We start from the raw sequence: 72,089 nt of genomic DNA, 5'->3' as shown, positions 1-72,089 counted from the left end.
CTGCAACCCAATACAAGAATAAAAAGTCGGAGAACCAGAGAAAAACAGCAGCATCCCAAAACAAGACTTCAAGAAAATGTTGACACTTTTTAAAAAAGGAGGTGCCTTTACAATCTGAGTCCATAGAGTCAGATGAAACTGACTCGCTTGTGTTCAGCTATACACTTTTGGATGCACCCCCCATAAAGAAAATGGGGGGATAAGATTGACAACGATACAAAAAAGAAGAAGCAACGTCCTAAGGAAGCTACAAAGACATTAGGCCTCATTCCATGTTGGGCAGTAAGGGATACCGGGCACCGGTAAGGAGACCGGTGCCTGGAATCCCTTACCGCCCTACTACAAGGATCCTTAGCGGGTCCCTCCTTTAACGCCTAGTCTGACCTGGCGTTATGGACGGGACCCGTTAAGGGGGCTCAATGGGAATGGGGAATGGCATTTTCAATGGGGACTTACCGGTCCCGCAAAGGTCGGACTACACGGGTAAGTACACATTGAACTAGACCAGTGCCGGACCCGTTATTGGTGGCAGTCATGGCGCAAACAGCGCCATGACTACCATCAACCTCGGTATGAGGCCTGTGTGGGTGTTATCAACTCCTTCTTTGGTAAATCCAAAACATTAAACTGTGATGTAGGACTCTTACATCTCAGAGAATGATTCAGAGGAGATGAAGCACACTAGAATAGAGTTGGCTGGATCCATCAAACCCTCTGCTAGTATTTGCTCTAGTTCTGATACCGTTCCGGACACTTGGCGTACTATTCAGAACATCTGGTCAATGTGCAGGGATGGTTTTAGCTGCACAAGCAAAAACTGAAAGTCAGACAACCGATCTCTTGCATATTTGAAATTACGCTTGGAATTCATTCGATTTAACAATGCACCTATTATTTTAAATAGAGCAAATGGTTTATCCCTGTTTTATGAAATACTGCATCTAAGGAATTTAGACATAAAAGACGTTGGCGTGGTCAAATGTATGCATGGCTGTCAAACAGACATTGTTTTTGTTCATTTAGAATCGAGAATTGTTGCAGCAATGCTACTTGAGGAAACCAGTAATTTCCTGACATTGGGAATTTGTTTGTCCTCACCCCACTTTAGGATCTATTCCTTTTTCTCATTTTGTGGAACAAAACCCAACTTTCAAGCAGCAACCTAGTGGCCTCCACATACTATGTCACAGTGACAACCTCAGAAAAAGGACAGTTCAATTTCTTCTGTTGAGAAAAACAATAATGCCCTTAAAAGGATGTGGATGCCTTCCATCCTGCAATCGGATGTCGTGCATATTATACTCAGCATGAAACCTCTATAAACAAACAATGTATAGAGATTCTCTTATACAATTCCCTAGGGCACAACTCCCTCTTTAATACAGACAGCATTGAAGAGGGTGCTGGTCACGTGACCAGGCCCTGACACTCAGCTGCTCCGACTACCACCTATTTCACCAGTCCGCCTTAGGCATCCTCATAACCAGCATCATAAACCGATGATGGAAAAAGACAAGGACCTCACATGTTTTTGCCACTTTGGACCCCATAGGACCAAGGGCCAGACCTGCATTCTTGTATTTCAGCAACAAACTAGCTGTTACTACTGATACTCGCCAAAAGACATCACCATGTTTCTCCTCCCTCCAAAGCCTGTCCCAACCCTCACTAGGGTTTGAATGGCCAAGCGCCATGGGTAGCCCAAGCAAGCAACCCTAGCAAAGCTCATCAATATCGCCCTTGCCCCATCCAACATCCACGGATCACACACAACCCTCTCATGCTGATCAATGCTCGCTCGGCAATCGCTTACGCCTCAGAGATTGCTTACCTCAACTTGTACAACAACCTTGACACCTTCTACATCACAGCAACATGGTTTACCCCATCCTCCCCCATGATTTCGATATCTCTCTACCCCCAGGCTACTGCAACGAAAATGCCGACCAGCTAGGAGTGGCATTCATCTACATGACCATGCGCCATCATCCCTTCTCCAAGAACAAGATTGCTCTAATCACTTGCCTGCTGGTTCCCTTTATATCACAAGTAATCCATTAGTTTACACCTCATCTACTTACCATCTCACAGGAGTGACTCTTTCATTGCTGACATTTCCAACTTACTTTCCTCTGCCAAATTAGCACATACTAATGATGGATTTCTCTGAGATTTCAATATCCTGGAATCCCATGCCAACAACCACTCTCAAAGCGTGCTTTTTTACACTAATCAGATTGATCAGATCTATAGACGTTCAGAAAATTGTGCTCTACCCCATGCACAACAAAGGCAACACCCTAATCTTTGTGTCTACATCATCCTTCCTCATCATCTTTGCAGACCCTATCCAACCCAACTCATCTGGCCACGCCGCCACCCCATTGTTGATCACCCACTGCCCATAAAGGTCAGGCTAACCACTCCCTAACTCAACGCCACTCATTCAAAACCTTCCCAGTCAATGAGATAGAATCAAACTTCACAGACTCCCCTGCTATAGGGAATACCTTCATTCTCCTAGAACTTTGCAACAACTCTGCTATGAAAGTGTAGGACAATCATGCACCCCAATAACCCAACCATGTTAAGACCAAACCATCCAACCCATGGTGCACGCCCGAGCTTGTCTCCAACAAACACTCAATCAGAGCCCTACATAAACAGTAACCCTGGAGACCTTACCAACCTCAAATCTATCTGCGCCAACCATATGATTCTGATTACCAAGGCCAAAGCTGCTTACTCTTCCGGCACCATTGCAGCAGCCTGTAACAGGAGCACAGCCCTCTTTGAAGTAGCAAAGCTATGTTAGAAACCCTCACATCACCCACATGTGCCAGAAAGTCAGGAAAAGTGCAAGGAATCAACAAGGTTTTTATTGAGAAAAAAATAGACAAAATCTGACAGATCATTAAATCAAGCTTCGACAGCATTAGCCCCTACTGCATCCACGAAGGAATTTTTTCTGCATGTAATCTGGGCTGGTGTGTTCACGGGGGTGTCACAGCTATATTTTGCTAGCAGGGATCTGAAAATGTATTGCCAGCCTGGGTCGGAAGCTATGCCTCTTTTATAATGGTTATATAAGAAAATGAAAGTAATAAGCATAGCTTAAGAGGGGTACGTTTTTTCGTAGACTTCGGATGTGCATACTGTGAATGAAAATGTTGCTGGACATATTCTGGCAATCCTGATGTGGAACAATGGGACAAAGTTGTGTTATATAAGAGTTAGAGAAATGAGTTAAAACATGGGTCAAATAGAGAAATATCAAACTAGATTTAGGAAACAAGTGGGGACCTGGTTGAATGGATGTGTGTGTATTTGTGTATGTGTGCATGGCTATACACAGGGCAGGATAGACAAACAGAGCTCTCAGAGCCACATTTTACAACCCTAGTTCCAGTTCACACAGTAGCCCACGTGTTACCACAATGGCTGATCCATCAAGGCTTGATTACTGCCATAGCCTTCTGCCTGGGCTTACTAAATCTAACATACAGTCCCTTCAGCTTGCCGAGAACAGCACAATTCACGCCGTCTTTGGTCTACAGGCCTACAGCCACAGGTAACCAGTGCAGCATCCAGGAGGGCGCTGCACTAGTTACCTGTGGCTTGTAGGATCTCAGATAAGATCCTGTCTCTGGCTTACACATGCTGGCCCTCCATTGATCCGCCTTACCTAACGGAACATTTGCTCCCTTACCACCCTGCTCGCTCTCTTCGCTCAAGTGACCATTGTAAATTCAAACAGCCCTGCTTCAAGCTGACCAAATTTGGCGGTTGCAACTTCTCTGCTCTGGCACCCAGAGAGTGGAATGCTGTACCACTCACAATTAGAACCATTAATCAGTTGACAAGCTTCAAGAAAGCAGTCAAAACGCACCTTGTCTGTTAAATCTCGGCTAACTCTCTGACTTCCTGATTGTTTGTTGCTTGTTCTTTGATTTGTTGTCCTTGTTTTATGTGCACCCTGAGGCCTATGGGCAAGTGGCGCATAATAAGAAATAAAATAAATAAATAAATGCATACATCCACACAGATGGCATTATGCTCAATTTTCAGGCACCTTCAAGCTTCTTCTTTTCTTGCACATCCCCTGTTTTCATTTCTAAGCTGGTTTCGTATGAGTACAAGGTAAGGGCAATGCACCATTGCTTTTGGGGTCACACATAGCGCTGCCCCGTTTACTAGTGAGTGTGGAGTACTCCTGTTGCCTACTCTGAAATTTTCTTTAGACAACCTACCAACTTTTGTAAAAGTTGTGAATGTAAGAGCACAGTTCAGTCAACACCCCATGCACTTCAGAAAAACAGCCTCTCTCCTCTTCCCTCTTTTCTGTAGTGTTAATAGCTGTTAATGGATGAGACAGTATCTTTCCTGGCTCCAGGAGACCCCATGTGGGGAACAGCTCACACCTTGTGCTTATGCTAATTCCTGGAAGCCCCTCCCTACTCTTTAAGGACATCTCTCAAACTCTGGATGAATACAGCTTTGCTGTTTTGCCCTGGTTTCTTCATTACGCTGTGGCACAAGTAAGGAAATCAGTTTTACAAGAGACCAGAAAAACTGCAAACTCAAAAATGCAGTCATATTGGAAAATCCATCACATCCCCTAGACCCAATACCCATGTCCTGCTAATGCCAACACACTGCTCTTTAAACACCCTGCATCTGTCGCACCTCCTTGTCTACTATTTTAGGCCATGATGTTGCATATTTTTGGAGGAATCAACACCCCACCTTCCATTTTTTTCTGCTCCTTGTTTCATCATGAAGATTCCCCTACGGGTCTGGTGCCATGTGAAATCCTGGTGAGTTGTCTCTGTTGGTGGCGGTGGAGGTAGGATTTCATTTGGACTGTTCCAGAAGAGTTTTGGGCTTATGGGAGACAGCCGGGTATACCTCTGGGCAAATGAAGCATGTTTCTGGCCCCTTCGCCTACCAATGCCTGACCAACATCTGACCAAAACCTGACAAACACATTTCTGGGTCCTGTCCTCAACAGACAAAAGTCCCAGGAAGTCATTGACCCTAACCAACCTACCAAGGAAGGTTAAATGGGTGATTTTGGAGCTCGAATTTAAGCTGTCCTTCCACTGAACCATAACGTCTTGCCTCCCATAAGCATTAGCAGGTTATGGTACTATGTGACTTTCCACACAACACCTTTCCCTCTTCTGCCAAGTCTCAGATGCCTATTTTGTTCCTCAAGGCGTACAATGTTTTTATTAATGTTTATTGAGTGAGCGAGAGAGAGAGAGAGAGAGAGAGAGAGAGAGAGAGAGAGAGGTGGCATTGGGAGCTAGAGAAATGGGACCTGTCTGCAAATGGCCTGGGGTAGGAATGAGGGTTGCAGGTTGTTTGCCTTTTTTGCCTACTCCCACTTTCCTCTGACTAACCATCTCCCCTCTAAGATGTCCTACCACCTTAGACTAAACACACAAACCTTCCACATACAGCTTACCACAGGCCCATCCGTAAGCATGTCACTGCATACTGAGTTTCGACTAAGTTCTCCTCTTTAGCCCTCCTGAATTCTCCCAAACCAGTCCCTAACCAGACCCAAACTGATACAGTCTCTCAGATTTTGGGCTCTTCACTATAGGTAACATGCTCCCAAGTTTCTTTGCCAAACCCATGGAAAGCATATTGGCACTCAGGAACTCAGTTCTTCCGACCTGCACCCATAAAGACTACAGGTTTCACATCTGCCTTTTCCACTATCCCAAAAATGAACTCCATCCCCCTTTTCCTTGCAGAGCCAAGTGCAGTGAGGCCACCAATAATGGTAAATGGGTACTATGTGAGACCACTTACATTACATTATGTACTGGCTGTCTACAGATGTGGTATGTATAAGGAAATCTGCAGAAATAGTTGAAGCTTGGATTGACTTGTCTGATGCACTCAGTTAGGTCAACCATTCCCATCTATTGGGTAAACTGGCGGCCTGGGGCCTTCCCTCAAGGTTACTTGATATTTGTGTACATATTAATATCGATACTTTAGGATTAGATTAAATCATCAGGGCACCCTGTCAGAAAACATTGAAACATATAGAGGTTTGGGGCAGTGGTACATTTTGGCGCCTTGCCTATTTAATTACTTTATCTCAGATTTAGGTAATACACTTGAGGATGTACAAAGTTTTCCCTGTAGATTAGGTCAGTTACATTTACAATGATTTGAGTATGTGGATGATATTGTCCTCTTCGATCATTCCTCTGGCAGGTTTAGAAAGTTTGATTAATACTCTTCATGTTTACATGCAGGAAGATGAGAGGGATAAATACCTACAAATCAAAATTATCTAATTGTCAAACGAAAGCAAAAAATGAAGATCAATTAGGTTATTGAAGAGACTAAACTGGAGGTAGCTACACACTTGAACGTATTCACTATATTTTTAGTTAAGGTAAAACATGAGTTTCTTCTCTGCTCAAATGAATCATTTAGGAGTCAGATTCTGCCAGTTCTCTGTGATCCCATTATTGATATTGGTATTTTATTTTTGTATTTTATTTTCCTTCCATAGAGCTTTGCATGAAAGTGCTTTACAAAAGTTAACGAGATGGTACATGAAATATGCTGACAAAAATTAGCGGAGAGAATAAATCCAGCATAAAGAACAATTGAAGACCACACAGGAAGAAAATCATATCATGAACCCAGAAAAAGATTACTATGACAGTGCAGCAATAAAGTGAACAAGCAGGACTACACATTTCTGTGATGGCACACTGAGGCAGATAGAACCCCCAGTCCATTGGGAAGGAAAATTGGTCAAGATGGGGTGATTCACAGGTTAGGGGTACGAGCCAGAGGAGTATAAAAGGTGACTGGAGTGGTTGCTTATGATGCAAGGTTCAACACTTATCTCCAAGTTTACTAAGGAACTTTTCTGATAGTGCTTGCATGTGCCTTAGTGGAGTTTTGTTAGCCCGTTTAATTTTATATGACTTACTGCAATTATTTCTAGACTATACTTAACCAACCCTACACGTAAACATTAAGGTATGTATTGTTGAGCCATGTTCAGACTCTTCTAGCCTAAGGTTTAAACTTGGATATTTTTTAATAAGGCTGTTTTAATTGGCTGTGTTGCTTCTCATTATCTTAAACTGGTCTAATTGCAAAGTGTTATGTTTTTCTCAAGATGCTGAGGCTCTTCTCTGCTTATATAGGCACTGGTTCAGCATGCATTCTCAACTCTGTATACTTTTGGGGTTTGCAAATGTCTTATTGGAGGATTACTTGAAGGCTCCCGTGGGTGTCCATCTCTATGCTGCTCTCCATTCCAGAAAAGTGTGGGCTGCTTTTTTCTGCTTCCAGAGGCTTCGGTTTGAACACCATATATATTGTCTATATATCCTGTGTGTGCTTAGACCTTTTTGTGAAATACCGTATGACTTGCCTGTAACATTAGTATTTTCCTTTTGCTTTGAACTATTACTGATTACTTGGATATCTGCATCTACCCTGTGATGACTTGGAAACCTGTATCTAGCCTGTGCCCCAGATGTATTAACTGCAACCTGATTATTGATTACTTGGATACCTGCATCTAGCATGTGCCCCAGATGTATTAACTGCACCCTGATTATTGATAACTTGGATACCTGCATTTAGCCTGTGCCCCAGGTGTATTAACTGCACCCTGATTATTGATAACTTGGATTCCTGCATCTAGGCTGTGCCCCAGATGTATTAACTGCACCCTGATTATTGATCACCTGGATACTTGCATCTAGCCTGTGCCCCAGATGTACTAACTGCACCTTATTCTGTTGCTCTAGCATAGTAGACCAAAACGCTGATAGTAGACTATCATTCAATTGACCGAAATGCAACACTCAGTCAGATAAATCATGCCTAAGTTTGGCGCTTTCTTGTCACACCTTCCATTGCTGCTCAGCTCCCTGTTCCTGACCACTATGGCCGCTAATGATGCTAGGACTAACCTGTAGCTTCCCAACCACGACCCTAATATGTTGCCTAAGAATCCATTCATTTCTCTAACTATGTCACAGAGACTACCATCATCAGACAGCATACCACCATCAGCATTTCTACCTCACTGCCATCAACTAGCACTCAAAACTCCACCTTCCACCCTACCCATGATAAGCAATTCCTATCATATCACACAAGCCCAATGGATTAAACAATTCGCCACAACACCCACTCCAAACCAGCCATGCTCACTGAAAAGTAGAAACTTAAGACTAGGATCCAGATTCTTGCCAGCCTACCCCTTACCTAACTCTAAACACATTACCAAAATAGCCACCAAGTATACAGCAAACATCGTCACTTCACCTAGGGAAAATATCGCACATGCTAAATGTAAGCAAAAGATTGGTACCACTCAGCTCAAGGGTGCTGTCATCAGTTCTAGGTCCCTGCCTGCTCACGCATTAGATATTGCCGGCTTCATAACCTACCACGACCTGGACTTCTTAGCAATTACAGAGACCAGGCTCCATGCAACGGCGAGGCCCTCACTGTCAACAGCCGTTCAAGACAAGTATTCCATCATCTGCCACAGTCTGCCTCAATAGAGAATCTAATCTAAAAGGCGGGTGTTGCTATCAGCCGAGGGTATAGATTTATTGATATATCCAGAGCTACTTTAGGGTTCAATATTTTGTAGGCGAACTTTATACGAGCCTCACCTTCAGTTAAAATAATCACACTACAATTGGAAGTGTGCAAAATAAACCATGTGGGTAGGTCAGTCCTCATCCAGTGTACCAGTTTCTGATGCCCTTTTTTGACCTCCCCAGTGTATAGGGCTAACCCTTTTGTTTACTATTGAAACATTCAAGGCTGCGCAGGAAAATGACCTACATTTAAAACGGCATCGCACTGGTGCTACTTTCATTTCAAACATCACACAGTTTTGTTCTATTAAAACACAGCCCTGTCCGTGTATTTTATTTTGAACACCATCAAATAAGGCCATCCCTCCCAGGACGGCATTGTTTCATCAGTAAAGTCCATTAAAAGCAAAAAGAATTCTGCTTCAAGTCCGCACGGCTTGGATTTACTTTTTGAAATAAACCAAAACACGCAAAGTACTGAAAAGGAAAAGATGCTCTCTTTTGCTTCGTGTCAATTACCAAGAAACCATTTCAAGCATATCTCTGTGTCCAGAAACTGAGCAGATCCATAAAAAGCCTATCAGAAAGTAAATGCAAAGGAAGCTGTGTGCGGGAAAATAATGGGCCTCATTACAACCCTGGCGTTGGACCATGGTGCTACTAGCCCCATGGTCCATGCCGGATTCCGCCATGGTGGATGGCGGATTTACCGCCCCATTCCAAGGTTGGCGGGGCGGTAAATCCCCATTCACCATGGCCCCTTCCCCATTCCCATTTTTGGCCCATAGGGCTCAATGGGAATGGGGAAGGCGCTAATTACGGCACTGTGCTTAGAGAGGCATCAGCTTCACCTCACTGATGATCCCCAACAAGGGTGAAACACGTGTATGGGGTTGCTGGTGGTACTCTCGTTCAGGTTGGAATTGCCATTGCATTTCGGTGCTGGACTGCCCCTGGGCAGGACAAAGACTGATATGCAAATGGATATTTCCCATCTGTGAAAGGCACAGTGAGAAAAAGTAGTGGCTGCGAACTCTCAAGTGTTTAATAACCACTGAACAGGTTATCACGCCTTGTTCTATCGAGAGAGGGGCGCCCGCTACCTTTGTAAACCAAATTTCAAGGAACCTGGGATTGGTAACCCTAGGTCTCCTGGGGGCAACCAGACGTGGTCTCCCTCTCACTGTGCTTAGAGAGGCATCAGCTTCACCTCACTGATGATCCCCAACAAGGGTGAAACACGTGTATGGGGTTGCTGGTGGTACTCTCGTTCAGGTTGGAATTGCCATTGCATTTCGGTGCTGGACTGCCCCTGGGCAGGACAAAGACTGATATGCAAATGGATATTTCCCATCTGTGAAAGGCACAGTGAGAAAAAGCAGTGGCTGCGAACTCTCAAGTGGTTAATAACCACTGAACAGGTTATCACGCCTTGTTCTATCGAGAGAGGGGCTCCCGCTACCTTTGTAAACCAAATTTCAAGGAACCTGGGATTGGTAACCCTAGGTCTCCTGGGGGCAACCAGACGTGGTCTCCCTCTCACTGTGCTTAGAGAGGCATCAGCTTCACCTCACTGATGATCCCCAACAAGGGTGAAACACGTGTATGGGGTTGCTGGTGGTACTCTCGTTCAGGTTGGAATTGCCATTGCATTTCGGTGCTGGACTGCCCCTGGGCAGGACAAAGACTGATATGCAAATGGATATTTCCCATCTGTGAAAGGCACAGTGAGAAAAAGCAGTGGCTGCGAACTCTCAAGTGGTTAATAACCACTGAACAGGTTATCACGCCTTGTTCTATCGAGAGAGGGGCGCCCGCTACCTTTGTAAACCAAATTTCAAGGAACCTGGGATTGGTAACCCTAGGTCTCCTGGGGGCAACCAGACGTGGTCTCCCTCTCACTGTGCTTAGAGGGGCATCAGCTTCACCTCACTGATGATCCCCAACAAGGGTGAAACACGTGTATGGGGTTGCTGGTGGTACTCTCGTTCAGGTTGGAATTGCCATTGCATTTCGGTGCTGGACTGCCCCTGGGCAGGACAAAGACTGATATGCAAATGGATATTTCCCATCTGTGAAAGGCACAGTGAGAAAAAGCAGTGGCTGCGAACTCTCAAGTGGTTAATAACCACTGAACAGGTTATCACGCCTTGTTCTATCGAGAGAGGGGCGCCCGTTACCTTTGTAAACCAAATTTCAAGGAACCTGGGATTGGTAACCCTAGGTCTCCTGGGGGCAACCAGACGTGGTCTCCCTCTCACTGTGCTTAGAGAGGCATCAGCTTCACCTCACTGATGATCCCCAACAAGGGTGAAACACGTGTATGGGGTTGCTGGTGGTACTCTCGTTCAGTTTGGAATTGCCATTGCATTTTGGTGCTGGACTGCCCCTGGGCAGGACAAAGACTGATATGCAAATGGATATTTCCCATCTGTGAAAGGCACAGTGAGAAAAAGCAGTGGCTGCGAACTCTCAAGTGGTTAATAACCACTGAACAGGTTATCACGCCTTGTTCTATCGAGAGAGGGGCGCCCGCTACCTTTGTAAACCAAATTTCAAGGAACCTGGGATTGGTAACCCTAGGTCTCCTGGGGGCAACCAGACGTGGTCTCCCTCTCACTGTGCTTAGAGAGGCATCAGCTTCACCTCACTGATGATCCCCAACAAGGGTGAAACACGTGTATGGGGTTGCTGGTGGTACTCTCGTTCAGGTTGGAATTGCCATTGCATTTCGGTGCTGAACTGCCCCTGGGCAGGACAAAGACTGATATGCAAATGGATATTTCCCATCTGTGAAAGGCACAGTGAGAAAAAGCAGTGGCTGCGAACTCTCAAGTGGTTAATAACCACTGAACAGGTTATCACGCCTTGTTCTATCGAGAGAGGGGCGCCCGCTACCTTTGTAAACCAAATTTCAAGGAACCTGGGATTGGTAACCCTAGGTCTCCTGGGGGCAACCAGACGTGGTCTCCCTCTCACTGTGCTTAGAGGGGCATCAGCTTCACCTCACTGATGATCCCCAACAAGGGTGAAACACGTGTATGGGGTTGCTGGTGGTACTCTCGTTCAGGTTGGAATTGCCATTGCATTTCGGTGCTGGACTGCCCCTGGGCAGGACAAAGACTGATATGCAAATGGATATTTCCCATCTGTGAAAGGCACAGTGAGAAAAAGCAGTGGCTGCGAACTCTCAAGTGGTTAATAACCACTGAACAGGTTATCACGCCTTGTTCTATCGAGAGAGGGGCGCCCGTTACCTTTGTAAACCAAATTTCAAGGAACCTGGGATTGGTAACCCTAGGTCTCCTGGGGGCAACCAGACGTGGTCTCCCTCTCACTGTGCTTAGAGAGGCATCAGCTTCACCTCACTGATGATCCCCAACAAGGGTGAAACACGTGTATGGGGTTGCTGGTGGTACTCTCGTTCAGTTTGGAATTGCCATTGCATTTTGGTGCTGGACTGCCCCTGGGCAGGACAAAGACTGATATGCAAATGGATATTTCCCATCTGTGAAAGGCACAGTGAGAAAAAGCAGTGGCTGCAAACTCTCAAGTGGTTAATAACCACTGAACAGGTTATCACGCCTTGTTCTATCGAGAGAGGGGCGCCCGCTACCTTTGTAAACCAAATTTCAAGGAACCTGGGATTGGTAACCCTAGGTCTCCTGGGGGCAACCAGACGTGGTCTCCCTCTCACTGTGCTTAGAGAGGCATCAGCTTCACCTCACTGATGATCCCCAACAAGGGTGAAACACGTGTATGGGGTTGCTGGTGGTACTCTCGTTCAGGTTGGAATTGCCATTGCATTTCGGTGCTGAACTGCCCCTGGGCAGGACAAAGACTGATATGCAAATGGATATTTCCCATCTGTGAAAGGCACAGTGAGAAAAAGCAGTGGCTGCGAACTCTCAAGTGGTTAATAACCACTGAACAGGTTATCACGCCTTGTTCTATCGAGAGAGGGGCGCCCGCTACCTTTGTAAACCATATCTTGATCAATTGGGATCCAAAATATAAAACTTAATTTACAACCCTGTCTCATAAAAATTTTTTTTTAAAACTTTGGATGCTTGACAGGACTGATACCAGGGCAGTCGTATCTAGCTATAAATCACACAAGGATTTGTTGCATGAGGACAAAAAAGTGGGACACTTATCATTGAATTTAAAAAAAACTAATTGAATCTTAAAACATTTCCAAATGCACGTTGCTCTGATTTATTTTCAGGATTTCGTATTAACTTACTTGCTCCGGAAAATTCCTGAGTATTCGTGAAGGGATGAATTCTCGGGATTAATTATGTGGGTTTTGTAAAAATCTAGGTCGAATTGAAACGTAGAAACACATCATTCTTGATTGCCCTATTGTTTGTGATGCCATATAGTTAATTTTTGACGTTTTGTGCATGGTAAGGTATTTTTGACATCAATAGAGTTCCTGATCAAGGTTATGTTGCCAGGAAAATAGCAGTCGTTAGATTCATCCATCAGGGGCTACCGGCAAATGTTAAAAAATAAGAAGTGATAAAATAGGTATTGGTGATCATTTTAATATATTTTTTTAGATTTTGTATATTCTAACTTCATGAAATTATGAAATCTTGAATTCCTGAAGTGATGTTTTTCCTTTTTTAATAATCTATATTAATTTATTGTCAAAGGTTTATAAATGAACCAAAGTATAATGTGGCGTTATGTACTCATTGAAAATGCATCACCAGGGTGAGGGCAGTTAATGTGGGCACCGATCCGTTACCCCACAGTGATGCCTGTGGAATGGATACATAAGGCCATTAGCACCCGTCCCAGTCACGCGATGGGGCTAATTTACAATATTTTTTCTCCCTGAACAGGGTGCCTCGCAGCATCCCGTTGATGGAGCGAAAAGACTGTTCCAAGATGTCCACCGTCGAAAGGGAAGGCAGAGCTCTGTATGGGGCCTCTGTCCCCTTTCCATGGCGGCCGTCGCATGCAGAGCGGAAGGTGCGGCTGCGGTGGCGTGTGTCGCTGCCCCCGAAATAAGATAAGTGGGGTGTGTGGAATAAAAAAGGGTTGGCGGAGGGTAGGGGGAAGATGGCGGCAGGGGGAGCGATCTTTCACTGGCGGTACAAGCCCGCGTTCCTAGCCATCTGATTGGCTGGCTCCCCCCACCAGGTTGCTAATGAAATAAATAAAATGAAAAATAACATGGATATGGGAATTTGCAATGGCACTTGGAGGCGTTGATGTGCTATGAGAAAGCAACGTGGCACAGGACTACAACCCATATGACAAATGATCACTCAGAATGGAGTATGCGTAAGGCATGAAAGGGCTCAGTATAGTGTTCGGTGTAATAGCTTTACACATGATGGATGGTTCAAGTAATGTCAGCAGGAATGCATTTCTGTTTGGTAGCCAGCTTCTGAAAATGGTTGATTATAATTTAAACATAACACTATTTATTATACATAGATTTGCAGAAGGGCAACTATTGCACTGTGGGCTGTCATTTGCGCGTATTGCTTTTTTATTGACCGGAATGGCCATCTCAGAACATATTTTGACACTATTTTGTTCTTTTCATCATCCGCTACGCTTTGGACACAGCCTCCAAAACACCAGGTGGCTCCAGGACTTTCAAGGGTTGTAGGGCCTGCAACAGAATGCTCTGTTCATCACACACAAAGACACACCCAGTGATGGAGGGCACACAGTAAAAGTACGTTCACAAGTAACATTGGTGGACCCGAAGTTATAGCTCTCACTTTAGCATACACTTTAGCTTGCCGTAACCTTATTGGATTGGGAACCAAGTTTCAAAAATGGTGACTACTTCCAACAACTGGGCAAACGCCAATCCAATTTAGTCATTTGGCCAGTTCTCCATGCACAGTGTGAAATGGACAACCGCAGTGTTTATGCCACTTTCTGGTGGAATCTGCCAAATAGATATGCTGAAGAGGCCTCTAACATGGGCAGAAGATTAACTTACCTATCTCTGCGTTGTGTGCAAGAGAACAGAAAATGAGATGTGTGCTGTGAATATAGACCCTATTCTTAATTATATTCAGCCATCTATTCAAAATGCCAGGTTTACCAATACCTCTGTAAATCATCAGCACTGTATGTACTTGTCTTGAAAAGTGAAAATATCCCAAAATTGAAGTTATATTGAAACAAATGTGTTGGCACAATAGGATAGCTCTCTTTGCTCCTAAAATGCTACAAATCTGAATGTGGCTTCCCTGTCTGACAGGGTCAGGGTCTTCACCCTGTCAAGAGGGGACAGCCTGGGGCAGGAGATCTAACAGGGCATTTGCCAGAGCCAGTCCTACCCCAGAGGTGGGGTGAGGGAATTCGAGGGGGTTGGCCCTAACCCTGCCTCACACACCCCTGAGTGTGCTTTGGATCTGGCAGCTGGTACAACTGTTCCTGTTAGCCTCTCTTCTGGCCACAGTTCTCTTTTATCAATTTCAGGATGGTACCTTCCAGAATGAACATGGGTGCAACCAAGAAAACCCGGATCAGAACCAGGGTAATGGAATCGAGAACAGAAATTAAATGTACTGTGATGTTTCGCCGCCAAACAGAAATGAGACACCCAACACCAGACCTACAACCCCAGATGGCCCGCAGTCAAATGGTGAGGACATAGAAAACAAACTGACAGTGAGAAGGGACTGCAGGGGAGCAGGGAAAACTCAGAAGTCCTCCCCAAACCAAATTGGAAGCAAAACTTACCAGCAACAAAGAAATCAACAAGGAAAACAAGCAGCCTGAGGTCATGGCTGCTATCCTGTGAATGGAGATTGACAAGGGACAGAGCTAAAAGCCTTCTTGAAGCTTTCCAGGGATAGCCAAGCCATAGATTGGGCAAGGGGAGCATGTGACCAGTGGGACCAGTGGGAACCAGTAGATGTTTTGGAAGGTGGAAGCCCAGCCTGCACAGAGAAAATTGAAATGTGTTTGGATGAGATCAGCTGGAGCAATGGTGGATCACGATACCAGGCGGACGGACGGTGGAGTGAAGAGTTGAGGAGACTGAGGCAGTGTTCTGAGAGAGTCTAGGTAAGGTATTGTGAGTTGCAAAGATTGGTACCAGTTCACTGTAGTGTGTTGAATGAGGTGTAACTGGTACTTGAAAGAAAAGTGATAGAGAGATGGAGAGGTATAGGGGGATTTAGAGAGGGTGTGAGAGTGAGATTAAGTGACAGAGGCTGTGTGACAGGAGAAAGAGTGAAAGGTAGTAGTAGGTAGTAGTAGGTGTAGTAGTGGGGAGTACAGAGGGAAGAAGGAGAAGGTAGTTGGGGGAGACAGGTGGACAGAGTGGGCAAGATCTGGAGGCAGAGGTGCATACAGGCGTAATTGAGGGAGAGAGCAGAGAGGAGGGGAGTGCAGGCAGGGAGGGAGAGATGATAGAGGGGAGATGTGTAGTGAGAGAGGGTAAATAACAAAGGATGTGTAAGTAAAATAGCTACTTTCTGCCCCCACCCTGTCTGCTTTACCACTGTGAGGACCAAACCTTCAAAAAGATGGGTTGCATGCTCAGGAAGCCATGTTTTGGTAATGCAAGCAAAGTTAGTGTTTAAGTGGGCTACCAGATCAAAGATCAAAGGGGCATGTGGAATGGTAAGGGTTCCCGGCTATGACAGGGTGTCTTTTGGTACTGTGAGCCAAGGCTGAAACATGCATATCTGTAAAAACACCATTTGGTTCTCAGAATGCTTATGCTCAAATCCACAACACTTGCAATATGTTCTCAAAATACATGTTAGCCAAAGCTATGGATTTATTAATGGCCGTGCCAGATTTAGGCACAGTACTCTATGACCAGTATTATCAAGGTTCATTAATGGATGTGTTTAAAATTAATCCCCACATTTGATATGGCCAATTTACCTTCATTTGTGACAGTGATATAACATATTCACCCATTGAGAACAGTGTGTGTGCTGATATGCTGAGAAGAATCTTGCTCTATTGACCTGCCAGAGTCAATGTCCGGCACACAGTTCAATCATTTAGTCTGCATACCAGCCTTTTTTTGCATGCAATCTCTATTCAGAGCCCCACAGTCTTGACCTGAACCCAGCTCAGAGCTCAGCTCTGAACCAAGAATTGACCAGAATCCAGATCTTTCCCCAATCGGGATCCCAGGAAAGCACAAAGCCCAAGCAATGACCTTTGCCACCAGTGATCGTTGCCCAACATTGATCTAGCCTAGATCACAGCTCAGCACGGAGACAAGCTGAAGCTCAGACGAGGGACAAGTCATCTTGGAGCTCAATCCAGCCTGACAACAAGCCTGCCTGGGTACAAGAGCAGAACTCAGCTAAAAATAGACTTTATCTGATCTCAGTCCAGCCTGAAGAATCAGCCAATGCTTAAGTAAGCTCAAGCTTGTCTCACTGGGGCCCAGCCCAGACTAGATCATTACCTGAAACTCACTGAGCAGAGAACCCTGATACCATCTATGCTTAGCTGATAGGAGCCAAGACTTGCCTAAGACTTAAATTGAATCCAGCCCCATTCCGAACATCAAACAGCCTGGAGCTCAACCTTGTATAGGGTCTGTAATTTCACCCGTCCTAGAGATGAGAGCACAGCAGATCCTAGAGCCCATGCCACTTCTGCCCACAGCCAAGATTACCTCAGTCATACCCCACTAAGAGTCTAGACCAGCCCAGTTCAGAATTCAGATATGTCCAGGATTAAGCCTTTGAGGGGTCCATTCTGCACAAAACCCCACAAAGCACTTCATCTACTATAGAATTAAATCCAATCAAAAGCCTATCCATGAAAATGACAGGCTATTAGAGCCAAGTCAAACTCGAGCTGCGCCGGTCCTGACTGAGTCCAGAGGCCTACCAAATCCAGAGTCCCGAACAAATCACTATGTATACCCTATACCCGTCCAGGGTAGATCCCACCAGAGCCTAGCACACTTCTGAGTCTAAGTAGTCTTCTGTCGCGCCTAGAAACACTTGTGTACAGGCGCGTTATACATGCATAACATATAAAATGCCATATCATATCATAAGTATGGCAAGCACCACCTGAACCATAGCAAAGGCAAGTCCAATTTAGCTAGCCTCTCCAGCCACAAATATAAACACAAGATAAATAGAAACAAACAAAATTAAGTTTGTTCTGCTGGCCAATGCAGCACCCATTGTGACAGCTGCTATTTAGCGTGAGTATAAAGGGTATTTCATGTATAAATAGAGGAGAATGAGTCAGTTTAGTGTTAGAATCAGAGCTCTAAATATATCTCTAATTAAGAGTTCTGAAGGACTGAGGATACTATAGCTGTGTAAAAGAGACATAGGGCCTCATTACACGGTAGGCGGAGAACCATGGTGCTATTAGCGCCATGGTTCATGCCGGTAAAATACCGGCACCGCCTTGGTGGAAAGGGGAATTACTGCCCCATTCCAAGGTTGGCTGGGCAGTAATTCCCCCTTCCACCATTGCCCTTCCCCATTCCCATTTTTGCCCCATAGGGCATAATGGGAATGGGGAAGGCGCTAATTAATTGCGGTACCGTAATTAGCTTCCTGGGTCCCTTTGCGGGTTGGTTTTTAACGCCTGCAAAAAGCAGGCATTAAATTCCCCAACCCGCAAAGGGACCTCGTAGTAAGGTGGTAAGGATTTACCGGTACCGGTAAAATACCGGTACCGGTAAACCCTCACCACCTACCGTGTAAGGAGGCCCATAGACTATTAATTTCAGTTTGGTCATCACAAAATTCCTTTATTAAATAACCAACCTCATCACCCTCAAACGCAAGTGCAGGGTGGCTGAGAGGAAGTGGAGGGCATAAGGTGCACCCTCTGACACACTGGCCTGCTGCCTGTTCCAAAGGCAATACAGACACTCTGTCCTCGCCAAGAAGAGAGCCCACATCCAAGCCTGTGTCTCTGCAGCATCTAACAACTTGGCCGAACTCTTCAAAATCTGCCAGGAGCTGGCCAATCCTGCTGCAGTCTCCACCTCCCCTGTCCCCTCCCAAGCTCTCTGTACAGCCTTGGCTTCTCATTTCATCACTAAAACTCATCTCCACCATCTCTTCATCTTCCTCCTCCTCCTCCACTGCTGGCCCACCTGTGGCCGTCCCTCCTCCTTCCTTCTCTTCCTTTCTCTTATTCACCCCAGATGATGTTTCTAGAGAAGTCTGATCTATGAAAGTCTCTCAAAACAGGTTCACCCATGTTCAACCAGAACCATCAAGGACCACATTAACACCCTTGCTCCAGCCTTGGCCGATTCTACAATCACGCCTTTGCCACTGGTACCTTCCCCTCCCCCCTTAAGCACTCCCTCGTGCACCCCCTGCTAAAGAAGCCTTCTGCCTATCCTTCCTCTCCGGCTAACTATCGCCCGATTTCCATCACTCCTTTCCTGGAAAAACTCTGGCCATCTCCCAGCTTAATCTGCACACTGAATCTGTTGGTTGTCTCCATGACCACCCGTCTGGCTTCAGATCTGCCAGAAGCATGAAACCTGCTCTCCTGAACACCCGTGAAGACCTGCTCTCTAACCTTCATTCGAACCTTCATTTTGTCCTCATTCTCTTCGATCTCTCTTCTGTCTTTGATACGGTCAACCATGCCATCCTGCTCAATCACCTCCATGATAACCTGGGTAACACTCATCAGGCCCTGGCCTGGCTGACCTCTGTTCTCACTGTCCGACCCTCTCAGGTCCAACTGGGGTCTTTCCTCTCTTTGATCTGTCTCTCTACTTGTGGTGTTCCCCAGGGGTCTAACCTCTCTCCCTGGCTGTTTAACCAATACCTGGCACCTCTTGCCAACTGCACCGCTTTCTTCTGCTCCAACTTTACGTGTAATGGCGATGACACCTAGCTCTCCTTCAGGCTCCTCTCAGCCACATCTTCTTCTTCTCTCATTCCAGATTGTCTGGCCGCAATTCAGGAATGGTGTGCCGCCAATGATTTCTGCCTTAATGCCAGTAAGACTGGGATCCTCCTCATCGGAACACCAGCTCCATCGTTTCCTCTCTCTCTCTGCCCACCCACTTTTGGCCCTCTTTCTGCTCCTACCTGTGAGGCTAATAACCTTGGGGTCATCTTAGACTCCCCCGTCTCCTTTTCTCCTCACATCTCTGACATCTCTAAGAAGTCAAACTATCAGCTGCACCTCCTCAGAGGTATTCTTCCTTTCCTCACTTTCCCCCAGAAGCTCACAGTCTCCAGAGTTCTAGTCCTCTCAAGACTGGACTACTGCAACAAGCTCTTTCTAAATCATCCTGCCTCTACTCTCCGACCTCTACAACTTATCCAGAACAGGACTGTGAGACTTGTCCTTGGCCTCAAGCTCAAGGGTCGTATCTCTCCAGCTCTGAGGTCTCGTCATTGGCTCCCAGTGGTGGCAAGGATCAAGTTCAAGACCCTCTGCATCATCCACAAGTCTTTCTGGGGCCTGGAACCGCACTATCTCCAACTCTTTATTCCTAAACATCTCCCTTCTTGAGCTCTGCGCTCATCCACCTCCATCTCTCTGAGGGTCAGTCGCTTTTCCAAGCACAGAGTTGAGGGCAGATCTCTATCTTCGGCTGGGGACTCTCTCTGGAACAGCCTCCCTGCCTCTCTCAAACTTTAGCAGAACCACCTCCGGTTCCGGAAGCAATTCAGGACCTTTCTCTTTGCTTCCTCTTTCTCTCTTCCTCTTCCCTGGTGATTTCCCAACTGCTCCATGCACTGGTCCCCTGGCTACCCTCTTAACTTGGGCCCAGGCTCCTGCATGTCCAGTTGCACTTCGCACTGCCTCCCTGCTCCCCTAGCACTTGTGGTCTGTATCTGCAACCCTACAGTCCTTTCTTTCTGCACTTATGAGCCACTCGTTGGTTGCACTTTTTGAGTTACCTGCACTTAGCTACACGCTGGCTGCACTCTTGCTTTACCTGCACTCCGCACCCTCAGCACTTCTCCTCTTCCACTTCCCTGCACTTGCGTGATCTGAGACACAGGGCCTAGTAAGATCATTGTTTTGTCCTCCCTATGTTTCCCCCTCCTTGTCTTGTCGCGCCTAGAAACACTAGTGTACAAGCGCGTTATAAATTCCATATCATATCATAACTGGACTGTGTTAGATAGATCAGAAAAACGACATAGTCCAGGAATTTCCAAAGAATCCGGCCAGCCCCTCTTTCAACCATGCTTTTATAGATCTGTTATGACTGTGTAGTGGAAAGCAAGAATATTCAGAACACCTCCACAACATCAGTGAAACATCTCAAAAAACAAAAGTGTAACTTTAATGAAAGGATTGTGTTTTTTTCCTATTTTGGGCACTCAGGGCTATGTGCTTCATTAGGATATAAGCATGTAGCCCGTGGAGGGGTACATTCGGTCAACGTACTATAATTGGGAATCTCTTTAGACTCAGTCAATCATGAAAAATGATGGTCCATTTTGAGCCATATGGGAATTCCAGCAGATCTGCTTAATGCACTTATATACGTTCATGAAGACAACTACGGTACAGTCGAAGTAGAGAATGTTGGTAATTATATCACCTCCTTTTACAAGTGCGCACCAAGGCTGTCTAACAGTGCCATTTCTTTTTAATTCATACATTAATGGTTTAGCGTTAACCTTGCAGACTTTGAATGAGGGTGTTACAAAGATTAGGGGTAAGGGTGTTTCACAATTTGGTCTTGCAGTGATGATCGTGTCCTTTTGGCTAGTGTAGAGGAGGTCCCAGACATGGCCTGCTCCCCCCCCCTCATTTCGAGGTATCAGGAGCGTACTCGCCAAGGTATGTGACGTATGAAGAGCAAATGAACCTACAAAGAGCTGCACTGGGACTCTGCCCAGTATACATCAGAAGATCATACCTGTTGAAGCACCCATAACCAGACAACCCTGGGCAGCACGGTACCCTATCAGACAGCCATACCAGCCGCTGATACGAAATGAGGAATACCTACATACGGTCCACGAAGAGACCCCAAAAGCCTTAATGGAAGGCCAGTGGAAATGAGACAAGGGCCTGAACAGACTCGTGAATGAACAAAAGCAGCTATCAAAGATAACACGCCAGTGCGAGTAACTACGAAAATAAATGTAATGGACACAGAGAGGAGACAATGTTGAAACGTAAGGAAATGGTGCTACGAGACAAGATGGGAGCAACCGACCTGTTAAACGTGTGTAAATAGGCTTGAAACGCAAGATGCTAAGAAATCGATACTGCTTGCAATGCTTAGTAGAAGATAGAGCAGCAAGCGCCAACCATATATCTACCTCAATAAGGCACATTATACAAGTGCAACTCCATTTTGTAAAAGCAGAAATGTGCCCGGGCTGCCAGAGGCCTGACAGGCCAAGTTTCATAACCCAGCCAAAGGCAAGAGAAGGAGCAGAATCGAAACTCAACAAACAGCGGCTCATGCCTAAGAAATCGAGGTCAACCAGAGAAAGGGAGGAGAGCATCAGCTAACAAGACTCAAACGTCAGAGCATACCAGCCTGCCTCATGAAGGTCAAGACATGCAGGTGGCGAGGCTGAAACAGAATTAAATATACTTAAAGCTGGAAACTGAAGAAATCTCATGGTGAACTAACACGTGACCAGCCAGGCGCGAAGAAGTACCACCGCCTGATGTCATCCAGGAACCGAGGATGCCATAACTTTTCCCGATAAGAGACTACAGTTTCGAGGCCATCCTTAGCCAACTAATTGACACATTGGCCCTCATTACAACCTTGGCGGAGGACCATGGTGCTATTAGCACCATGGTCCATGCCGCTAAGGTTACGATTCCGCCATGGTGTATGGCGGAATTACCGCCCCATTACAAGATGAGTGGGGCGGTAATTCCCCATTCACCAATGGCCCCTTCCCCATTCCCATTTTTGCCCCATAGGGCATAATGGGAATGGGGAAGGCGATAATTACGGCACCGTAAATTGCGGTTGTCGTAATTATCGCCAAGGTCCTTTGGCGGGTTGGTTTTTAACGCCTGCAAAAAGCAGGCATTAAAGTCACCATCCCGCTAAGGGACCTTGTAATCAGGCGGTAAGTGTTTAACGGCGCCGACCCTCTTTACGGCGCCATTAAACACTTACCGGCTGGGTTGTAATGAGGGCCATTGCCCTAAAACACTGATTGATGGAAGGGAGGCAGGGTGAAACTTGGGAAACCAGGCACATGGGTGTCCATTCTGCATGCTACTAATTAAAATGGGGATTTATGTCTAGGGGTGTAACCTTCTCAATCACAATGGACCAAGTTATCTGGAGTCCTATAGATACTGTAACCAATAAGACATCATAGTTGTAGTGATATCCATCACGCGTGATGTAGAGGGATGGGCGTAGACGCCCACCCGATAAGAGTTATCCAATCCGCATGCCCTATTTTCATATACAGATATAACAGATATACTTAAGTTACCTTTCCCAACCAATTATATTGCATGATGATTTTTTATAGATTTAGACGTCAGTGATGACGTGTTTTACCTATAACAATGACTGTTCGACTGAAGTTTGAGGAAGTCGGAGTGAGACAGGTGATCGCAATGCTGCTGATTTCCATTTGTTTCTCTGTTTGATGTACTTGTCATTAAACAGACTTCCCTTTGCCAACTTACTGAGTCCTCATTATTGAGTTGTGTTGGAGTAAGTGAATCCTGCCCCCCCTGTCCTCTCATGGTACAGCTATCTTGTCTTACAAGTTCCAGACGGTGAGCGCTGACCTATGGGCCCGTCAGTGAATTCCTCCCCTCCAGAACTCTTGGTAGCGTGAGGACGGTTTCGGCTATTAATTATTGATTATATAATACTAAGACACCTTAGACCGATGGCACAAAATAACTCCTGGCCTTTGGCAAGATCATGAGTCCTTTCGCCATTCCGGCTGAGTAGACTGAGAAGCTCCCCGTGGACAATGATAGAGTAAAATTTAAAAAAACTGCAGTGGGTCTGAAGGAACCCCCTTTCCAAGCATAACCCTTCTCATTCCCACGGGCAGCCAATTGGACGAAAACCTTAAAAGCTGGAAGAGGAAGGGGCGGTGATCCCGAAGTTCCAGAGAGGAAAAGATGCGATCGGTGAGTGAAACAATAAACTCATTACTTTGGCAAATGTCTTGTAGGCATTAGAGTAAGTAAGGGAAAGGTAACGGAGGATGGCGGAGAAAAAATAAAGTAGTTAGAAGTAGAGAAAACTGTATATATAGGGGGTTAATGACTGGAGCATAAGAAATAAAGAGTGGATACCGGGGGGACACCCGAGATAAAAATGTAAGGATTACCAGGGGGGCACCTGAGATAAAAACGTAAGGATTACCAGGGGGGCATCTGAGATAAAAACATAAGGATTACCAGGGGGGCACCTGAGATAAACACATTAGGATTACCAAGGGGGCACCTGAGATAAAAACGTAAGGATTTGCCTTATTCCTGTGCTTTAAAACAGCGGTCAGAAAAAAAGGTGAACTCAGGGCCCACAGTGGGGGGACGATTAGGCTACGGTGACGATTAAACACGTCATCAAAGGGCTTCATTTACACCCCATGTCGGGGTATTGATTAGAAGGCAGGTATACGTATGTCCAGCTGGTGTTCGTCTAGTCTGTCAAGTGTCTGTAATACGTGTCTTGTTGTATTTCAAATGTAAAATAATTGTATTAATGATTGTTTGAAATGCATTTTGTCTTTACGCGATTCTGTAACTAAGAGGGAATCGCCATTGAATTGATGAATTTTGAGTAAATTGTTGGTATAAATTTTGGCGAGAAAAGATTGGACTGGAACTTGCGTATGTGGTGCTCGCTCTTACCATTGAAAGGTTAAAGAACTGTATAAATACTGTTAGTGACGAAACTAAAAATTGAGGAAGTTACCCCGCTTGCGCATTTGTGCATGCAACTGCCCAAGCATGCACCAAAACTAAAGAAATACAGCACGGAGTGGGTTAAGGGTACCGCCAATAAGATGTTTATGCCTTGGCCCCAGAACGGGTCACTCTCTAAAGCCGTCGACTTTCCTGCATGCCACATATACGGTCAAGAAGCTAGAGAAATGTCTTGCTGTTCTAGAATTGTGCAAGATGTTTGAAGAAACGAAGGTGGAAGAACCACCTACAGACTGGATACTAAATGTATGTACGTAGGGGGGTGAGACGCCTACCACGCCACCAGCCCCGCCTGAGCCAGTCATTGAAGGGAGTAAAACAGAGGGGCTTTACCCACTAAGAGAACTTAAGGCAGCACGGGGTATAGCAACCCAGCATATGAGTCGCCTACGTACAGTAGTGACGATAATAAGGGAAAAGAACAGGAAAACAATATTGCCTCTGCGGTCTCAAGGGACAAAGAGAGATGCGAAGATGAAGGGAAACATTGTACACAGAGTAGTGCACCTCCAGATAAGGAGAAAGAGGGAAATAAACGTAAAGGAAATGAAGGTAGAGGTGATGAGATAGCATTCGCAAAAGACGAATGGATTGGGGGTCAGATATTACTGTAGTTGGATGGAAAAGGAAGTGATGATTTGAGGCCAAGGGAGAGGTCTGATGAGACGCAAAGGAGAGAGAGAGAGAGAGAAAGGGATGGAAGTAAGAGATGAAAGGACAAGAAAGAAAGATAGGCTAAGGCGAGAACAAATATATCGCGAAGAGCAAGGAATACAGCTCAGTCGCACACATTACACAGCCTATGAAAAGTACAGGCAGAACATGCTAAGGTTAGAGGAAGAAATGAGAGTGCACAAAAGGAAAGTAAAAAAGCAGGAAGATGAGGAGATTAGAAGGACAAAGGAACGTAGAAATGAACGGATAAGGGAAGTAGATAAGGCTAGAGAAGAAGCGAAGAAGCGAAAGGAAATAGACGAGGAAGTAGAACGCAAGCGCAGACAGAGGGCACGAGATCTTGAATATTTAGAGCGGGAAGTGATTAAACCCAATCCTACAGTAGAATGGGAAGATGTAGAAGAATTCTTTCCTGCAAGCGATGCGGTACCAGGTACAAGAAGGACAAATATTGAAGATGGCTTCGACACCAGAAGCATCGGGGAAATGATTGATAAAATCTATGACGAGATGGGGCTGGAACTAATTTCCCAAGGGGGAAGGGAAGATGAGCGCTTAGACAGCATTCAGCTATATGACACATAGGATGTCACCCGAAGTAGTGGGAGCAGGGGACTGTCCCTAGACAGGCTGGAGATTGGGCAGAACGAAGAAGACGCAAGGAGATGTGTAAACTGGGAGTATTCAGGATCTGACTCCGGTGGCGAAATGGAGGATCTGGCACATGAAGAAGGGAGACGGTGCGAAAAACGACTCCCAGGAGACCGAGGGGTACGATGGTCAGACGCTAGTGGGTCCGTAACAAGCACACCAAAGTCTGCTGGACAGTTCAGCCGACATGAAGAAACACCCCACAGTCAGAGGGGGGCGTCAGCACCAGCCTATGCAGACAGACTAAGGGCATTGCCAGGTAGACGGCAAGGCGGGAATGCCACCCGGGTGATAGACCAGAGAGCTATGGGGAAAGAGAAGGAGGACTGTGCATTCCAATTCCCGTTGCTAGAAAAGGGGGGAGCAAGGCCACAATATATTCCATGGCCACACATGGACCGAGAGAACCTTAAAAATAAGCTTCCAATGCTGACATTGGGAGCCGGAAAGTGGATACATGAGTTAGAGAAAATGACGGGGGAGTCACCTTAGCCATAGGGGACATTAAGGACCTCCTAATTGCCATTCGTGTTATAGAGCAGATAATGTATGGAAACGGGCAGGCTATGCTAGGGTAACCCTAACTAACACCTCCCATGACAGAGAGCCATTAATAACTGTAGGGCAGCAGTGTGGAAAGCGCTGCAAACGCTATATCCAGACACTTCTGATATGGAGGCTATAATGACTCGGAAAATGAAAGAGTCAGAGGATTTGTTGATTTATATCCAGAATTTTCAAGACGCGTAGGTGCTCGAAACGCATGAGTCTTGGACAAAATCTATCCCTGTATTCTACCACATATTATGCTAGGGGTTGCCTGAACCGGTGCAGACACTGCTCAAAAAATTGGTAGGAGTAGAAGCAAAACCATGGGCTGAAATACAGTTGACAATTGCACATTACTGTAGATTGTTGCAGGAAATGAATCAGAAAAAGAAGGCAACTCGTAAGGGCGAGGAGGCGAGCCTGGTGCAAAAGAAGCTCTCGAAGTTTGCTCTCGAGGGAGGCATGCTCACCAACCCAGCCGAACCAAGCACACAACATGCGACCAACCCATCGCAGAATAATCAGGGTAACGCAGGATTTTACCGAAGAGGAAGGGGTTTTGGAGGAAGAGGATGGCAGAGTAGTCAAGGAGGGTTTTGAGGTAACCAAGGAGGTTTTCAGAATATTCCAGGTGGCTTTCAGAACGCGCAGATGGGCAGTCCAGCTACGCCAGATGGACAGATGGCCCGACCACCGCCAGTGTGTTGGCTGTGTGGAATGACAGGACACGTGGCGCGTATGTGCAGAAGCCAAGGCATGTGGCAAAATAGCCAAGGGATGGTGGCAGGCATGATGAATCAGCCTGCTGTCCCGCAACAGGCAGTGCACAAAATTACACCGTACAGCAGCAGGCGTTAGGCGTGCAGCAGGGTGCACAGCAAGTGGTTCTACCACCGAACATGGGGAACTTGCCACAGGGACAATCCCAGCAGGCACCACTGCAAATGTCACAGGGCACTAGCTCCGGAGGTGGAGTTAACCCTGGGGCTGGGGGAAATCATCAACAAGTATACAGTGGGCCGAAATTATATATGAAATAAGACAGCTCATGGGGAACTCTGATGTGCTCTATCCTATCAGTGACACCAGACCCTAACAGGGAACCTAGGGTGAATGTCGTCATAGGGGATAAAGAATATTCCTTCTTAGTTGACACGGGTGCAACATGCTCATGCATACAAGAGGGGAAATTTTCCTTGTCCGGTGAGGCTATAGATACTCAGAGTTTCACTGGAACTCATAGTAGAGTTCCGTTTACAGACGCACTCCCAGTCTCAGTGGGAGAGCGCAAAATGAATGTACCCCATACTATATTCACGTCAGACCCCAGTAAATGTTCTGGACCGAGACCTGATGACTAAATTAAACATGACCATCTCGTTTACCGAGAATGGTATAGCGTGCTCCACTCCAGGAATGCATTAATCAAACGTGTCTGAAATGATCAGAGCATACTCAGGATGTGTAGCCATGAGAGCTATACCATTAGAGCCAGAAGTCTTCGCATATGGCGTGCAGGTGCTTATGACGGGATTGCCAGGCTTCGCAGATAGAACTATGAGGACACCTGATGAGTTTTTATTCAGACTCAGAATACCTATGCACGAGGACGAGGGACAAGTATTTGCCTTAATGATACAATCGGCCGCAGTGCAAGGGAAAGTGGTATTGATCGAAGGATATGATGACGAAGCCAACCAATGGTGTGCGATTATCGCCATTGAAGAAGGGTATCGAGTGACTGACGTCACCGACGACGATCTGTTCGAAGAGCACCCTGACCTAGAGAAGACAAGAGTGGAAGTAAGTCTCACATTTTGGGTCAAAATGATCAAACGGTAGTTGCCACAGAGAATGATGTTGGCGCTGGTACGTCCAGAATACTTTGATGACGACATGGCCCAAGTGCCTGCCGCAGTATGGACTACAGGGCCCTATGACGTAGGTCTCCTGAAGGGGGCAGGTGAAGTGAAAATTAAACTGAAACCAGGAGCAATGTTACCACGAGTGCGACAATATCCCATGTCCAGAGAGGCAGATGAAGGGATCGCAAAGACAATTTCCGCCATGATGGAGCAGGGCATCTGAGTAACGTCAGAATCACCCTGTAATACGGTGATTTACCCTGTCAAAAAATCAAAGGGAGGGTCCTGGCGTTTAATCCAAGATTTAAGAGCATTAAACAATGTTGTTGAAGCCGAGTTCCCTCTAGTCCCTAATCCATCCACAATACTGTGTAACATTCCCACTGAGGCAAAATATCTCACAGTGATCAATTTGAAAAACGCGTTTTTCTCAATTGTACTGCACCGTGACTCACAAGATCTGACGTCATTCACTTTCAGTCAAATGCTCCTGAAAAGTACGAGGTTGCCACAGGGGTATTGCGAATCCCCGTCTATTTTCAACAGAGTCCTTCAAATGGACCTGAGCAATATTGCGGTGGACAGTGTTGTTTTCCAGTATGTAGATGATATTCTGATCTGCAGCACCACTGAAGAGCAATGCAGGTGCGACTCTGTCCAGCTATTGACTATACTGGCTGAGAAGGGATACAAGGTTGATAAGGAAAAGTTGCAGTACTGTCAACAGGAGGTGTTGTATATAGGGCAACTAATCTCTCATGAGGGAAAAAAGCTAACCCCAGAAAGGGCTGAAGCTATCATGAACACGGCCAAGCCGTGCACGATAAAACAAATGCAGAGCTTCTTAGGCCTGTGCAATTATGTCAGAGCATGGGTCTTTGACTACAGCTTTATGCCATGCCCTTGCTTCAGGCATTGAAGAAAGCCCAGGCAACAAAAGGAGAAATTGAATGGACTGAGGCAATGGAGAAAGGGTGTACAGAACTCAAGGGGGCAATTTGTAAGGCCCCAGTTCTCGGGATTCCTAATTATGCAGAGGAATTCTACTTGTTCTCACACTCTGATGGCAATTTTATGACGGCACTACTCGCGCAGCGAACCTCGCTGGGGTACAAGCCCCTAGCATATTACAGCGGGAGTCTGGACCCGGTCATGAAGGGCCACTTCCCATGCAAACAAAATCTAGCTGCTGCCGCATTTGCTATCGAAAAGGCATCATCCATCGTGATGGGGTGCTCCATGACATTGTATGTTGAACATTCGCTATTCGCCATACTAGAGAAGCCAAAGAGCACACTGACGTCTCAGAGAGCATCCGCCTATGAGGTGCTTATTTCTAACCCATTGATCAAAATAGTTCGATGTAAAACTGTGAACCCTGCTACATTCATAGCTGAACCAGTTGCAGAAGGAGAACCTATATATGACTGTGCGAATTATGAGGAATTCTATGATGAGATCCCCAGGGCAAAGGAAAATGCCCTGGAGGTGGTGAAATCGTGTTCATTGACGGTTGTTCGAGAATCGACCAACAAGACGGACAAAGGTATACAGGCGTGGCCATGGTAAAGCACCTAGCAAATGGAGAGTTTTGAGTACTCGTCAGTGCACGAATACCCTCTCACTATTCCGCGCAAGCTGCAGAACTGCTGGCACTGATACTCGCCCCTGAGAATCATGCAGACCAGGAAGTAACTGTGTACAGTGACTCAGCCTATGTGACGTCCACAGTACATGCAGGTCTAGCGCGCTGGAAAAGGAGGGGCTACCTCCGAGCAGATGGCATGCCAGTGCAACATGCAGCCTTACTGGACGAGCTGATAAAAGCACTACAGCTCCCAGTGGGCATAGCGGTCGTGAAATGCGCCGCTCATACCAAGGGGACGGATTTCGTGTCACGTGGAAATCATGAAGCAGACACAGAAGCCAAGCGCATGGCATCCAAGAATGAAACAATCATGGACGTGGAGGTGGCACATACCCATGAGCGGATGATGATACCGCAAACCACACCAGAAGCCTATAGCAATATGAGGCAGACTCAGCTAATGGAGCTCCAGTTGGAGGCACCTCAGGAGAAGAAAAATGTGTGGAAGCGTCAAAGGTGTTCTTTAAACCCCTCTGATGGGTTGTGGAGGCAAGACAGCATTGGTAACCCAGTAATGCCTATCGCCCTTCTAAAAGTAGCGTTAGAGCAACTGCACTAACCTATTCACATGTCAAAAGAAAACCTGGCAGCAACGCCCACAGAAGACTGGTTCACACCGAATTTAGCGGAGCATGTTGCATTTTTTCTGGTGAACTGCATAATCTGCCAGCAATTCACCGCTGGGCACACATTAAAAGTAGTGAGAGGGATCAGCTCCAGACCGAATGGACCCTTCCAGCACTTGCATATTGACTACATCGACATGATTCAAGTGTGCAACGGTACAGGTATTTAATTGTGGTGGTGTGTCCATTCTCTAGATGGGTAGAAACGGTCCCTGTACACACCCAGACGCTACCTGTGCTGCCAAGTTCCTAGTGAGGGAAGTGTTCCCTAGATGGGCGGTGTGCGAAGTAATGAGATCAGATAATGGGGCTCAATTTGTAAATTCAGTTTCCGAACAGATTAGCTTGTTGCTTGGTATAAAGCACAAGTTCTCGTCGGCGTATCATCCTGAGGGGAATGGGATATGTGAAAGGATCAACAGCTTGCTTAAGGAGAGGATAGCCAAGTTGAAGCTCACATTAAAGAAGGGATGGCTGCACCGTCTACCATTGGCATTGTATGCACTTCGGAACCAACCCGGCTCAAACCATCATCTCATGCCGCACAAGATAGTTACAGGCAGAAGGATGAGGACCCCACTTACCCCCGAGAGCTAGATGTGATGCCCAGCCGACTAGGGAGGTTCTGGGAACAGAGATGCAGGACTACCTAAGCTGTATGACATCCAGTGCCTCTGTCATTACAGGCCAGCTGCAGCGATGGCAAAAAGGGGACGGCGCAGCACGAGACATAGCAGGAAGTGCGGAAGCAGACACCGAGCAAGGTGTACATGCGCCCCTCGTCTTCCTGGTGACAGCGTGCTTGTGAAGAACTTTACCAGGAAGAGGTGGGACGAGCCAAGACTTAATGGCCCTTTCATCACAGAGGACTGCACCCCTCCACCGTCAAGCTCCAGGGCAGAAGGGCATGGATCTTCATAAATGACATTAAACCGTATATAGGGGAGAGCCCTCCTGCTGCATCCAACTGCAAAGAAACCACAGACGTCGGGGAAGAACCTCAGCACGTGCAGACAAGATCCATGGTGAGGAAGAAGGACGCATGAGCAGGAAAACTAAGACAAAGAACCTGGATGCAAGTTGTGGCATAAAACTGGAAAAGTTCCCCAAGCAATTGGGTATAAGGACATAACGAACACTCTGTACATCCCAGTTGCAGGGTAAAGAGAAACACATACAAAGCCACAGCAACATTGATAAAATGAACTTGTGAGAGCATGTCATGCCCAAGTAGTACAAAGAATCAAGACTCTGATAGACTGCAAATAAGACATTGCCTGAGAGTGTAACACAGTAACCTGAAGCAATCTGTATCGAGACTTTGGTCACAGAATTTATGGTACATTCCAGCAGAAGTCTCAAGTGGGATGTGCTAACCTATTTCCAACTTGTGGTGTTATCAAACCCATCACTCATAGGGAGAGGAGCCAGTGTCACAGACTTTATTCAAGATCCACCCAACAAGAAGGTAATCAGGCGACTGCTAACCTTCATCGCAGAGGTCTTCACTGAGTTACCCGAGCATAGTGAGAAGGACACAAATGCTTCCACCTCAAGTGATCATCGATGAACTGACATACACTTTGTTTTTCCGCATCATAGAGGAGTGCCCAGGACTCGTCGGGAGAACCACAGATACCCTATCCTTTATCAGAGATCCAAGAAACAACAAATTCCTAAACCAAGTGTGGTACAAACTAAACTACGTGGTTGCAATCCACGCAGCAGGAAAGTGCAAAGACTGTTCACGTAAAAGGAAAAACCTGTAGCCTCGAATCCAGCAAGAACAGGTCAAATGTCATTATCACCAGAAGACAGCCAATATGACCATGTTTCTTTCACATCATTGAGAACTTTCCTAGGTTAGTGGGGAGACCCAACAATGTTGACGTGCTCGCATTCCTCAGAGACCCAGTAAAGAACGCACAATTAAACAAGCTCCTGAGAGCCATCATAGCTCAACTGAGAAGTAATTATGTTCATCAACTGCTGAGGAGAGCCTTGTGAAGAGGAGATCCCAATAAACTTTCCGCCGTGGAGCAGATCGAGGAGAGAGACACTGTTCTTCAACTTGTCACCGAGAAACCGAGCGAAAGGAGCGGACACAAGAACTTCACCGTCTTATTTTCCTTTTTCTTAATTTTTCTCATTCTTTCCTATTTTTTCATATGTCCACTTTTATTTTTATTTTTGTTTTTATTTTTACAACATTCTATTTTGCGTGATTTTTAGCAGTTCTATCTTTTCATTCTTTCGCACTGAGCAAGTTCCAGCATGTCCTCAGGACCAAAGCAAATTCGAGGAGACCACTGGGACCTCACCTATTATAGATATGCATAATGAATGCGATGCCCCAAAGTTGCTAGCCTAACCCTTTTCCATAGTCTAGCACAGGAACTGTACTGAATACCCAGAGACTACCGTCGTCACTCACATGAGGGGGGACATTTGGAGAAGCACTCGTCACTTTAATAGTAATGAACTCTCGAACTACGAGACCAGAGCAAGAGAAGGAATAAATAACTAACTAGGAACTCATTCAAAATGGGGGCCCAGAGCAGTAACTTGGTTTTACCCCCAACAGAAGGGCGCCCCCACTTCCCTGGAAGAAAATGCTCTAAATTGTCGTTCCGAACGATTATGTGTATATGTATAGTTATTATTATTGTTTTTCTGTCATTAACAATCAGAACTGCTTTCTTTATTGGTGCATGAAGTGTCCCAATCTCAGTGCACCCACCAGATAATGAACATCTGGGGCCTACAAAAGCATCCAGACCCTATATAGTCATTTCAGTCCCAAGAAAACCTGATGATAAACATAACGAACTAAATTTAAATGTAATGAGCAATGATTTAGACACATTTGAGGTAACAAATGAAGAGAAAAGCTGGAGACAGGGTCAGCATGGAATGATGAAAAGGCTGCACTGACCACTGCACGCACCCACACACAGGATGCACACAGACAAGGGCAAATGTCAATGGCTTCAAGGCCTCCAACGAAGGCAGCAGAGAAGGGGAGACTGCCTGCCGAACAATAAGTTCCAGAAAACAGTGGAAGTACCCAAGAGGAGCCAAGTGAAACACTAGAGAGAGGGCATAGCAAAATCCCTCAAAAGAACAGAAGTAGCCACGAAGGAATTCACAGAGAAAACACAAATGCTGATAGACTATTTGTTCCCTTTCATATACAGAGCAAAGAAACGGCACGAGGAGCTGAAAGGCAGGACTATAAAGACTATAACAGCAAGCACGCCTGCTCCAACGCAAGGAATAAGCCTGAGGCCTACAACACGACCACGCGTTGGGAGGCTGGGGAGCCAATGGCGGTTAGAGGAAGTATATGACAAAATACAAAAGGGAAGGAAAAGAAACACAAAACCTTCTCCTACCACAGCAATGCAGTCGGGGCAGCCTGCTCCACTGAGACACCCAGAGAGGAAAAGCAGCACAGACGCATTTAGAGACATAGGCATAGCAAACTACAGAAGAACTCTGAGAGCCAAGAGAAGCCCACATGAAGATAACAATGACCTCAATGATTACCTGGACAGCACAGCCCATCTCGAAAACAACATATGGTGCCAGCACATGAAGGAAGTAGGACAAAGGCAATCAGAAGGAGAATGCTTCGTCTGTGCTCTCCTACCATACAGCATGGGAAAATCCAAGATCTTCATGGCTGTGGAAATTGACGTCCCTACATCACACTGTATGTCACACGTAGCAATGTGCAACACCAGAGGACAATTTATGGGAAGAGACGCTTCACTGATATGGGCCACCGAAAAGTACTTCCCTGACAAAGATAGCTACGTCCACGACATTAGAACAAGAAACAGGGCGCACACTAGGAATCACGTGATCCAATACGAGAATCCTGACGTCAAAGGATCAGGGACACGATGGGTAACAAACCCAAGACTGAATATTGTTGTAATATACACGGGCACGTGCATGGGCACTTGTGGAATGTTGATGCATTTTCAGCAGTCAACATTCCACAGTGGCCGTTAGGTTGAGGAGGCTGAAGCAGCAGGCTGTGGGGTCTTGCAATAAAGTACTTACCTTCATCTTACCTTCATCTTACCATTTTCCTGGGAAGTTTAGTGTTGTGGCAGACTGCTTGTCCCGTTAACCTGTTGTGGAGGTGGACAGTCAGGCAGGCTTGGTGAAAGAGGAAGACTTGCAGAAATGTCAGGTTGCTTTTGTGGCTTCTGCTGTGGAGAAGTCGTTGTGGGATGTGGAGTCTGAGGCCGATCCCGAGTTAAAATGGATTAGGGAAGGTCTAGTGAAAGGTTGGCACACGGTTAAGGATAGGCCTGAAGGGAAAGGTTATGCCCAAGTTTTGCATGAATTAGCCGAGGGTCCATGGGGTGTGTCTCGGGGAAGTAGGTTGATACCCCCTGTAAGTCTGAGAGGTAGAATGGTGGAATTGGCACATGTTGGTCATTTGGGTCGATCTTTGACCAAGAGGAGACTCAGGGAGGAGTACTGGTGGCCGTCCATGGACAAGGATGTTGAACAAGTGGTGAAAGACTGTCAGGCATGCTCTGTCAGCGATAAGAGCAGGGTACTGCATCCACAACCTGTACATCCTGTAGAGGTTCCAGAGCAAGTATGGTCGAAATTGGCTTTGGACATCATGGGTCCGTTTGAGTGTTTAGAGCCTGAGTCTAGATATATGTTGGTGTTGGTGGACTATACGTCCAGATGGATTGAGGTGGCGGCGTGTTCCTGTGTCACAACCAATTCTGTTACTGCCTTCTTGCGGAAAGTATTTGATCGTGAGGGATTACCTGCAAGTTTAGTTACAGATAATGGGGTGCAGTTCACCTCCAGAGCAATGAGAGAATTTTTGGAACAGCATGCCATTTCCCATTATAGGACAGTTCTGTATAATCCTTCTGCTAATGGATTAGTTGAGAGGGCCAATGGTACGATTAAGTCAGCTATACAATTGTCTTTGGCCAATGGTTTGGATTGGCAGGAGGTGGTGACACAATATCTGGCTGCATATCGGAGAACCCCTGCCATGGTTACAGGCAGATCTCCATTTGAGCTCATGAAGGGCAGGAAAGCAGGTACAATGTTGAGAACCCTGGCTATGGGTGGTGGAGGTCCATGTAATATGGATTTGCAGGCTATTCATCGCAGCATTTTGGCGCGCCAGGAGGCCACGGTGTCTTCACAAAAGTTTAGGAAGGAGTTGAACGTTAAGCCTGGGGATGAGGTGTACATAAAAAATCCCAGGATGGTTCACAAAGGCTACAGCACGTTTTTACCCTTAAGGAGAGTGGTTAAGGTTGGAAAAGGCCATGTGCAATTGGAGAATGGCTCTGTCTGGAGTAAGAGACGGATGGTGGTGGATGGCTGCAAATGCGTGGAGAGAGAAGGTGTGGAGTCTGATCCGGAATCTCAGGAAACAGTGCTGGATTATGATCCTGTGGGTTCACAAGTGATCAGGTTCGAACAGGAAGAGGATGTCCCACTTCCAGGTCCTTTGGGTGCAGAAGTGAATGTGGAGTGTCAAAATGCTTCTGATCAGCAACCTGATGTAGGAAAAGAAGGGGGTCGTCTGGCCAGGAGGTGTGGTCCCCCTATAAGGTTTAGAGATTACATTTGTTAAACGTGAAATTTACATTTCATGGTGCGTCGCACCCATGTCGTCAATCTTTCTATATCTATTTGTATTTGTAATGTGTATTAATTATAAGTCATATAAGCTTCTGTTCATATTTCCATTGTTCAATTTGTGTTGCGGCTTATCCTCTTACAGGATGTTAACATTTTTGTTATGCAAGGGAAGAGGATATGTTGTAATATGCACGGGCACGTGCACAGGCACTTGTGGAATGTTGATGTATTTTCAGCAGTCAACATTCCACAGTGGCCGTTAGGTTGAGGAGGCTGAAGCAGCAGGCTGTGGGGTCTTGCAATAAAGTACTTACCTTCATTTTACCTGTGTCCGGTGAGATCTTGTCAAATATCCACGGAAAAACTGCAGAAGAGGTACAAATCTGGAAGAACAGAGGCCAAATGCAGATCTAGGGAACAGAGGTTTCCCCAAATGGATGGGAAGAAGGAGTAGTGATCTGCGAGCGTGGATGGTCCTTGGAGCCTGCAAAGAAGCAATAGAGAATTTGCAGAGGTTATGCAAACCTCTGTGGCCAAGGTTGGTAAAACTGTTAACATGGGTCGAAGATAGAGGAGGACCCCTGCAATTAGTACCACTGGAAAGCCCAAAAACTATGCTTCAGAAGTAATGGCACAAGGAAGATGGAGAGAATGTACACTGCGGAAGTACCTTTGAAGCCCCAGGAAAGACACAAGGTACCACAGTTATCATGGACCATTAGTGGGCGTGTGGATCCAAGGCATACATAAGGCTGCCTAAAAACTGGGGAGGCATATGCACACTAGTGAACGTCCACGTTCCCACGCTAGTGATCCCTAAGAATGACCTGAAGTTGGACAGTTTCCTGAAAGCAGATGCTCATCTAAGAAGAAGGAGATCTGTGGAACTGGTATCCAGGATGAAGAGGGAAAATTACTTTTCTCCCAAATCAGAAGAGGCATTCCATGCAATTCCGTACAAACACAGGCTGTTCAGCCTCACCTCAACGGTATTCACAACACTACTCGTGCCCCATATCCAAGTTGGAGTGAATGCTAAATGGTTGCAGATAACCAGATGGGAGTTATTGCAGACCATCAATACCACTATAAAAGGATTCAACGCGATCAAAGAAGAGCTAAGAGCAATCAGACTGATGACCCCCCAAAACAGATATGTGCTTGACAAGATCACTGCAATGGATGGAGGTGTGTGTGCAAAAATCGGAGAATCATGTTGCACATTTTCACCATCACACGATGAAGAAAACGGAACCCTAACAGAGGCCATAAGCATGTTGTCAAACCTGAAAAACCAGATGATCGATGAAAGTTATGAAGTGGACGATGACAGCTGGTTTGGAGACCTATTCTCATGGGTCCCAAAATGGATGGCAGATATATTTAAGTTTCTGGGAGCTCTACTAGCAATGGTATTGCTAGGATTCTGTGTTATCAAGATAATCATTACACAGGGCCAGAAAACTGCAAGGAAAGCCATAGGGATGAAAATAATGGTTGATGTCGAGCCAGGGTGGAAACCCAGAGACCTGATTGATGAAGAAATAAGAGACTTTGTGAAAGCCAGCAAATTTGCGCCAGAAGGAACAAGGTTCACATACCCTAAGAAACGAAGAAGGTATGAAGGAAAATGGATCTACTGCAGCCCAAATGGACAATGTCAGCTAATGACATGGAACAAAGACGAACATGTAAAAACAGCAGGGAGTTTGAAGGGAGTGATAAAAATATGGTCTGCAAAGGCTCACACATTCACACCATCATGTACGAACCCTGAAGACGATGAACATGACACAGAAGAATCAAAAGAAATAAATGCAAAGGAAGATGCAGAAGTGTTCGATGAACCGGCCAGAGGGGGGAGTGTAGAGGAGGTCCCAGACATGGCCTGCACCCCTCCCCCTCTTTTCGAGGTATCAGGAGCATACTCGCCAAGGTATGTGATGTATGAAGAGCAAATGAACCTACAAAAAGCTGCACTGGGACTCTGCCCAGTATACATCAGAAGATCCATACCTGTTGAAGTACCCATTAACAGACAACCGTGGGCAGCACAGTACCCTATCAGACAGCCTTACCAGCCGCTGATACGAAATGAGGACTACCGACATACGGTCCACAAAGAGACCCCAAAAGCCTTAATGGAAGACCAGTGGAAATGAGACAAGGGCCTGAACAGACTCGTGAATGAACAAAAGCAGCTATCAAAGATAACATGCCAGTGCGATTAACTACGAAAATAAATGTAATGGACACAGAGAAGAGACAATGTTGAAACGTAAGGAAACGGTGCTACGAGTCAAAATGGAAGCAACCGACCTGTTAAACGTGTGTAAATAGGCTTGAAACGCAAGATGCTAAGAAATCGATACTGCTTGCAATGCTTAGTAGAAGATAGAGCGGCAAGCGCCAACCATATATCTACCTCAATAAGGCACATTATACAAGTGCGACTCCATTTTGTAAAAGCAGAAATGTGCCCAGCCAAAGGCAAGAGAAGGAGCGGAATCGAAACTCAACAAAGAGCGGCTCATACCTAGGAAATCGAGGTCAACCAGAGAAAGGGAGGAGAGCTTCAGCTAACAAGACTCAAACTTCAGAGCATACCAGCCTGCCTCATGAAGGTCAAGATAAGGGGGCCCATGCAGGTGGCAAGGGTGAAACGGAATTAAATGCACTAAAAGCTGGAAACTGAAGCAGATTCATGGTGAACTAACACGTGACCAGCCAGGCGCGAAGAAGTACCACCGCCTGATGTCATTCAGGACCCGAGGATGCCATAACTTTTCCTGATAAGAGACTACAGTTTCGAGGCCATCCTTAGCCAACTTAATGACACATCGCCCTAAAACTCTGATTGATTGAAGGGAGGCAGGGTGAAACTTGGGACACCAGGCACATAGGTGTCCATTCTGCATACTGCTAATTAAAACAGGGATTTATGTCTAGGGATGTAACCTGCCCAATCACAATGGACCAAGTTATCTGGAGTTCTGTAGATACTGTAACCAATAAGACATTGTAGTTGCAGTGACGTCCATCACGCGTTATATAGAGGAATGGGCGTAGATGCCCACCCGATAAGAGTTATCCAATCTGCATGCCTTATTATCATATACAGATATAACAGCTATCCTTAAGATACCTTTCCTAACCAATTATATTGCATGATGATTTTTTATAGAATTAGACATCAGTGATTATGAGTTTTGCCTATAACAATGACTGTTCGACTGAAGTGCGAGGAAGTCGGAGCGAGACAGGTGATCGCAATGCTGCTGATTTCCATTTGTTTCTCTATTTGATGTACTTGTCATTAAACGGACTTCCCTTTGCCAACTTACTGAGTCCTCATTATTGAGTCGTGTTGGAGTAAGTGAATCCTGCACCTCTGTCCTCTCATGGTACAGCTATCTTGTCTTGTCTTACAAGTTCTAGAGGGTGAGCGCTGACCTATGGGCCCGTCAGTGAATTTGCCCCCTCCGGAAAACTAGAACGTACGGATCTTTGCAAAGAAAAATAAATGCAGTCTGACCAATTTAGATATAAAGGTCAATGTCAGGGAACCTGCAACAATCTGTTTTTCCAAGGTGGTGAAGAAGGGCAGGACCATTTATTCAAATCAAAAAATGATACCCATAAATAAGTCATTTGACTACCTACCTATACGATTGTCACCAAATCTTAATTTCCCAAGTCAAGCCAATAAACAGTTATTGGAGATGAGGCAAGAAATTGGCGAAAACTTGAAATTTGCAAGTAATTGAAAGGTACAAACAATTGACTTAATGCTCCGAATATATAGAGCGAAAGCAAAAACAACTGCACTTTATGGTGGTGGCATAATTGACTATCGAAATGCAAGAGAACTACAGGGTATCAAAAATGCTTTTTATAAGCGATTGTTGAGTCTCCCTCATTCTGCAGCTAATTATGCAGTACACAGGCAGTTGAACATTTCTTTTATTGAGAAATGGATGCATAGAGTTCTTAGCCTTCTTTATCTTTCAATATGTAATAACCCACAGGATTTGTTATGTAAACAAAACTGGAGTCATGTTTTATTTAGTGAGAGGGCCTTAGAAATTCCTTGGCTAGAGCAGTCGAATAAGGAATTAGCCAAAGTTTTCTGCATCTATTTTTAATAATACTACTGTTTCTTGTGGGAAACACAATGTAACAAAATTGAAATCTATTTTGCTTAATCTGTATATTTCCGATAAACTAAAGGCTGAAAGCTGAAACTCACTAACAGGCACATAGAGCTACTATCTATAACCGATTGTATGGCCCCCTATCTAGGTTTTTCTCCATACATACATCATTGATATTTAAGAACCAGAGCATGATTTGACAGTTTGAACCTAAATGCAACCCAAGTCAGTTAACATACAACTAGCAGTTTAGACAGGTGCCGGCGATTTTGTATGACCTCTTTTTAACTCTTTCACATTTGTTTTCGTTTTGTTCCAAATATTCCTCTCTCAGGAAGTTATATATTACCTATTGTGAGGAACTCTGGCCTCTCACAGTGCCATTCAGCCAACATCTGTATCTTATGGGCTAGTATGGAAGTCATGGTGTGAGCTCTTATGAAATATCTCTAAGGTGTAATGCAAATAAGAAAGACTTATTTAAGGGGTTTGAACTGAAAAATGAATTTGCTGCCATTAGATGTATTCCACCTATTAAGTGTTCAATGTTCCAATGGGTGCATTATCTGCGTTGTTAGTTGATGTGCAGCACCTTTTAACTAAACAGTTTTATTTATTTTATCATATTTAATCTTAATTTATGTCCTTTTTGTGTTGCTTGATGACATTAGGGATTTTTATCTTATCATGCTTTATGTGAGGAATGCATGGTATCGAGCATTAGACACAGACCGATTGGATACAAGTTCAAAACCTTTATTTTTTTTTTTAAACTTTGGTTTTATTGGTTGTTTTTCGAAGAAAAATACAAACGGCAACGCTGGGAGCGTCGTAATCATCATTTTTTAACATTGTCATAAAACCCCAAGGTTCCCTCTCCCCCCTCTCCCCACCCCAACTCCTCCCCTCCCCCCAGATCAGAGTCACTTCAAAAGTCGAACAGCTGGAGCTGTCATCGTCGCTCGTTGTACGTTGCCACAGAGGTATGCTATACTCTCGGGTCCTAATTGGCTGATTGAGATCCGGCGTCTCCCGGGTCCTGGGCTACTCCCACATCCCTGAGTAAAGCATTCCAAACCCACCCCCGCCATTCTGCCAGAGTGTACTCAAATTGTCAGTGGGGGTCCCAGCCCCATGCCCCATAGACCCCATACCAGTTAGCCTGAAAGGAGCCCAATTCGTTATTTACCATGGCCGTCAATTTGTCCATTAAGAACATGTTTTTGAGTTTCTTAAGCCAATCTTCCTTGGATGGGGTCTCTGGCTCTTCCACCTTTGTTCCAGGGCCACTCTGCCCGCTCGCAACATCGTCTCCCACATTCTTGGGTACCTGTACAGTTCAGTGTCCTCCGGGGGGGGAGGCCCAGCAACATCGTTAGGGGGTTGAGTGGGATTAGTTCCTCGGTGACCTCGGCCATCCACCCCCGTACCTTCTCCCAGAACTCCTGCACCTTGGGGTAGGACCACCACATATGCCCCCTCGATCCCACTTGGCCACAACCCCTTGGGCATCTGGGGGACACTCCCGAAAATATCTTGGACAGTTTCAACGGGTCCCTATGCCAGCCCTGTAGAATCTTAAAGTTGTGCTCCATGTCCGATGTAAATAGGTTCCCATGAAATGCTATCTTAAAGACTTTGGACCACGCCTCCTCCGTGAGTGGTTCTCCTGCCAGGTCGTCCCAAAACCCCCGAAACCCTCTTCTCCCCTCCAAGTTAACAGTGTTCAGTATTTGGTACATTTTGATGACCGCCCCCTTCCTTGATGTGGCCGTGTCCAGGAACTTTTCGAAGGGGGTCAGCTGTCTCCGTAGGTTCTGGCCCCATGTTTGGTCACAAAGGATGCCCTTCAGGCGCACATATTCAAAGATTGAAAGGGACTCCCGCCCCAGTGCATCTCGCAGGGACTCGTATTCGAGGAACTCGCCCTCTTTGAACAGTTGTCCTGCCCATTCCAGACCCCCGTCTGACCATGACTGGGCATGCCTAAATCCCCTGCTACCTAATTTGAGCGGGTGGCCCCAAAGCGAGGACATTGGAGAGGGCCATGTCGTGAGGTATGAGGTTGTGGGTCCCTCTTTCCAGATTGTCCAAAGTATTCCCAGGGTTGGGTGGGCTTTCATTTTGCTAGGGATGAGTCTACGCGGCAGCCACAGGAGGTCGCGCACTTTCAGAGGGTGGGCGTCCATGTCCTCCAGGTACGATCAGTAGGTGCCCATCCCCTCCTTCATGTGCTCCAGCAAGACCCGCAGCTGGGCGGCCCGGTAGTAAAGGAGAAAGTCCGGTAGTCCGAACCCGCCCTCCTCTCTGGGTAGTGTTAGGGTGGCCTTTCCTATTCTCGGGGCCCTCCCTTGCCATACAAATTCGCGGATTGCTTTTTGTAGATCACGGAGCAACTGGGCAGGGACCTCCGTTGGGAGCGCGGTAAATAAATATAGTAATCTCGGCAGTACGTTCATCTTTATCCCTGTCATGCGCCCATACCAGGATAGAATCATACCATCCCATCTCCTCAGGTCAGACATAACCCCCGCCAGGATAGGCCCATAGTTCTCCGGGGCCAATCTCGAGAGATCTCTAGTCAGGGTTACCCCCAAGTACCTGATGGAATCCCTCCCCACCGCGATCCCCGCACACCTGTCCCGGGGGTCCAACCACGGGTCCTGGGCCCGCATGGGTAGGAGCTTTGACTTAGCTGCATTTATTTTTAGTCCCGAGAACTGCCCGAAGGCTGTCATCAGACGCAGGAGGGGGGGGAGCGAGGAGCTGGGCTCCACCAAGTACGCTAGGATGTCGTCAGCGAACAGGGAGAGCTTGAACTCTACTTCTCCCCTTTTGATCCCTTTGATGTCGGGGTGGGCCCGGACTGCTATGGCCAGAGGTTCCATCGTCAGGACGTAGATTAACGGAGAGAGTGGGCACCCCTGTCGTGTTCCCCTCGTGAGGGGGAATGAATCGGAGAGTTCCCCGTTCACCTGCACTCTCGCTGTTGGGGCTCTATAGAGGGCGGAGACCCAGGTCCTAATGTGAGGCCCAAAGCCCATTCGACGGAGGAGGAGTTGCATGTACCTCCACTCGACCCTGTCGAATGCCTTCTCGGAGTCCAAGGAAAGCAAACTCGCCTCCAGGTCTGATTCCTGGGCATAGTGGATTAGATCTATGGTCTTCCTGATATTATCCGAGCCCTGCCTGCCCTTCACGAACCCCACTTGATCCCCGTGTACTAACTTGGGCATTATCCCCTCCAATCGTTTACCCATCACCTTAGCTAGGATCTTAACAACTGTATTTAGGAGGGAGATCGATCGGTAGGAGGAGCAGTCAGTGGGGTCTTTTCCTTCCTTGGGCAATACCACTATGATGGCTCTCATCATCGTTTCCGGCAGGGTGCCCCCCTCCAGTACTGCATTGAATACCCTCGCCAGGTGTGTGGCCAAAATAGACCGGAACCTCTTGTAGAAGTATACTGAGAACCCATCTTCCCCCGGGGAGGTTCCCGCCTTCATCCCACCGATTGCATTCTCCACCTCCTCCTCTGTGACCCCTCCCTCTAGACCCTCTGCCATCTCGCCTGTCAGAGATGGGATCTGGATGGAGTCCAGGAACTCCTCAATCTGAGTGTCTTCCCCGGCATATTCTGACGAATATAGTTGTTCATAGTAGCGTCGAAAAGCCGCTCCTATGACTGGGGTGCTATGGTCTAGTGAGCCCCGTTCGTTCCTGATTGCCCTCACCATTCTGCTCCTCTGGACCTCTCTAAGTTTCCAGGCCATGATTTTATCGGCTCTGTCCCCCTTCTCATAATATTTTTGTTTCACTAGCTGGAGGTTGCGCTCAGTTTTGTGCAACAAGAGATCTTTCAATTGAAGTTTGTAATTTTCTAGGGCTGTGATCTTATCCATAGCCAAGGGTGCCTCCGGGGGGCCTCCCGGCTGGAGCTGTGCGATCTTTTCCCTAAGGGATTTTTCTTGGGCCTTCCTCTCCCTTTTTTTCTGAGCCCCCATTCTTATGAGAACCCCACGTAAGGTTGCCTTGAAGGCGTCCCACAGCACATGCGCACCCACCTCGCCATTGTCGTTCAGCTTGAAGTATTCCGTAATGGCGTCCTGCACTTCCTGCGCCAGGACATCGTCCTTCAGCAGGGAGTCATTGCACTTCCATCGCCCTTTTCTGCCACCTCGCCATTCCCCTATAATGGTGGTACGGACCAGGTCATGGTCGGACCAGGGGACCGGGTCAACCTCATAGCCGGAGACATATGGGCGCAGGGGTTCGTCTACCAGGATGTAGTCTATTCGGGAGTAGGATGTGTGGATTGCAGAATAGTATGTAAAGGAGGGGTGTTCTGCCCTAGGGGTCGGGATGGTGTCCACTAGGCCCAGCTCTGTGTTGATCCGTTGGAAGGAGCGGGCCATAATTTCATCTGCAGCCCTGGTGGGTTGGGGTTCCAAGCGTTTCCTATCAACTTTCAGGTCCAGGACCATGTTAAAGTCCCCCCCACCACCATCAACCCGCGTACGAATAGTTTCAATCTGTTCTTCACTCCCTCCCAAAATTGCGCCTGGCCTTCATTGGGGCCGTACACAACTGCAAGTGTTAAGGGGGAGCCCCGCAGGGAGCCCCTCGTCAGCAGGAACCGCACCTCTGGGTCTTTCAATGAGGCTTCTACTTCAAATCCAATGTCCTTCGCTAGCACTATGGCCACCCCCCTTTTCTTGGTCTTGTGGGAGGCTCTGAGGACTTCCCCAATCCCCCCCGCGTAGCCTTGGTTCTTTCCCCCTCGCCCAGTGCGTCTCCTGAAGGAAAAGCACGTCTAGTTTAGCCCTCCTGAATTCCCTGCAGACCAGGGATCTTTTGGTGGGGGTGTTCAGCCCCCTCACGTTTAGGGAGCCCACGCCCCGGGTAGGTAGATCATCAGCCATTGTCTATAAAAAAACCCTGGATAGCTGACTCGTGGCACTTTCCTTGTCCGGCTCTTTTCGTGTTATCCTCTGATCTCCCGTTTCCCTTCCCCCCCTCCCCCCCAGGAGGTCCTGGAACCTTTCCCCAACTGACCCCTGGTCCCCCCTATGAACGTAACCACATCAACAAACCCCCTACCCCTCTCCCCCCACCCCGGCGTCCAGCCAGACAGTTCTACCATTGTTGGTAACCGGCCGGACCACCAGCCTACCGCCTCCTGCTGGGTGAGTATCCAAATTCGAGCCTCCGTGAGCCCCCCCTACCCCCCTCCCCCACCTCAATGTAACTCTCATACTTGCTGTTCCGGGAGGATCCACATAAGTTCGGACCCCCTGGTCCTGGAGTTCGGCCTGTCTTCGGGCCGGATCAGTTGGTGAGTCCCTGTGGTGAGATCTTTACACGGATCCCCCGAGGCTGATGTCGCCTGCCGTGAGATGCCTCAGCACCCTTCCTCCCCCGGGTCTGACAGTCTCGCTCCACCCTGGCCGGGTTCCGTGTCATTCCTGTCCGTCGATGGGGATGGTGGGTTCAATTTTTTAAATTTCCGTGGGCCTGTCTTTTTTCTCCTCTCTCCTAGTGATCGGCACGCACTGGCTTCATCCGCGGCGAACCCGGAGGGTTCCCTCCGCGGGGTCGGGTCCGTTGCATATTCCTGTATGGCTCCCCTAATATCTTCCTCTGTAATCAGGTGCACTCGTTGGCCTTCGTATTCAAACGTGAGGGAAAAGGGGTACCCCCATCTGTAGCGCACCCCCTTCGTTTTCAGCATCTGGGTCAGCGGGCGGCACATCCTACGTTTGGCCAGCGTGTATGATGAGAGGTCCTGGAAAATGGCCACCTGTGCGTTGTTGTAAGTTATCTCTCGGGATTTCCTGGCCTCCTCTAGGACCTTCGCTTTTTCAGTATAGTAGTGGAAGCGGACCAGAATAGACCGGGGGCCCCCGGCTCTTCCCCCCGCTCTATGGATCCGATCAAACGTCGGTTCGGTTGTCATCTCATCCGCGAAGAGGAGGGCGATGATGTCCCTCACCACCCGGGTCAAGTCTCTTTCCGTCTCCCCCTCCGACTTCGGCACCCCAAAAAATCTGAGGTTGTTCCTCCGCTCTCTGTTTTCAAAGTCGTCCATTTGTCTTGCCCTCTCCTCATCTCTCTTTTCCAGGGCCGTTAGTCTCAGAGCCGTGTCCAGCTCCTGGGTCGCTGTTGAGGACTGGTTGGACTCTAGTTGTGACAGTCTATCCTCGACTTTGTCCACTCTGCGGTCCATGTTTTCCATTTTTTGGGCAATGTCTGCCCGCATGTCCCTAATCTCCTGCAAGACCGAGGCGAAGCCCTTTTCCATGGTAAGGGCGGGCAGGGGTGGGGTCTCGGAACGGGACATGTCGGTCCGTCGGTCCGGGTCGCTGTCCTCCCTGCTGGTGTCTTGGTAGCGGTACTCCTGGAGGGTATGGCGCCAACTCATTCGGTCCTCCTACTTCTCCCCTCTGCTGATGCGCCCCTGGGGGCAAGGGGCAGAGCCCGGTCGGGGAGCGCGCTCTCTTTCCTTCTGGTGTGGCCCTCTGTGGGGGGTCTCTCGTGGGCGGGCACTCGCCCCACCAGACCTCCGGTGGGGGCCTCACACCCCCTCGCCCCCCCTTGTGTCCTCTGTTTTTGATTAGCATTTCTTAGGGTGGGGGGGAGCGGTTAATGATGTCCAATAACGGTCTGTTGTAGGGCCCTCTGGTGCGATTCCTCCAGCGAGAGCTCCCAGGCGGGCACTCGCCCTGGGAAGGAACCCAGGGGCCACCACCCAGGGAAGTGATGTGTCGCCGTCCGCTGCGCCCCGCGACTGATCCCCCGGAGTCCTTTAGGGTTGCGTGGGGGCCGGGGCAGGCTCCCCCCACCTACCTCGGCTCCGAATTCGGGAGCGCGGGCAGGCCGCCTTTCCTTAAGCGGGTCGCGGCCCGCGTTTCTTCCAGCTCCTCAACGGGGGACTTCCCCTCCGCGACGGCTCCTTGTTCGGGTGCTGCAGGGGTGTTGCCGGCGGGTCTTCTGCCGGGGCGCCGGCGCGCTCCGTGTTCGGGGTGGAGAGGGGGTCGTGCGCTCCCACGAATCCAGGCCGCCAGCGCGCGCCACCTCCTCCCTCGATGGTCGGGACGCCGCCTGGGGCTCTCCGGGGCTCCTCCCTTCGGGCCGCAGAGCTCGTTCCCGGGCACCCGGGGGTCCCCAGATGCCACTCTTTCGCCCTGGGGGGGCACCCGAGGTTCACGGGTTCCGCGGACCGTGAATGTCCCGTGGGGGGTCACAGGGGGGGCTCAATCCCTCTGCGTAGCCCAGTTACGGCGGGAGCGGCGTGTTCAGGCTGCCATTGCCTGTGCGCCCCCTGGTGGCCTCTCCAAAACCTTTATTTAATGTTTTAGTTGGGTTGGTAGAATTCCTAACTCTCCCTGACTCTAAAATGGGAGTAATCTCGACCATTAAACAAATAACAAATACGTCCAAGTCAGCCTGGTCAACATAAAAAGGCCTACACTAAGAAAACCTAACCTTGCCCTCCATCTCAAAATGACAAATGTGTTAAGGGAATACAAAATGAAAATAGTGCCTCAAAAAGAAATGTCAGAATGGCTTCAGCATCAACTCCCTTCCCCGGGTTGAACCCCACAGGGTCTAGAGAGTTTCTTAACAAACAAAGGATGGGTAGATAGCACAATTCTATCAGTCTTGCACACTTTTGCTAACTGGTACAATTCAACAGTTCAATCTTAGGCTTCCATCTTCTAGTAGTTCAATCACTTCCTTTAGGCTTCATTCGCCTTGCCATCAATATTCAGTTCGCATTCACGTTCTCAATTTCTCACAGTTCTGCACAGGCTTGCTTCTGCCAGGCTCGAGCCTGTCTCGTTTTAACTTTATCATACATATCTGCACAGGCTTCCCTCTGCTGACTCGAGCCTGTCTCTCCTGCAAGGGGTTCCCTTTCCCACGTTTTATCTAAAGTATCTTTTCACTTTCAAAGACTTTTGAAACTGCAAGGAATTCACATACACCTCTGAATTACCACTTCAACGTCTCCTGCAACAATTATTCAATTCACAATCTTCTCTTGCAGCATCAATACCTCTTGGTACTTGTAGTTCTTATTCTCTTTAGCTTACCTTCTTGGCCTTTTTCCAAAGTTCTTATATTTTGCCCTCTTGGTGTATTCACAGTTCTTATGTGAAGCGCTCTGGATTAAAGCGCTATATAATATGTAATAAATACAAATAAATACAAATATATTTCACTTTCCTCTTATTCAACTTTCTTTCTTTATCACGGTTACTTCCCTTCCTTTGATCTCCGCTGTAATATCTTTCAAAATTCATAACATTTCACAGAGACTTTCGAATGCGCAACTTCACCTTGCAGGACCACTCTGTTACTTTGTATCCTTTCCTTTCAACAGTTGTTCTCTTCATTCACGTTTTATCGGCACACGCACACCCTTCAAATTTCAAATTACAGTCACTTTACCTTTAACATCAACTGTACTTTTGTTCCCTTTGATTACTCTCCAGCCGTGTTATTTGGAGTTCTTTCATCTTTTTCCTGCAGCACAAGGCCGTTACCAATGCCTTCTCTGCTCCTCCCCAACTCTGCTGTTCCCCCTGGAGGGTCGCGTGCCACTTTCTGGCAATTTGAAGGGTTTCTTACCTTTGCTCACTCGGCTTTGCTCTTCGAACGCTCACAGCTTCCTGGAAGCATGGACATCTTGCCTGGCTTTCTCTTGATCCTCTCAACTGCCGATCAGCCCTTAGGCCTTTCAAATTCCACAGCCTGGTTCACATCAGCATCGGAATAGCTGTTCCTTCTCACACCGAGCCTTGCAGAAAGTGTGCTCAAAGTGTGCTTATGTGCACCACCTTTAATCTTCACAAGGAGTATTAATAAGTGGCAAGTGTACATTGTTAGAGCTACGTGCCTGCCTCTGCCTGGCCTCATTACAGGGACAATCACCAATGCAAGTCAGGGGAGGAAATCTTTCTGGCCTCATTCCTCATCTTCCTCGAGGCAGTACTGTTTTCAAGATAAAGTGGGGAGGAATTATGGGAGTTGCAGTTTTCCATAAAATAAGCAGGGATAGGGGTTAGATTGGTTGTGGTTGCTTCTTCCCCACTCACCGGGAACCCCCTACCCAGGTGATCCTCCCTTGCTTGTCCACCAACAGGGTCAGGTTCCAACAGAAATGGCCTTTCCCTGGCGACCTGAGTACGGGATCCCTGAAGACTAGGTTGTGAAACACCCTCTGCTTTTTCACATTTACATAAATGCTATTGTTGAATCTTTTTCTCTGAATATACTTTATTTAATTTTATTGAATTTTTTGATAACCAGTCACAGTGTTTAAAGACAATACAAACTTAAGGTTACAGAATGATGTTGGAGCATTTCAAGAGTATTATCATGCCATACATCTTTTATATACATCCATCTTCGAGCTGTGAAATTGTAACTTGACTTCCCCTTCACCCTCCTCCCACCCCCCGTGGGTCCAGCAGACTTCTTGGGGAGTGCTTTTGTACCTATCATCTCGTGGGTGGGGGATTACCCATTGGATACTTTTTTTTCTTTTCCCTTTCGCCCAAAGCCTCTTAGGTCACTTCCTGTTCATATCAGCCATGTGCATCACACCTCTTAACATTTTGGGTCCTCTGACAAATGTTTATTCACGAAGTCCATCCATAGTGCCTCGAACTGTGAAGCTGTCCTGTGAAGAGAAGCTGTTATCTTCTCCATTATGCATATGTTCGATGCTACATTAATCCATTTGTTCTTGCTCGGGACCATCGTGGACTTAAATTTTGTTACAAGTATTGGGGGGGGCTGCCAGTAGTAATTGGGGGGCCAGACCTTTGAGCCTTCTCCATTCATCCTCTCTTTTCTCAAGGTTGAATAATATTAGGTGGGGGTCTGGAGTTCTTTGGATGTCATCTATTTCTTTGATCCAACCGAGGAATTCGTCCCAAAATAATCTTATTCGAGGGCAGCCCCACCACATGTGCCAATAATCAGCGACCTCCCCACATTCTCGCCAGCATCTGGGGTTAATTGTTTGGAACATTTCAGAGAGCCTAAGAGGGTCATATTGCCATCTATGTAGCAGTTTGTTGGTGTGTCATTTATATTGACTTGATTTGGATGATTGCGCTGCTGCCTTGCACATTGTTCCCCACATGTCTGGGCTAATTTGCTCACCTAAGTCTCTCTCCCATCTACATCGGAGTGGGTCTGTGGTCCCATCCCCTGCTTCGACCAATTCTCTGTACATGGCTGATATCAGGCCCTTCATCTCTGTCCTGGAGTCTAGAAACTTTTCAAAGGGAGTAAGTTCTCGCATCAACTTATCTTTCCATTGCGGCCTCGTTAGGATGCCTTTAATTTGTATATATTGAAAGGTGGACAGTGTGCCTATCCCCAGGGCTTCAGTCAAATCCGGGAGCGTAATAAAAGAATCTTTTTTCTGTAGTTGCCCCACCCTTTCTAAGCCAGCCTCATACCATGTTTGAAATCTCTCTACGTTGGGAATCTGATCATTTATTCCCAGAGACTATAAGTGACTCAATGGGGAAGGCCATGTTGTAATCTTATGCATCTTCGGTTCCTTCCTCCAAATTCCCCACATGGTGCTCAGGATTGGATGATCTTTAAGTCTTGGAGTTTTTTTCTTGGGGCCTAGAGCCATTCCAAGACCGTGGCTGGTGACAAGTAGTGATTTTCCATTTGTATCCATTGAGGTTGTTTATGGTTGCGGATGTGGGGGACTAAGACACGCAGTTGGGCTTCCACATAGTATTTTCTGAGATCGGGGAGTCCCACCATGCCTTTATCTTTGAGAAGTGTTAGGGTGTTATACGAAATCCTAGCCTTCTTTCCCTCCCAGAGGAATTTCGTCATGGCTCTCTTGGCCTCGAGGAAGAATTTGTTGGTACCTCTATGGCTAGCATTTGAAAGGGGTACAAGAACTGAGGGAGGCAAACCATTTTGATAGCATTGAGGCGCCCTAGCCAAGAGATTGTCAACTTACTCCATTTACTGAGGTCATTGTGAAATTGTTGGAGGAGGGGGGGAATTGGCCTCATATGGTCTTTGGCAATCTGTATTCCTAGGTAATTCAATCTAGAATGTTCGATCTTGAGCCCAAGTGGGGAGTACCTAGTTGCGTTTGTCTCTGTCGGTCCCCGTAGTGGGAACAGAATCGATTTGGTTCTGTTTACCTTAAACCCAGAGAGGTGGCCATATTCTTCTAATAAATATAGAGCCCGGGGGATGGATGTCATGGGGTTGGTCATATGTAGGAGTATATCATCGGCATACAGGGCCACCTTATATTCCACCGCTCCTAGTCAGATTCCCTCTACTTGGGAGTCTGCCCGCATTATCTGTGCTAGGGGTTCCTGGGAGAGTGCAAAAAGGATTGTGGATAGAGGGCAGCCCTGCCGTGTGCCACTTCCTAGTTTGAACCATCTAGAGTATTCACCGTTCACAGATATCGATGCTTTGGGGGGCGTGTATACCACCTGTATTCCCTTTCACAGCCTCGGTCCAATACCCACCTTTCTCAGTGCAGCTCTCAGGAAGCCCCACTCCACCCTATCAAAGGCTTTCTCTGCATCAATCGAGAGGAGGACTGGTTTGGCAGGTACATTCTGAGATGTGTGAATAAGATGGAGGGTTTTGCGCCTTGTGTCCGCATCTTGTCTACCCAGTATGAAACCAACCTGATTGGGGTGTATGATTTGTGGCATTAGTGTCTGTAGCCTAGCGGCGAGAACCCTTGTATACATTTTCGCATCTAGATTGTGTAGGGAGATGGGGCAATATGATCTGCATTTTTTGGGATCTCTTCCCTCTTTAGGGATCACCGTAATCAGGGCACGGAAGGAGTCTGGGCCTTTCCCTGTCTTGAGTATTTCGTTGAAGAGATCTGTCATGAATGGTGTAAGTTGTGCACTAAATGATTTGTAAAATCCGGCCGTATAGCCATCTTCGCCTGGAGATTTGCCTAATGTTAGCCTCTTTATAGCGTCTTGTACTTCTTGCTCAGGTATAGGAGATTCTAGCAGGTCAGAATCGAGGCCTGATATTCCAGGCATATTAATAGAGGGCAGGTAAGTCTCGATGTCAGGATGTTCGGGGTTTGTTTCTGAGGTGTACAAGGTCTCGTAGAAGGAAGCAAAGAATTCAGGAATGGTAGGGGTGTGTCTGCTAGGGAGGGGTTGTCTACAGTTATTTCTAGTACTTTCCGCTCCGCTCTCTGATCCCTTAGTCTCACGGCTAGTAATGCATCTGCCTTGTCTCCTTTTTCGTAGAATTTTTGTTTCAAGAGACGAAGCTTGCGCACTATCTGCTGGTGTTCTAGCAATCTCAGTTCCTCTCTTTTCTTTTTTATTTCATGGATTTTGTCGGGATCGTTTGCCTCATCTCTCATACATTACCCCTCTAGTCAAAAGATTTCTGTTCTGAGCCTGCGTTCAATAACTCTCCTCTCCCTCTTTTTGCATGCTGCTTCTTTAAATAAAATGCCTCTCTAAGTGGATTTCCCTGCTTCCCAGACTATCTGCTTGGACACTTCTCCAGTGTTATTCAATTTGAGGTACTCGTTAATCTCCATCTCCATTGCCACCCTGAAGACAGAGTCCTTCCATAGGATTTCATTACATCGCCATTTACCCCCTATCACTTGTAGCATCTCCCACTGGATGTCTGCTATCACCATGTCATGGTCTGACCATGTAACTGGGATTATCTCTGCAAGTGTTGTGATGTCGGAGAGATCTTTGGATAGGTATATGTAGTCAATTCGGGTGAATGTGTTATGTGGGTTAGAGTAGAAGGTGTAGCCTTGTTCATTTAGGTGCATGTCTCTCCACATATCTCCCAATCTGTATGTGTCCATCATCCTCGTGAATTCTGCAAGGTCGCCCCTGGTTTGGCCTTTTTTATCAGGGTTACCTGGTCTCCAATGTTTAGTTGGGTCTATCCATTGATTGAAATCTCCCCCCAAAATAATATGGCCTGAGGCTTCTAACATAATATTAGGGATTGTTTTAGCCAGAAATCTAGTCTGTCCAGAGTTGGGGGAGTAAAGTGTGGCCATCATGACTTTCACTTTCACAATGCTCTCTGTTACCAATAGAGCCCGCCCTTCTACATCGGACCAAATCTTGGTTACTTCAAAATCTATACCTTTTCTGATAAAGATTCCCACTCCCCCTTTTCTCAGTGGTCCAGGACCACAGAACTCCATCCCAACCCGCCTCCCCAGGATTTGCCGTTCCTCCCCCTTGGCGTACTTTGTCTCTTGTAACATGAGAACGTCCATCTTGACCCTACGGAATTCCCTGGATACCAGTGATCTCTTAGTGGGTGAGTTGAGGCCTTTTACATTTAGCGTTCCAATTCTTAGGGAATCCCCCTTCTTTGCATCACTAGTCAGTGCCATTGGCTATTTCCTTGTAGAGGTAGCCTACATTCTGTGACCAGTGTCTTGTTCGCTCTTCAGGTTTCCCGCAATATCGGGCATTTTCAACCAGTATAGGTGCTGCTCTGACCTCATCCCCTTGTCTGCTCTCTCTCCCTCCCCCCTCCTTTCCTTTACCCAGTTGGTGGCGCCCGATCGCGCCCGGTTGACGGCACCAGTCTTGCATCGCACCACCTATAGGGGCCATTACTTTATGCCCCTTGATCTGACATGGTACCTCAATTTCGATTGAGCCTCCTTTGTGTCCCCCTCAATGTTCCCTGGCGTGGCCATATAAAGGTCGAAAAGTGGCCACTTATACAAGTCACATTCGGAATAATAGATTAGATTCTCTCTTACCAAGTTCAAGAATGTTCAGTTGTCCACCTCCGGGAGGCATTGCCCCTCTGGTACATTCTCGAGCCTTTCACCTGCCTTCTCCTGGGGCCCTGGATGCGCCAGCCACGATCCTCCCGTCTTGACTCTTCTTGATTATTTTCTTCCTCCCTGGGTTCCATTAGTTCAGCGATGCATGCCTTGATTTCTTTCTCGGATCGTACTCTCATCTTGGTTCCTTCATATTCAAATGAAAGAGAGAAGGGGTAGCCCCATCTGTATCGAATGTCTTCTCCTTCAGCCATTTTGTGAGGGGGCCACACATGCGTTGAGGGCCAATGTCAGCGAGGATAGGTCTTGATATAATGATATTTGGGCACCTCCTCGGGTCATCATATCTCTGGTTCTGGCTTTTTCGAGAATCCTAGCTTTGTCTTGAAAACGATGGAATCGGGCAAAGACTGATCTTGGTCCACCTTGGCCCCCCCGCTCTGTGGATTCATTCTGTTTTAGGTTTGTCTATTGCATCGTCTGACACTAGGAGCTTGATGATATTGTGAAGCGTTTTCCTTAGGTCGCTTTCAGTTTCATCTTCACGCTTCGGAATCCCAAAAATACACAGATTGTTTCGTCTTTCTCGCTTTTCCAAGTCATCCATCTTGAGTTTGAAGTCCTCCTCTCGTTGCTCTAGGTCGGTTATCCACTGCTCAAACTGGGCCTCGAGAGTGTCTATGGATGCTTGGTTGTTCTCCACTCCGTCAAGTCTCTCTTCCATGTTGTCCAGCCTTTGTGTGATCTTATCTATTTTGCCACCAATGTTGGCACCCATGTTCTTGATTTCACCTAATAAGGATGCAATGTCCCTTTTTGTGGCTGCATAGTCGTTTTGCTTCTTATCAATGGCTATGGTGTTGGAGCTGCCACAAGTCGGCGTGGGGATGCAGGCAAATGGGGCTAACTTTTGTCTCACACTCATGTAACCTTGGGGGGCTGGGGTAGGGATGAGCAGCAGTCTTGGTGAGTTTGAGGTGGACCAAACGACAAGTGGGGACCTTGGAGAGTTTCCGCTAGGTCCTACCGAGCATTGGTGGGTGGAGCGTGTATCTTTGTCCTTTCCAGAGGCTTGCTGATGCAACTCTTGTTTGGGGTTTCGTCGTGTACAGGAGTGCACTTTGAGAAGGGAAGATCAACAGTATTTTCCTGTCGTGAGACGTGATGCTCAGTTTGCTTGCACAACTCTTTTCCTTTAGCCGTTTGTATGTAGTATGAAGGTAGACCCCTTACCGCTTAGGCAAGCGATTGTTAGTCCCTGGGTTGTGGTGCCTCGGACCGGCGGTAGGGTGTCTTCAGAATGGTTCCAGGAATGAGGGCAGTGGTTGGGCAACTGCCAGGCCCACTCCTAATGCAATTGCACCTGCTTATGCGGGTAGTCACTGTGTGGGCCCACCAGAGAAGGGAGGGTGTGGCGGTACTTTTGGTCTGTGAGGTATGCCCTTTCTCCACTTTGTCCATAGGATTGGAGTGGGTGGGGGCCACTGTGCGGTACCTGCGCTATTTTGCTGCACAGGGTATCAAGTGAGTTCGCAGTTCCGCCGTAATTGGGTGTGACCAGGTTCTAATGGCATTCCAGGGTATGGCGTTGTTCGGTCCCACTGAGTTTTTCTCCACGGATTTCCCCTCACCTTTGTTGCACTGGTAGGAAGGGGGTAACCGTTTCGTGTTGGACTGTTGTTGCTTCTATAGGTGTTCTGTGGGTCAGACTTCAGGCAGTGCTTTTGCCCAATGGGTTTCTTGGTTGCCCTTAGTTCAGCACCTTGCCACCTGGGCCACAATATGCGGGTAGGTTAGACTGTGTCCAGCTCAGACTGGTGCAGCAGGTTCAGGGTCTCCTATGGCTCTGCAACGTTCCAACAGTTAGTACGTGAGCATTCAGGTATTTGAGGTCCCATTTTCTGGGGGCTCAGTGGGGCCAGAGCCGTTTCGTGTTGCACTTTTATTTTTATGAGGGACCTGTGGGTCAGACCTCACGCAGTGCTCTTCAACTGTGGGCTCCTTATTAGCCCTTAGTTCGGGTCCTTGGCAGCCTGGGGTGTGATGTGTGGATGATTCAGGCTTAGTATATGTTCAGGCTGGTGTGACAGGTTCGGGATCTCCTGTGGCCACACAACGCTCTGTCTGGTGGTGTGTGAGCGTTCCGGTCTCTGTAAGTCGCGTTGCCCTGGAACTCAATGGGGCTGCAGGGTTCCTGGGGAAGAGGATCTCATTGCTTCTGCCCCCGCCCTCTGAGTTGGCAGCGCCTGGATCCGCTGGGTCCAGGCCATGGCCAGGAGGGGTACTCACTGGGTCTTTGGCACCGCGGGAGAGGGTGGGGGTGCCCGAGAGCACAAAGTGTCTCTTGGGTGTCCAGTGTAGTTTCTTTTCAGGTAGGTGCCTTCCGGGTGTTCCCTCCGCGCAGTTTGGGTCGGCGTCCCACCATGTATCTCTCAGAGGGATAGGGTGAAGCGGGGTCTAGCCATTGGCAAGACCGCAGTGTTCCCCAGCGCCAGTCCAACGGGGAGCGGGCCCACCGCTGCGGCAGATTCAATGTCTCATATACAAGGGCACCCATCTCCTCAGGCTGTTGGGCTACGAGGGCCTCTGCTGCAACACCCACGTTGTCGTGTGCCAAGACGTTACGTTGGTATGTTAGGGAGTCGTTCACTGTTCCGTGGAGACTCTCCTCTGCACGGCAGTACCTTCCAGCACACGTGTGCGTTGCTGGTTTTGTTTTCGTTAGACCGTGTCCGGCAGGCCGTGGATTCTAGAGTTGTTTTCTTGGCGATTCCATATCTGATTTTCTCTGGGATTTCCCCCATCTGGTGGGGGGTGTTCCCACGATAGTGGCTCGCTTTTCTACTGTGGGGGGGTCCGACAGGTGGGGCCTCAATCCATCTTTCGGGGCTGCAGCAACGGAGCTCATGCAGAGAGCATGGTTGTCTCTGCGCCCCCTGGTGGCCAGTCCCTGAACATACTTTTATGGGAAATGTTTTACCTAAATAAAGTGATGATGAGGATGATGAACTGTCATTTGGTTACCAATAGCCCCATTCTAGCCCAACTCAGAACGTACACCTGATTCTTCTCATCCAGCAATCCACCCCATCCCTCTCGGGCTCCATCCTTTCTACATTGTTTCACTTGTCTATTTCTTCTATCATTAATCATGCATCTTGAGTTCTCTCCATTCACTATTCTCCTTACCTTTTCTCATGGACCTCAGCCTCAACTTGGTCTAATGTCTACATCACTCTTCCGCCTCCCCATCCTCCTCCTTCTCCCTGCAACTAAAACACTCAAAGAAGATGCTCACAGGATTTCCAACCTCATCTATTACCCTTACCTAGCACACAACACCAGCTCATTTCCCCACACCTCCTTTCACCCTTTCACCTGGCCTCTGACATGCACATTCCTTCTGAAACAAGTCTTCCTACATCACTGACTGCTTAGACTCTCATCACCCAAAATGTTCACTTCTTCCTATTACAGAAGCTTAGATTCCCCCTCATGACTCTGCTACACCAGCATCTCTCCCCACAGACTCTGCTTTTTTCTCCCACTCTCCCCAACCTGTTTGGAATGACAGCATTGTGGGGTTCCTTATCAATAAGGCCCTCTACACTGCCCTTCTAAACCCATCTGACATACATTCTTCTTCTTTTCAATATCCTCCCTCTTACTCCTCTCAAAGGGGAGGCTGGCTATTGACAACCTGGTGCTCTAAACCCCTTCTTCCCAAATCTGACTCTTCTCCTTGGGTCACTTCATATCAACATCCCCATTCTCATGCTGGGGGACCTTAATGTCCCCAGGTTGGTTTATAGTCATTGCATCGAATGCAATAGCACTGAATGCCATACCAGAGAAAATAATTGTCAGAAAAAAAGCATCAAATGCATTTTTTTAATGGTTTAATGGGGGGTCCTACCCGCGCAACTCCTATCTTTTTAATCTTTAAAACTCATTTTAATAAAACGAAACCCTTTACCTTTAAAAAATAAGCATTCAATGGTTTTTTTCGTTCCATGCCTTTTTTTCCTCTGTTAAGGCATTCGATGCTATTTCATTCGATGCAATAACCAGATACCCCCCGGGTTCTATGCAGTCACCTGCTTTGAACTTAACTCTCTCAAATTGGAACACTCCCTTTACTCCATCCATGAACAGCCTACTCACTCTCGTGGGAACTCTCTTGACCTTGTCATTCTGTCTAACTCGCTCTCCTCCTCTGACCTCTCCATTGACCCCTCTGCCTCTGATCACACTGTTGTTCACTTTAACATCTCAGCCCATCCACCTTTTACGCTTCTTCTCCCCTCTTTAATGACTAAGAGGAAATTCAGACAGGACTCTCTTGCCCCTTACCTTGATGATCTAAGGACCTCCCTCTTGTCTTTTTCCACTATTCCTGCCTCTTCCATTCACCATGCTTTCTCTGACATTAACTATGCACTTATGACTCAATTCGACTAAATGTATCCTGCTAGCACATTCACACCTTCCCATCTCCGTCCTCAGCCCCGGATCACCTCTGCTCATAACTAGGCTTGTGGAATGATGAGGGTGTCATCATGTGGAATGTGGAGGTTCAGCAGTTCTACTATTGACGGTTGGGCTAGTCAGTGAGCAAAGGTGTTGTTGGGGTGTGGGGCTGTCCCAGTGTTTCTCCCTCATACTTGTATGTCGTGTTTCCCCTACAATCCTCATGTTTGATGGAACAGCTGTACCTGGACATTAAAGACTCATTATAACTTACCTTGAGTACCGGGGAACCTTCTTTCCTACACAATTCAGAGCCTCAAAACAAGCATGCACTATGACCCGTGATGCTGACGTAAATTACAGACACCTACCTTACTCCCAGCTTTCAAAATGTACTTGCTGCCATAACCTCTGCACTGGGCTCTTCCAAAACCTCTTACTTCACAAATCTGATCTCCTCTCTTCTCAATCGAGCCTGCAAACATTCAGATACCATACAATATTTGCTCATACGTCCAACGCCAGTACTCATTGCCTCCTCCCTGTCTGCTAATGATTTTGCTCACTACTTTTCCTCTAGAATCTCTAAAATGTGTGACACTCACAGACCTCCTCTCTCTTTCATCCTCTGTCTCTCTCTCTCTCCCTCTCTCCCACCTCTTCTACCCTCGACTACTTCTCCCCTTCGTCTCTTATTGAATTAGCAACCATCCTTCAGAGTGACAACCCATATTATGCTCCTATTGACCCTTTTGCTCTCCATATCATCAAACATGTAGTCTCAATCCCTTGCCCTAATCTCTCAGAGCTATTTAACCTCTCTCTCAGCTGGACTCTTCCCTGCATCATTCAATTCTGTAGCTGTCCTATACCTATTGAAGGAGCCCTCTGCTGACTGAAACATCCCAGAAAATTATCACCCAGTTTCTCTCGTTCCCCATTATTCAAAAGTCTTTCAGCGTGTGCTAATTGATCAGATCGCAAAGTGCCTTTAGAAAAATGGCCTTGGTGATCCACTTCAATCTGGCTTTTGTAGTAAACACTCCACCAATGATGTACTCATGCATGTCTCCAACTCCCTCTCTAATGCTCAGCACTCCAAACTCTCTTCTATACTCATCTTTTTGGAACGTTCTGCCGCTTTCGACACTGTGAACCACCCCTCTCTCCTCCTCATTCTCCCTGACCTTAGATTTGGCAACTCTGCTCTTGCCTGGATCACCTCCTTACCTAAAGGCCAACCCTTGAAAATCTCTTGGAACTCACAAACCTCTGACCCCACCCTTCTTCCTGTTGAGGTCTTCCAAGGAACAGTCCCTGGACCTCTGCTCTTCACCCTCTATACCTCTGCTCTAGGAAGACATATCTCATCCTTCGGGTTCCATTAGCATCTTTTGACTGATGACAATCAAATATTTGTCTCCGTTCCCTCCTTCACCCCAGGCATCTCAGAACACATCACAAACTGTCTCATTGCAATTCGTCACTAGATGGCGCTCTGCTACCTTATGCTGAACTCTTCAAAAATGGAAATCATCTTTCCCCCAATTTACAATGCCATTGTTCCCATCCCCTCTCCAATCTTCTTTCCCCCAACTGTCTCACTCTCTCACAAGGTGCGCAATCTTGGTGTCCTTTTTGATGGCATCCTACAACTAACGTACAAAGGAAGCAATACAGATGACAGAGGAGGTCCCGAGATAGTGTGTCCTAATTGTATATCAATTCATATGTGTTTTCAACTCGTTCATCTTTATAACTGTTTATGCCAGATGTACACTGATCGACAGTATGTTGTTTGCTTTGGTGCAAATGCAGTTTTTTTTGTAGATTTCTTTTGTGTTTCCTTGTTCTAGTCGTGGTAGCTTGGATTTTGTTCAACATTTGGAATGCTTGTGTGTACAGAACATAAATGTATTCATCATTTAGCAAGTCTTACACCAAACTCTAGGTATGTTTGGATGTACATAAATGCATCTGCTGCCCGGTAGTGAGCCTGTCAGTGACTTCACAAAGGTGTGGAATTGAGACATAGAGGGACATGAGACAATTTGATGGAAGTATCAGCTTCATGTATGAACAGAAAATCATAATTCAGGATGGATGTGCCTGAACTATATCGTTTATAGAAATAGAGTGGCATAGTTAATTTCTTGAATTGTATTGTTCTCCTGCGGTCACAATTAATGTCAACATGGCTGGATAGTACCAACTGAATAGTCGTGATGGGTGTTAGACTGTAAACAAAGCATGTGAGTCTCGGTTCTGTGAGACGTCACAAAGAGGCCCAGTCAGCTTCGAACCAAGCATTGCAAGTCATGGTCCAGTCAGACGCGAAGAAGTGGATTTGGGGCTTGGTGCACAGAAGATGGCAAGGTGCATGAAGCGTCAGAATCTCAAAAGCTTTTCAGTGGCTGTTTGAAAGGATTGAACGTGTCTTGAATGCTTAGGATAAATGCTGGGCAATAGCAGTGCGAAAGGTAATAGCACTGACTTTGAAATTGTGCTCGGAGTCTGGTAAAAGAAACCAAAAGAACTGGAGCACTATTCTGCCCTTCATACACTAGGGGAATATACCAAATTGCCTACAAGATACGGGGGGTCATTACGACTTTGGCGGTAAGGGGTTAACTGCACCAGTAATGGTGCCGGGGCCGTCAACCCCTTACCGCCCCATTACGAGTCTGCTCGCGGGTCCCGCAAACGGCGCCTGGTAAAACCAAGTGCCCTTAGCGGGTCCTTCTAGAAGACCAGGGAGCTAACAATGGGCCCGTTATTAACGTGCCCGTTGTTTGCTCCCTCCCTATTCCCATTGAGCCCTATGGGGGCTTGAATGGGAATGGGGATGTAGCGGGTCCGGGTTCCTTGAATGAGGAATTACCCGGTCCTCCAGGGTTGGAATGGCCCGGTAATTCCTCATTCAGGGAACCCGGACCCGTTACCCGGTAAGGGGGTAACCATGCCGCAAATTGCAGCATGGTTACCTCCAAAGTCGCAATAACCCCCACTGTCTCCATTCAGGGTTTCTATGTTTCAAAGTGTCTTTCAGGAAGGCATACTTCAAAGTTCCCTAAAATCAGCTTTGTTCAAAGCAGCCTCCTAGAAGCATACTACTTCGATTATCCATTAATGCCATTCATGGAGCCCCCCAAAATCTAGATGCCTCAATGTTTCTTGCAATGCTTTATGATCACATAGAACTCCATTTAAATTGTTCACTGTGTGTTTTATCATGTCAAGTGGACATGTTCTTTACTCTGCAAGATTCTTTGTTTGAATGCACTACCTGTTCACCACATTGTACACCCTTACAGCCATGCTTTGAAACACTACTTTAGTCAATTGGAGGGTAATACATATTTTTTTTTATATGTTATATGATGTGTGGTTTATACCGTGCACCTCACCATTGTAGTGATCTTAAAACGCTGAGCCGTGTCCATGTAGAGACGAAACACAAACCCACCAAGAGTAGCAGCCAGACTGGGGTCTGTGCTGTGAAAAGAGAATGTGGCCGAAGAAAGTGGGAAAGAGACAGTGGGATAAGTCAGGGAGAGAACAATTTGCAGAATTAACTCACAACAAGTAGGCAAATAAAAACAAAAGGTTGCATGATCGTGATCTTTGACATGAATGTACAGGTTAGAGGGTTTTATTTATTGATTTAATGAACATTTGTATGGCACCTATACACACGTATTTCTGGGCACCACAAGCCAAAATGAGGAGGTGGGGGGGTGGAAACATGGGAAATCATAAGAATACAACAACAAAGAAACGAAGGAACGGTTATATTGGCCTTGTGACAATCCTACCATGGAAGAAAACGTCATCAAAGGAAAAGACGAGAGCTTCTCTTACTGGTCAACAGAACTTTCATGAGGCAAGTACTGGCACACGGGGGATATAAGTTATATTCTGGGTGTTTGATGTCCAGATGTGCTCAGGAATTCATGCGGGTCAAGGTGACTACTATCCAGATAATCATATTGGACTCCTTCCTTTTTGATAACCGTAGGGGTTCTGATAAAACAGGTGTCAGAACCAAGAATTGATTGTGTGCAGAATGAGTTCTGTGGGAAAGGAAAACAGAGTTTGACAGAGGATATCACCCCCAACCCTGTGCCATATCACACTGGTCTTGAGTGGTGAAGAGAGCAAGAGTTTTGCCCTTGTATGTGGTGAATTTGTAAATAGGCTCTTGAAATGCAATGTGTGAGAATTAAATTAGGGATAGGTTTGATGCATGGCAAGCTTTGTTGGCCAAAGGAGACAGGCTCAGTAAGGTTACACTGTGGGAGAGTAACTGTACATTATACGGCCTATAAGCAGAGGCGTTTGGGCACCTTAGATCCCATTTTTTGAGGTATTCTTGCCCTGCCTAGGTGTTTTCAAACAACACCCAATTTAATGGAGAGCACACACTCTTCTATTTGCTAAAACTAAATGCCTAAAATATTTGTAGAAAGGCATTCAAATTCCAATTTCCAGTGCAGAAGGCTCAAGAGTGAAGATAGCAAATTGACCAATAGCTGCCCAACTCCCAATGCAATGCCAACATTGATTATAGACTGGTGAGTTTCTGCTGAAAAGGGATTTGGTCAAGGAAGAGAAACACAAATCAGCATGGGAACCAGGAAGTGTGTTGTGTTGCATCCCAAATCCTATATGTATGCTGAATTCATGTACGTAAATGTACACAAGAAACCATTTAAGTTTTTCTGATAAGTCATAATGGTTTAAAATAACAGGTAGATTTCCTCTCATGTTGCCTTCCTATTCATTCCTGTAATGCCACTTAATGATAATGATGTATTTGTATTTATTTGAAGGACAAGGATGCCAATTTCGATCAGACATGACTTACAGTGACACATTTACAGATGGCAGAGACATTCCCAAGAAGGATGCCTGTACAACAGCACAAAGACCAGAACAGTGAGCCAGTTATGCAGGTGTTCACAATTGGAACATATACCAGTGACAAAGACAAACAAACTGAAAACAGGTGACCTGCAATGGTAACCTTAACTAAGGGGGCAATTGCTTCAAACTAAAAAGGAGTACTATACAATCTAAAATCACCGTATTAAGCAGTACTGGAGGTAGTGGTGTGGCAGTTAGGCAGGATGGGGGAGAGAGCACAAGGCTCTCCCTCTTTAGCAACTAAGTGAATATCCAGGTAGGAGGTATGAGCCAAACCAGGCAAGAGCAGATTTGTCAAGCCCAAGGTCCTGCAGAGTGAGGAGGAGAGAGGAGTGGTCAACAGTTTTAAAAGTAGCAGGGAGGTCCAAAGGATGTGTGTACAGGACAGCTTGGAATGGTGAGCATCAGAGAGAAAGTTGTAGAAAAGCATGTGTGTGTCATCGTGGAGTACTTACTATGGAAGACAGATTGAAGTTGAAATCCAAGGCCATTATCCTCAAGATACTTAGTGTTCTGGTTAAAGACCACCCACTCAAAGACCTTTGAATAATGGGGAAGGAGAGAAACTGTGTGATAGTTTTCTGGGTCATTTGGGTTAGCAAAATGTTTCTTCAATAGAGATAAAGCAGTTGCAGATTTGAAGGAGACAAGGAAGAGTCAAGTGGATAGAGAGGTTAAGGAGCTCAGGGAGGTTCGGGCAAGTGATTGGTACTAAGTAGTTGACCATTTGGGGAGCAAACAGACGATAGGAGAGCAAGAAGGGTTGGCACTGCCAAGGATGGTTGGTAATTCAATAGGGGAGGTATGGGATAGGGGAGCTATGGGAAAAATATTTGAGAGTCGAAGAGGTATGGTGGTAGGTGGTGAACAGAAGGATGGTTGGGGAGGGAGAGAGAGTAGGAATGTGTGACTGGCGCACATTTTTGTGATTTTAGAGGAAAAGTAGTGAGTAAAGTCATTAACAGAAAGGGGGTAGGTCATGGATGTTGGCTTGAGAGGAGTGAGCAAAGCTTGGAGGGTAGAGGAAAGTTTCTGAGGGTGATTGAAAAGTAATGAGATTAAACGTATGAAACAGAAGGATTTGGCATAGGTAAGGGCAGCAAGTGAATCTGTGTAGGCTAGGAGTCTGTAATTGGTGCCAGCATCGTAGCTCACAACACATGTTTGTTTTGAGGGTCTGAATTTCAAAGATGATGCAAGGCTGAGGATGTGAACTAGAAAGTGTGGATGTCCATGCAGAGGAGTGTTGGTGAAATGGAGTTTTAAGTGCTTCATGAAAGTCAGAAAAAGTGTGGTCCATGAAATAGGGGGGAGAGACAGGAGAGAGGTCCTCACATCATCACGGTAAGGGGCAAGCAAGTCCTGCCTGCATTTTCTCTTAGTTATTAAAGAGGGGAGAGAAGGAGAAGAGATTGGAGGGGATGAGCTGTTAAAGTGAACAATGGAGTGATCAGAGGGAAAAGGTCAGAGGTGGAGAGGGAAATAGAGACAAAGACAATGGGCCTCATTATAAGTTTGCTGGTCTGGAAACAAGGGTGCTGGTAAGCTCACTGGCACCCTGGTTTCTGGATTGGCAAACTCTGAGTCTGCCTGCCGGAGCCGATGTGCCCAACAGGTCTGACCATGCCGGGCGCAGTGGCCATAGTAGGCAGACCGGTCACAGAAGAACTGGCACCGTTAGCAACAGTGCTGGTGCTTCCGTGTTCCCGCTCCCATAGAGTCCTATTGGGAATGGGGACTTACATTTTACGAGCGCCTGACTGTAATCTCTCAGTGGCACCGGGACGTCAGGTGCCAGTAACATTTGAAGATTCTGGCGCCTCATAAAGAGGCCCAAGGTCAAGAGAGTTGTCAACAAAGTAGGTAGGATGGTCGCAGACGCAATAGTGTGTTGTCAGCTAGGAAGGGGTTAAGTTCAAGTCAGATGGCTGCAGTGGGCTTGTGAATGTGAAAGTCACTGAGCATGGCAATGGGGATTGTGGTAGGAGGTTCAGATCAGAGAAGAAGGGATAGACAGGACCAGTGGGTCGATAGAGAGAAAGAACAGTGATTGGAGTACAAGGGAGGAGTCAAATAATGACAAAATATGAAGAGGTGATGTCATTCAGGGGTAGAGGGGCAGTGCTGAGGGCCTTAATAATAAGGAACCCCACACCACCACCATTCCCAACAGGTTGAGAAGAGTGGGAGACAGTAGCAGAGTCAGTATGGAGAGCTGCTAGTGCAGTAGGGTGAAAAATGGGATCCAGATTTCTGTGATAGCAAGAAGTGAAAGCTGAAGGGTGATAAGAGTTGATGTGGTCAGTTATGTAGTAAGACTTGTTGCAGAGGGATTGTGCATTCAGAGGCCAAGTCAAGGAGTGATGGGTGGTGGGAGAGAGGAGCAGGCTTTGTGTAATAGGTGAGGAGGATAGATTACGTTCAAATCCTGGGAGACCGGGAAACTTGTAAAGGAGGGGTGCTGGTGCAGGGGGCAAGGAGTGAGATGGGGAGGTTGGATAATAATGCAGAAGTTAGAATGAGTTGAGGCTGAAATATTTGCTAGGAGGGAAGGAAAAGAGCGGAATGGAGTGAATTCAAGGTGCATGGTGAATGGTAGAAGAAATAAGTGGAGACAATGAAGGAATGGTTCAGCCCAAGAGAGTTTAGAGAGAGGGTAAGTGGATGAGCAGAAAGGGAAGGGGTGGATAGTTGGCTGAGAAGAAGCAGGTGTAAGTTCTGAGTTGGGCTAGAATGGGGCTATGGGTAGCCAAAAGACAGTTACCAGACCCATAACAGGAATGTTCCTTTGTCCTGTCAGATAAATGAAGCTCAAGGCAAATGGGTAATCCTTGGCTGGAAGGATCCTTATGTATGAAAGCAGGAGCCAGGAAAAGGTTAAACACAGCAAACTCCTGGCTGGGCAGGGTTTCTGGGCCCTGACCCTTTCCAGCCCTTGCAGGCCCAAACAGGGAGTTACCCTTTTCTGCTTTTGGTCCTAAGCAGCAGACATCCAAACTGGACGCCAAAGGAAGTTTGAATAAGGGAGGCATCATGTCACATAATCCCCTGGGCATCAATCACAGTGCTCTAGATGGCTTCCAGATTTCCAGGCAGGGTCCTGGATATTGTAGGTCCATGGAGCCTTTGCAGGCATGGCCCTGATATGGTGCACATGGTCTAACGACAAGACATGATATGGCCAAGAAAAGAAATGAAAGCAATCCTCCAGTCACATGACTCTCTATGAACCAATTACAATGCTCAAGATGGCTCCATCCTTGGTATTGTAGGCCCAGGTAGCTTTCCTTTGAAGGACCCTCAGATGGAGCACAGGACCCTCTCGCAAAGCAGGATGTGACCAAGAAAAAGAAAATGGAAACAAGCCTCCAGTCACATGACCCTCAGAGGTAATCACAGTGCTCCAGATGGCTTCCAGACTTGCAGGCAGGATCCTGTGTGTTGTAGACCCAGGTAGCTTTGTTTTGCAGGCAGGACCCCCAGATGGTGCACAGACATAATTTTTCTTTGCCATCTTACAGTTTCATGGTGCTGTCGGGAGCTAAAATGAGTGATCACGAAGGAAACATTTAAGAATTTTGAGAGTTCACAAGCATAAGCGAAACAACCCACAATAATCAAACTGCCATTTCTCTGCCGCGGTAAGGTACTGCAGTGTGTTTCAATGTAAAGTCCATATTGTAATGTCATAATTTTAGAACGCCACCTCTCCAACATTAACATTGGGAGCAATGTTGAATTATACATGCATGTTAACTCTGTGGATATGTTTAAAGTAGACTTTATCACTCACATGGAGTAGTGATATTGTTTACGTATGTCCCCCCTAAATATATTTAACTTCCCATGAAATATTTGATGCAATACATATTGCATAAATGCATGTATTTTAATGCTGAGATAGACGGGCTTGTACAGCTATCGGTGGGTATGTTGCTGGTGCTTGTTCTTGGAGGTTTCAGCACAGGGAACCTAGTTATGCAGACACAGCCCTCAGATGGTGCACAGGTTCCTCTGGCTAAGCAGGATATCTCGCATGTACACATATTTTTGATGGATTGTAAATCAGCAAATAAAAGCAGCTGATATATAAAAGAAATTTCACACTGAGTCTTTCATAGACAGGATATTTACACATTCAAATAAAGCATATCAAAGCAGCTGCCATAATGGCACATTAATGATAGATGATAGACTTTGAAATCATCTCACCTACAATTGGAGAACCCTTGCTGGGAGGATGTGGATCAGCCTTTGCTTCCATCTTGCTGAACACCTAAGCCTCCCCATGTACACAGTTGCCTGGGAGACAGTGTCTAAAAAGGGACATGGGAACAGTGACTCACTGGCTCATAAAACAGCATGTTAAAATAAATGGCCATTAGGCCCAATGTCAACTGTTGTAATGTAAGCCAGAACGAACCCACGCAGCAGCTAGCAGCGTGAGTTAAAGCAAACAAAATAATCATGTAAACATGTAAGTGTGCACAAGACACTATCAGATTAAAATGTTGGCATGTAATAGGTCAGGGGCTGGAGAACCTCTTGAAACCAGAGGCCAATGAATGTGGGCTTGGAGGATCTGATAACTCCGTCTCCCAGATCTCCATCTCACAGCAGTAAGAGATTTGAACACGGATGATTTTTAAGCAACCCTCAAACCAGGAGATTTTTAGCTACATTGTAGTACAATACAAGCATAAATACTTCCAGTATAAATACACAGTAGTACGACTACCTAAGTAAATAAAATACTGGCATGCCCTGATCACCATGTGTTGGGGTTTTATTCTAACAATCCAAATTATCCTTATAACGTCCTGCTAATAATCAGACTTTAGGATCAGGAATGAGAACACATGTGTGATTTGCATGATTAATCATGTACGTTGATCCTATAAATGTCTGAACACCATCCAAAACAATATTTCGAGCTGAGCTTTTGGCAAAACCCATTCATTCAGAGCTTAGCTCATGATCACGTCCAGATTGAATTTGCGCTCTTCAGAATGCTCAGACTAACACTGAGGTGTGTGTCTGAAAATACCATGACTCACTGAAAGACCTACCCATGATACTACACAGACTCACCCAGATTGCTGGTCCTGATAATAATATGTTGTTACTTATATAGCACTTTCACTAAAGCGTTGTACATGGAACATGTTTATATGCAATTATTATTACCCAGCTGAAGATTGTACTAGTTTATTGACCTCAGAAGAATGAAAGGCTGAGTTGGCCTTGTCAGGATTCGAACCTGTAACCTGGAGATCACACTAACCTGCTGAGCTTTTACCATATAATAATACCCACATAGACAGCAATCTCTCCTTCTGGTAGTACCCAGATTAGCGCTCTGCTTCTGATGATGGCTAAATTCAGTTTGATCTGTTTGCATCAGTATTTCCAGGATCACTTGTAAACTGTGTCTCTGATTTAAAAAAAAAAGCAGTTTCACAATGAGCTGTATGCCAGAGAAGCAAACTTACACTGATGATATCGGAGCTCTGGATAATGCCCACACTCTCTGAGTGATACTCCCAATTATACAGACAAACAGATTGATCACTGCTAAAGCTAATGTTGAGTAACAAACAGAATGCAAATGTTTTCCACAGGCCTGTTGTAAAAATTAGGCTTGTCTGTGGAATCCATCTTGGCTGGTACACATTGAAGGAAAACATATATACCTATGTATGCATGTTTCAATTTGCTGAGGTAGCAAGAGGAGTAGAGTAGACCGAGCTCACTTGTGAAATTTCAGGTAGTGCATGTACTGATAATGCACCTTTGCTCATGCTGAAGTCGAGAAAGTGGATTCGATTGTTAATTCAATAAAGGCAGAATAAAATGGCTCCTTCCTTATAAAAATTGCATTGGCCCATTAGCAAGTACAGATTCAGTGGTTGATATTCCATGCCTATGCCTTCACTAAAACAAAAAAAATGGGTTTCTGATTAAATGTTGTTGTCATTAATCCAGTCCATGCATCTTTTTTAAACCACATTTCCAAAAATCGTAAAAGATGAGTCCAACAAAGAAATTGGCCTATAACATCTAGTATCTTCTGTGTCAACCATCTTGAAAATTGAATAGATAACCACAGTTTTACAAGATTTAGGATGAGTACCATGGTAAGTATTACATAATAAAGGACACCAAAGGTCTTATGGATTTGTAAACAAGTCTGCAGGGCTTAAATCAGTACCCGTGGACTTGTGTTATTTCATACAGCGGATTGATATGATATGACATGATTGGGCATTTATAACGCGCCTGTACACAATTGTTTCTAGACGCGACAAGTCAAGGAAGGGGAAACAAAGGGAGGACAAAACAATGATATTACTAGGCCTTGGGCATTCATATCGTGCAAGTGCAGGGAAGCGGGAATGGGAGAAGTGCAAGGGTGATGGGCAGGGAGAAGTGCAGGTAAATTAATAAGTGCAGCCAAAAGGTGGCTCATAATTGCAGACAGAAGGGACTGCAGAGCTGCAGGAGCAGACCCTTAAGTGCTGGGGGAGCATGGAGGCAGTGTGAGGGCAACTGGATATCCAGGAGCCTCGGCCCGAGTTCAGAGGGCATCCAGGTGACCAGTGTGTGGAGCAGTCAGAAGCAGGGGAGAGGAAGAGAGAAAGAGGAAGTGAAAAGGAAGATCTTGAGTTGTTTCTGGAATGGAGGTGGTTCTGCTCAAGTTTGAGAGAGGCAGGGAGGCTGTTCCAGAGGGAAGCCCCAGCTGAGGATAGAGATCTGCCCCCAACTGTCTGCTTGGAGAAGTGTCTGACCCTCAGAGAGTTGGAGGTGGATGAGCGGTGAGCTCGAGAAGGAAGATGTTTTGGAAAAGAAAGTTGGAGGTAGAGCGATTGAGTATAATACTTCCAATGGATTAAATATCAGATTGCTAGAGTTAACTAACTTCAGTTGTGATTTTAGACCAGCAACATTAAGTAATTTGCCTGATCCCCTTTCTACAGAAGTTAAATACTTACCGACTCATGTGAAAGTTTGTTATTTGGGGTTGTAGACAGTCAACAGGCCCAAAATGGCAATGTTCCTTGGTCCTGTAAGGTAACAGAAGCTCTGCAGTGAATGGATAGTCAATGGGTGGAAGGACCCCTACGTTGGGAAGCAGAAGTCAGGTAAAGGGTGTGCTCAGCAAAGTCCTGGCTTGAGCAGGAGTTCTGGCCACTGGCCCGTTTCCCAATAAGGGAGCTGCCTTTTGGCCGTGGGCTGCAGATGCCCAGGCTGGATGCCTAGGGGAGACTGAATAAGGGATGCAGTGTGTCACATGTCCCTCTGGGAGTCAATCACAGTGCTATTGATGGCTTCAAAATTTGCTGGCAGTGTCCAGGGTATTGTAGGCTGAGGAAGTTTCATTTTGCAGATAGGACCATTGGATGGTATACAGGGTTCTCTAGCAAAGCAGGATGTGGCCAAGAAGAAAAACATTGTTTTTATTGAAACATAACTTCAGTCACATGTCCCTTTGGAAGCCAAGCACAGTGCTCCTGATGGGTTCAACAATTGCAGGTAGAGGCATAGTTGTTATAGACCTAGGGAGATTATTTGTATAGGAAGAGTTTGCACAGGGTCTTCTGGCAAATCAGGATGTGGGCAAGAAAAATAAATAATGATTGTAAATGAACCTCCAAACAGGTACATATCCATCTTGGAGCTTCGCACAGCGCTCACAATGGTTTCCACACATGAAGGCAGAGTCCTGGGTTTTGTAGGTCCATGGAGCTTTGTAAGGCAGGTTGGACGTTCAGATGTGCCCAGGGTCCTTTTTGCAAAGCAGAATGAGACCAAGAAAAAGTGCATATTGAAAATGCACCTCCAGACAGTAACATGTTCCTCTGGGAGCCATTTACTGTGATCCTGATGGATTTCACTCCTCCAGGAAGAGTCCTGCTTGGTGAATGCCCAGGGCATTTCATTTTGAAGGGAGGGCCATTGGACAGTGAACAGGGTCCTATGGCAAGGCAGGATGTGGCCAAAACAAAAAGATTATTGAAAATGAACCTAGATTCAGTCACATGTGTCCATGGGAGCCAATCACAGTTCTCCTGGTGGATTTCTCTCCTGCAAGCAGAGTCCTGGGTGTTATAGGGCTGGGGGAACATCGTTTTGTAAGAGCAGTTAGGGATTAATCCACCTCCCCTGTTTAGAGTGTCCCTGAACCACCAAGACATATTCAAAGACAATTACGAAAGCACACTGAAATCATTAAGAGACAAGGTGAACAGGTGAAAATCGCTACCGCTCACCCTCTGGGGAAGAGCCTCATTGGTAAAAATGGTAATCTTACCCAAACTCCTGTACCTTTTCGCCAACATCCCCATCCTGCTGTCCCGGCGCTTCCTGGGTAATCTGAGAAGCCTAGTTCTGGACCTCATGTGGTTGGGCAAACCCGCAAGGGTGGCATACTCGTCCCTCATGCTTCCTGTCACTAAGGGTGGCCTAGCTCTACCCGATTTAGAACGGTACTACTGGGCAGCACAAGCCCAGTTTCTCAGTCACTGGTACAAGCCCCAATTTGTAAGACCGCACGTACAGGTCGAACGGGCACTAGCCTCACCCA

The sequence above is a fragment of the Ambystoma mexicanum genome, chromosome 4p (genome assembly GCF_040938575.1).
Source record: "Ambystoma mexicanum isolate Mex_15411 chromosome 4p, UKY_AmexF1_1, whole genome shotgun sequence".
Lineage (NCBI taxonomy): Eukaryota > Metazoa > Chordata > Amphibia > Caudata > Ambystomatidae > Ambystoma > Ambystoma mexicanum.
This window is presented reverse-complemented; position numbering follows the sequence as displayed.